The sequence below is a fragment of the Sorex fumeus genome, unplaced genomic scaffold, assembly GCF_029834395.1.
Source record: "Sorex fumeus unplaced genomic scaffold, SorFum_2.1 ptg000063l, whole genome shotgun sequence".
Lineage (NCBI taxonomy): Eukaryota > Metazoa > Chordata > Mammalia > Eulipotyphla > Soricidae > Sorex > Sorex fumeus.
In genome coordinates this window covers 77,734,437-77,795,384 of record NW_026606120.1, presented here as the reverse complement: position 1 = coordinate 77,795,384, position 60,948 = coordinate 77,734,437, and the positions used below count along the sequence as shown (strand labels likewise).

At 49.1% G+C, this 60,948-nt stretch overlaps 3 protein-coding genes across 3 annotated transcripts; 1 reads left to right on the top strand and 2 right to left on the bottom strand.

Moving 5' to 3' along the window:
* Positions 1-1,048: 1,048 nt before the first annotated feature.
* DBF4B (DBF4 zinc finger B) lies at positions 1,049-25,593 on the bottom strand. The gene is made up of 14 exons (XM_056126569.1): positions 25,440-25,593; positions 17,473-17,577; positions 17,071-17,133; positions 14,604-14,755; positions 9,611-9,799; positions 8,233-8,283; positions 7,698-7,761; positions 6,946-7,019; positions 6,629-6,665; positions 5,373-5,418; positions 4,508-4,624; positions 2,000-2,096; positions 1,786-1,910; positions 1,049-1,166 (listed from the first exon to the last, which is right to left on the bottom strand). Exons 1-14 carry the CDS (start codon positions 25,591-25,593, stop codon positions 1,049-1,051), a joined length of 1,392 nt encoding a protein of 463 aa, XP_055982544.1.
* A 349-nt stretch (positions 25,594-25,942) lies between these two features.
* CCDC43 (coiled-coil domain containing 43) lies at positions 25,943-36,638 on the top strand. The gene is made up of 5 exons (XM_056127653.1): positions 25,943-26,188; positions 29,012-29,099; positions 30,746-30,881; positions 33,917-33,972; positions 35,060-36,638. Exons 1-5 carry the CDS (start codon positions 25,979-25,981, stop codon positions 35,245-35,247), a joined length of 678 nt encoding a protein of 225 aa, XP_055983628.1. The 5' UTR covers positions 25,943-25,978; the 3' UTR covers positions 35,248-36,638.
* A 3,538-nt stretch (positions 36,639-40,176) lies between these two features.
* On the bottom strand, positions 40,177-58,573 carry MEIOC (meiosis specific with coiled-coil domain). Its single transcript, XM_056126568.1, has 8 exons — positions 58,568-58,573; positions 58,037-58,168; positions 55,975-56,132; positions 52,530-52,634; positions 48,084-49,953; positions 47,444-47,578; positions 42,040-42,220; positions 40,177-40,406 (listed from the first exon to the last, which is right to left on the bottom strand). The coding sequence occupies exons 1-8, from the start codon at positions 58,571-58,573 to the stop codon at positions 40,177-40,179; spliced, it is 2,817 nt and encodes a 938-aa protein (XP_055982543.1).
* Positions 58,574-60,948: the final 2,375 nt, after the last annotated feature.

Here is a 60,948-nt window from a genome sequence, read left to right as displayed (position 1 = left end):
CTCGGCTGAAAGAAAGGGGGGGGGGGGTGGCCCCTGGGGAGGGGGAGGCAAGGGGAGGGGCCGGGAGGCCCAAGTTGGCAGGTGAGCTGGAGCGCCAAGGCACAGTTCAAGGCAGGCGACTGGGGCCGCAGGGCCGAGGAATCCCCGGAGGGGGCCAGGTCAGCGCGGCCCCCAGCGCCCAGCCGGGGGCGGGACGCCGCAGCAGCCGCCCCTCCTCTGCTTCGTCTGTTCCCAGATCTGTGCGCAGCGTGGGGGGTGGGGGGAGGGGCCGCGCCCAGGCTCGCTCAGGAGCCGCATGCTGGTGGCAAAGGAGGCCAGGGCTGGGGGTGGGCACCTGCTGGGGGGCGGGCACCGGAAGCCAGGCCGGCTCCGCCGCCAACCTGGTCTCCCCCTGGCGAGGGCTGCTGCCTGTCGCCCGCTGCAGGCCAGGCCGTCGAGGCAGGCAGACCCGGGAGGCGGGGCTCCGCCCAGCTCTGGTCCCGGGGCAGATGGGGGGCGGAGGGCTGGCGGCGTGGACCCCCACAGCTCCGCCGGATTCCTGCTGGGCACCTTCTGGTTGTGCGTGGGAGGCCCAGGGCGCTGCTGTCGCCTGCTCAGCCAGGGCTGGGGGGCCGCGCTCCGCAGATGGGTGACCTTCGCCCGAGTGTAGGGCCTGGGAACCTCCGGGGGCTCTCAGGAGCTGGGGGACTCAGACCCCACCTGGCCGGAGCTTGGCCGGCCCACCTGTGGGCTGCCAGGGGAGGGGGGCTCGGCACGGAGAGGCTGGTCTGGAGAGGCTGGTCTGGGGGCGCGACACGGACAGGTAGAGGTACACAGGAAGGGAAGGGGCTTGCCCTGGGCTGTCCTGAGGCCACAGGGGCAGGAGGCAGGCAGTCAGAGGGCACATGGTGAGTGTCTGCTCAGTGTCAATGCTGGGGAACCAGACCCTCTGCCCGTGCCCCCTAGGTGCCAGGTCTGAACCAGAAGAGTGACCCACAACGCTAGAGCTGGGCACCAGGCACCCCCGGGGGGGGCACACAGACCCACAGACCCAGTCCTGTGGGGCCTGTCAGCTGGCTCCCGGTGTGAGGGTCTCTCCAGTGCCCACGGTCTCAGGGGGTGCCTGCAGGTGGCCTCGAGTCCACTCCTGGGGCCCCGGGGTCGACTGCTCCTCTGGTTCCTCCGTCCTGGGACAGGTAGCCCCAAGGTCAGGGGTCTGGCTGTCAGTCTCCGATCCCAGGGGGTGAGAATCCTGAGGCAGGGAGCCCGGCTGCCTGCGGGGACAGACACCCAATAGTCCCAGGACTCCACCCGGCACAGACCTGCAGGGGGCAGAGTGGCCTGGTGTCTACTCTTCAGCCCAGGAAGACCTGCTCTTGCGCTGGCTACATCCCACTTAGCCCTGCAGCGTGTGGTCGGGGCTGGCTAGGAACCAGCTCCGAGGCCATACCGGAGCGCGCCAGGCTGTGCCCTTTGGCGGCTGGAGGAAGCACCGAGCCCAGGCCGAGTGACAGAGCGAGCCCCGAGGGGGAGGGCAGGGAGAGGTGTAGCCTCAGCAACTCCGGCTGCTGGGCTCCCGGACCCCCAATCCCACGCCTGCTCTCCTGGAACCCAGGGACCCTCCCTGCTTCACCAGACCCTCGCTGGGCACAAGTGCCAAATTCTGACTCCACCGTGGCTTCACCTCCTGCTCACGGGTACCCAGGCCCAATGGGTCACAGCCCCCAGTAGAGGTCTTTTTGCCCAAATCGAGAGAAGAAATAAACCTCCCATCCTTTGGTCCTACAGAGAGGGGGCAGCGCTCACCTGGGCAGGTGGGCCTGGGTTCGGATGCCTGTGAGGCCAGGGCAGAGCTGGGCAATGATCCCGTCCACCTCTGCGTAGGACTGGGCTCCCCGGGCAAAGCGCTGGTGCTGGGCGCTCTGCAGATGCTGGGGGTGGGAGAGGCACGGGTGAGTGGCCCGGATGTGGCGTGGAAGCTCGGTTCTGTGACCCAAGCTGGGGACACGGGAACACTCACCCCGTGGAGCTCCTCGAAGGCCTGCTGGCAGCACTCGCAGTAGCCTGTCCTCCTCCGGGCGCCCGAGCCTGGGCTGGTCTCTGCATCCCGGGGCTCTCTGGGGAGAAGGGGGCGGGGTGGGGATGCCAAGCCAGCCGTGGCGCCAGCAGTCCAGGCCACACCGGGTGCAGCTGGGCCAACAGTTCCGGCCTTGACCTGCCCGCCCCACACACCACAGGCTGGCAGTGGTCAGACTCCCTGGTGGGCCCTCCCAGCTGCCTGGTGCCCTCGGCCTGACCCGCCAGCCACCGCCACCCAGCACGGCAGTCTTGCCTGCTTCCCTGTCAGCCCAGAGCCTCTCTTCCAAGGACCCCCCATCACTTCTTTTCCTTTTTATTTAGGGAGAGGTGCCTCCCAGTGCTTAAGGAGGCACAGGGGCCACTCCTGGTAACCCTCAGCCTGCCCAGCAGGTTTGGCCAGCATCTGGAGTGCCAGGGCTGGACCCGAGGTGCTCGTGAGCACTGCCCTGCTGTCATTGTCTCTCTAGCTCTCTTCCCTTTGTGGGTTTGTTTTGTTTTGTTTTGGGGGGTCACACCCAGCGATGCTCAGGGGTTATTCCTGGCTCATGCACTCAGGAATTACTCCTGGCAGTGTCCGGGGGGGACCATATGGGATGCTAGGAATCGAACCCGGGTCAGCCGAGTGCAAGGCAAACGCCCTCCCTGCTGTGCTATCGCTCCAGCCCCTCGTGGGCTTTCTTAAGCATGATACAAAACTCAGGAGAAACAAAAGTCCAGAAATCCAAGTCCATGCTGTTTTATTTCTTCTTATTCTTGTCTTGGAGTTACACCCAGCAGTGCTCAGGACTTACTCCAGGCTCTGAGATCTGGGATCACTCTTGAGCTCAGGGACCATATGGGTTTGCCAGGGAGCGAACTTGGGGTAGCTGCATGGAAGGCAAGTGGCCTAGCCTCTGTACTCTCACTCCGGCCCCTGCTCCCCCCACCATGCAGGGTCTTAAGCTGTGGGTATGATGGGAAGCATAAGAAAACCATAAAATCTAATACCGGGAGGGCCAAAGTGATAGTACAGTGGGTAGGACATTTGCCCTGCACATGGCTGACCTGGGTTCAATCCCCAGAATCCCATATGGTCCCCCAAGGACCACCAGGAGTGACTCCTGAGTCCAGAGCAGGAGTAACCCCAGAGCACTGCTGGGTGTGACCCAAAAAAAGAAAAAAGAATCTAATACCAGGGGCCCTGTGAAAGGAACTGAGATGGGCCTTAGGTGTGAGCGGGGAGCTGGCTGAGCTGGTCAGGTGAAGCCAGAGGCCCGTTCTCTGCGGGGAGAGCGATGGGGACAGGCCACCCAGAACTCCAGGTCCCCAGGGAGGCAGGCGCCTGGGTGGGGCACAGACTTCTCTTTACATCCTTTGTAGCTTGCATTTTGAGACGGAATATGATGATTCAATAATAAAAAAAAAAATGAAACGTTTCCTCCCACGCAGACCTTCTACACACACGGGAATCCTGGGCCGGCCCCCTCTGCGCCTCTCGCAGACAGCCCCTCTGACTCTCTGACTCACCTCTCGGGTGTAACCCCGCTTCTGCTGCTGAGCCCGAGTCGGGCTCGGGCCCAGCTGCCTCTCAGCCCTCCCCCGGGCCCTGGCTGCTTCGCTCCTTCCCCTGACTCCATGGCTTACGAGTTTCTGCATCCCGTGAGCTCGGCTCTAGCAGCCTGGAGCCCTCGCCCGGACCCTGCTCCTCTGCACAGTCCCTCAGATGCCCTGACATGGAGCCACAGGGTCCCAGCCATGTGCTGTGGCTGGCCCCTCAGCCCAGTGCGCAGGATTGATGTGCAGAAACTAGGCCTAGAAACATGTGCAGACGCAGCTGTGGGCTTCATCTGAGATGCTCAGTTTGCTGGGGTCTGGATACATTCCTGGGGGTCTCCTGGCAGTGCTGGAAGCCACTGAAGCCACTCTGGTGAAGCTGAGGTAGGGGAAGGGAGCCAAATATGGAGCCTCTCAGGGCTTGAGTGACGGCACAGCGGGTAGGGCATTTGCCTTGCACGCAGCCAACCCGGGTTCGATTCCCAGCATCCCATATGATACCCCAAGCACTGCCAGGAGTAATTCCTGAGTACAGAACCAGGAGTAACCCCTGAGCATCGGCAAGTGTGACCTCCTAAAATGCAAAAAAAAAAAAAAAAATCTGGAGCCTGTGTTCCAGCCCTTTGTGCCATTGGCCTGGCCTGGGAATGTGCATTCCTAAGAGGACAGACCTGTGATGGGGCCTCAGACACCAGCCTCCTGTCCTGGGGACAGAGGACGGTGTCTCAGCGGGGTGGGAGAGCACCAGCTAGGACAGATGACGTGACCTGTCTCTCTTCTCTGGGCTAAGTTCCCAGAACAGACTCTGCCTGAAGTGCGAACACCCGGTCACTCCTGAAGTGCCCCACATGGGCCCCCAGGGGAAGGACTCGGGCCCAGAGCAGCCCTGGGAAATCTGGATCCCAGAAAGACCCACCTGTCTGGGCGCGAGCCGCCTGGAGACAGCAGCGCCTCAAAGGGACTTGCCTCTTTGGGTCCCAGGAAAGAGAGCTCGGGAAAGGTTTTAAACTGATGCTGGCAAGGGCGGAAGTTCCTGCAACAGAAAACGTCCAGCTCTGACCATCGCCCATGATTCCAAGGCTGATGGTGGGGCCAGATGGTAAAGCAGCCTCTCTAGGTGGAGTTGGGAACCCGTGCTCAGGGGCAGCAAGCCCCTGGCATGAGTGGGACATTGCAGAGCAGGGGAATCGCTTCAGAGGAAACACAGCCAATGGGCCAGAGTCTCCCAGACCCTGAGCAGTTCCGGGACTCGAACCCATACCTCCTGCACGGGGCAGGTCCTTCAGCTTAGTTATCACTTGGGTCCCTCTGGGGGACGTTTGCTCCGAGGCCGACTAAAGGGTTTGGAATCACCCAAGTGGCTAACAACTCACCAGGTTCACATCAATGTGCTAGAGAGAAGGAGGAGATGGCCCCCAGGCCCAGAGGGACAAGGCCCTGCGGGGCAGGAGGGGGTAGGCCCTGCTCACCTCTCCCAGTTGCCTGCAGGGAAGGGTGTGCCCCCCCCCAGCAGGGAGCTCAGAGTCCCTGTCCACTGGGCTGGAATGAGCCTGGATGGGTGGAGGGGGCAAGTGGCACAAGGGCACGAACCTTCCATAGGCAGCGCCAACTGGGCCAGGCCACCCTCTGGGGCACCTCCTGGACCAGGGGAGAAAGTGGCTTCCAGGAATGAAGGTGAAGGGCCCCAGGGCCGATCCTGACCCCAGGTTAGGGAAGGATGGGGGGGGCGGGCCCCAAGCACTCCTTCTTCCTTGCAGGCCTGGAGGGGCAATGGTACTGACCTGCTCTCATCTTCGACCTTGAGGAAAGGCGCCTGCAGCTGGGCCACTGCAAGGAGGAGGCAGGCATTAGCCACCCGCTCGCCCCAAACAGCCTTCCACCTGGTGGGTGTCAGGCGGCAGGTGCTTCAGCTCCGCCCCACCTCTGTGGGCCTCTCAAAGCCTCAGGCCTCCCCACTCCTCCTGAGACTCCAGGGCCTGCGGGCACCCTTCAGGGAAAGTGTCCAGGAGGATCTTGGACTTTGTTTTGGTTTTTGTTGGGGGGCAAACGCTCAGGGCTTATTCCCAGCTCTGTGCCCTGGGCAGGCTTATAGGGTGCAGATCAAATGGGTCAAAAACATGTAAGTCAGGTGCCTCCCTGCCATGGTCAGGCTCTTGCCTAACCCTGGGCTTCTCTGAGGGCCTCAGAGGGGACAGAAGGAAAGGCGTTTAGAGGTCTTAGCAGAGGGCAGTAAGAAAAAAACAGCAGGAGGGAATATCTGGCGTCATGAAAAATAGGGCAGGGGGGTGCTGGGAAGACGACTTCAGACTCAATTAATCAAGAGGCTCAGCCCCTCCCACTTGCTGTCTGGGTGCCTCCCAGCTCTGGAGCAGGGGCTGAGCTTGGACCTGACAAGGGGCAGCCCCAGCGGCTCATGGCTGGCACGAGGCAGTATCAGAGCTGGGCTGAAAGCAGCTTGTCTCCTTGCGCGGCAGCGCCCCTTAATTACTTTTCGGGGGCGATTTCTCATCTTTCTAATTAACTGACAGTGATTAAAATCCATCCCCCCCCCCCAGATTTCCTTGCCTTTCGAACAGGAGAGGTACCAAGGGACTTTTCTTAGCTTCTGCGTGTGCACGAAACATATACCACTCCAAGGGCATCTTTAGGGAGAAACTTCCAGTGGGGGGACAAAGTCTTGTGTGTCCGGGAGGGAGCCTGGCGAGCTGCTTGTCAGCTTTGGGAGCCTGGCATCTCTGAGTGGCGGGCAGCTGGCAAAGAGCCCGTCCCAGCTGCCCCTGAATCCCGAGGCAGAGGAGACCGGAGCTCAGCCCGAGAAGCGTTGGTCAGCGGACCCTGAGCCAGTGTGGCCATGTGGGGCGTTGGCATGGGGGGTAGCCCTGGCCGTCCCTGGCCGCATGCCTCCCCCCCACCTGACAGCAGGGCCTGGACTCACTTCCTGCCACAGCAAAGTGAACAGCTGCCGCCGCAGAGGGAGTCCGGGGCAGCGTTTAGGGAGGGAGGGACGGTGATTAGACGAGGAGACTGCCACACTGACCTTTCCGCGTTCTAGACTCTGCGGCTGGACAGCTTCCCTACGTGGGATGGGAAAATAGGTTAAAGATGAGAGGAGCCAGGGGGGTTCGGGCGCAGAGCCCGAGGAGCCGCACGGCTGCCCGTCTGGCCCACTTTGCCGCCTGTGGCCAGCAGGGCCCCAGCGAGAGCTGAGCGGGCAACTGCCCTCGACCTCGGGAGCCCCCATGGAGTGTGCCAGGGCAGGGGCTGGGCATGCACGGGGGTACCGTACCGGGTGGAGCGTGCCAGGGGACCATCCTCACATCACTTTGAAGACCGTCCCTTGGGCGGGACACTGACCTGGCGCTTCCTCGGCCCCTGCCTTGTCCCACAGAGCGTGTTCAGGGGGAGCTGCTGCACACGCGCCATCATTTCTGTGGACAACGGTGTCCTTGCGGCCAAAGGCTTCTGGTCCTCGTCCACCCAGAGCGTCCCGGGGCGGGATTGCACCTCACCGGCCCCATCCCACCCCCAACCCCACCCCTCCCGGCCGGGCCCCAGTTCACTCCAGCCTCGCCTGCCACCTGCTGGCTCAGTGCCACCTCTGCACCTGCAGAGACCGCAGGGAGGAAACGGGAGTCAGGACTGAGTCATTTCTCAGAGAGGCCGGCACCCCCCCCACCCCCCATTAATGAGTTTCCTGCACATAGTTTTCCACCCTCCTGGTAAAGGGGGACGGTGCAGGCCCAGGGGACACCAGGGTCAGCTCCCCACGCTCCATCACAGACCCCAGGCCGGAGGACCAGGTGCTGGGGCACATTCCACTGAAGGTGGGGGTGGGCTCCTGGCCGCACTACCCAGCTCTGGGAAGATCATTTTCCTTTTTGTCTTTGGGGCACAGCTGGCTGTGTTCCAGACTTACTCCTGGTGGGACTCGGGGAATCACATTGTGCCTGGGATCAAACCGAACCCCAGGGGACAAAGGGGCACTGCAGCAAGGGCCACTGGAGAGCAGGACCATCACTCCAGCTGACTTGCTGGCACGGGGTCACTGTGCCCGGTGCTGCCCCCGCCCTCCCCATGCTGCCCTCCTGGTCATACTGTCCACATACCGTTCACATGCAGGACCCTCACTCCCCAGGCGCGGGCCTGGCTCACAAGGCTGCAGCTGCTCCCCTGGAATGAGGAAGCCCAGTGAGACCGGAACCCCCACACCCCGCCTGCTTTGCCTGAGCTGCCGGGGTCTGTTCTGGTTTTTGCAAACCTGGGGTCCTCTCCATGAGATGGGGGCCGTCGGTGGGCAGGTCACGGGGTAGAGCGTAGTGCTCCGAGAGTCCACCCTGAGTCCCAGAAACACCCGCCCCCTCCTTGGGGACCAGCCCCCTGGCCCAGCTCCCCTTCCTGTGCCCTCTTCCTCCTGATCCCACATCCTCGTGGCCTGCTCAGCGCTCCCCGTCCTCCTGGTCAGCCAGGTCTCAGGCTTCCACGGGTGGGCGATGGCAGAGGTGCAGTGCTGGGCGACCTGATGTTGGGCTGTAGCTGACCCCGACCAGCGCTCAAGCCCCTTGCGCTCTGCGTCTGCCTCTGTGCGGAGGAACCGGAGGAACCGAGGACGCAGGTGCCTCCCGCCAGCTGCTGCTGACCCACCTGGCTCCCGACGGCCTTTCTCAGCAGCTCCTTCCCTCTGCTCAGGGGTGCCTGGTGGGGATACAGGAGCAGGGCGGATGGTGTAAGGGACCCATGGGCAGAGGCACCTCCTCAGGGCTGGTGAGGTGGCCTCAGGGAGCTTCCCAAGGAGTAGGTGGGGTCCAGGTTACAGCCCTGGTAGGGGGGACCCGGGTGGGAAAGAGTCTGGGGGACGGTGACAGCCCTGTAGCCTTTCCTCCAGGAGGTTCTGCCTTCTCTGGCAACGCTCAAACGCTCGTCCTCAGAAGCGTCGACAAAGCCTGTCCCACGCCACAAGTCTTGCGCCACAAGGCCAGAACTCACAGACATCTGACTGGCAGCCCCAGTGAGGCAACAAGGACGTAGGGCCAGAGACGTCCAGGGCAAGGCGCTGGCCTGCTGCCCACTTGCACCGCCCGGTGTCACTCCGACGACCACACAGTAGGGGATGGGTCCCAGAGCTCAGCCAGCTGCGGCTGACACTCCCCCCAGGTGACAACCCTAGGGGAGAAAGTCAAGTCCTGTTCCCAGGCAGAGCTGACACCCGAACACAGGCCCTGACCCATAGCACCCAGCCCCCCCACCCGCGCAGTCTGGACTTGAGACCAACTGTCCTACCCTGAGCGGCGAGTGTGCGGCCGGCTGAGCGCTGAGACCCAGAGTAGCGCACAGTGGTCGGGCCACTTGGCTCAAAAATGAGACAAAAATGAAGCAGACGAGGGGTAGGGCGCTTCTTGCCTTGCACATAATCAACCCGGGTTTGATCCCCAACATCCCACAGGGTCCTCCCTTGAGCACCGCCAGGAGTAATCCCTTGAGCATCACTGGATGTGACCCCCCCCCCAAAACCAAAAAATAAAGCAGAGAGATGAAAACTCCCCCCAGGGTTGGGGATATGGTTCAAGCGGCAGGGCCCATACCTGGAGGAGGCGGCCCCGAGTTCAACCCCCAGCCCTGGGTGGCCCCCGAGCACCCCCGAGAAAGATGGCTATAAAGATATAGGACTGGGATCTGGCTCTGGTGGAACACAAGCATGCATGTGCGAGGCCCTAGGCTTGTTCTCCAGCATCACAGGCAAATATAAGAGGGAAGGTGAATGGAAGGAAGGGAGGGATGGAGGAAGGGAGGAGGGGAGGAGGGGAAGGGGGAGGGTAGGAGTGGAGGGGGGAGGAAGGGCAGGGAGGAGGAAGGAAGGGAGGAAGGGAGAAAGAGGAAGAGGGAGGGAGGAAGCAGAAGGGGCAGGGGGGAAGGGGAGAGAAAGGAAGGACAGGGATGAGGGAAGGAGAAAGGGAGGGAGGAGGGAGATGAGGGGGCAAAAGGCTGAGGGGCTGCTCTCCTTCCCTACCCAGAAGGTCCTTACCGAGCTGTTAGGCCTCAGGACAGGTCTGGTGGGGCTGCCTTTTGGAGGTGCCCTGGACGAGGGGGTCTCCACTCTGACCTCCCCGGGGCTGGGGCAGTTCCTGGGGCTCCCCTTGAGGCTCTCCCTCTTTGCCTCCAGGCGGCTGGACACGATGTAAGTTACCTCTTTGCTTAGAAAACCCTCAATTACCTGAAACCAGATTAAAAAAAAAAAAGGGAGCCAGATGTAGAATCATCAAAACCAACCTCACCCTTGGCTGTGAGGTTCCAGAACCATCTTTGAGAAAGTCAAACGCAGCACTGAGCCCTAGAAGACCACACTCGGGAGCAGAACGGAGCAGAACGGGCCTCACGGATGACACAGTTTGGGACTGTCCGTGATGCTCTGGGCGGCCTGCCATGCTGGGGCAGCAGTCAGGGTGCGAGGACATGCTGGCCCATCCGGTCACTGCTCATACTGTGCTGATCTCAGGACCAGGAGGGGAAAAAGGAAATGAGCAGGAGCAACAGTACAGTGGGGAGCACATTTGCTTTGCATGTGGTCAACCCGGGTACAATCCCCGGCATCCCACATGGTCCCCCAGCACTACCCGGAGTAATTGCTGAGTGCAGAGCCAGGAGTAACTTTTTTTTTTTCAGGAGTAACTTCTAAGCATTGCTGAGTGTGACCCAAAAAGCAGGGGAGGGGCCGGAGCAATAGTACGGTGGGTAGGGCATTTGCCATGCTTGTGGCCGACACAGGCTCAATCCCCAGCATCCCGTATGGTCCCCCAAGAACCGCCATGAGTAATTCCTGAGTACAGAGACAGGAGTAACCCCTGAGCATTGCTGGGTGTGGCCCAAAAAGCAAAAAGAACAGGGAAGAAAAAAAAAGGACATGAAAGGGGGTCATAATGATAGTGCAGTGGATGGGGCGCTTGTCTTGCATACAGTCGCCTTGGGTTCGATCCCTGCCATCCTATATGGTCCCAAGCACTGCAAGGAATGATCACGGAGTGTAGAGCCAGGAATAAGCCCTGAGTACTGCCGGGTGTCACCCCAAAACAAAAACAGTCAACACAACAGGTGTTTGTAACTCTAGGGTCTCCTGGGGTCTGCTCACCAGCCCGCCAGCCCTTCGTGGGAATGGAGTGGGTAGGTCTGACCTACTTCTGTGTCCCAAGAATCCAAGGAGTTTTCTGAAGTACAGAGACCCAGCTAGAGCCAGAGGAAGGAGAAACAATGTCAGTGAACAGTAGGGAGGAAGGGGGAGCAGCAAGCAGGGGGGAAGAGCAGCGAGCACGTGGGAACAGCGAGCAGGAGCACTGGAGAGCAACAGGGAGCACTGGGAGGCAGCAAGAGGGGAGTGGGCAGTACTCCTGGCAGAAGGCGAGCTGGGTTTCGGCGGGACCCACCCCTTTCATGGCTGTGGAATGCGGAACTGGGAAGAGATGCCAACACCTCAGGAGCCAGATCCGGACCCCAGAATGGCTCTGAGGGGAGTAGGAAAAGAAACCAGCACTTCAGTGAGAGAAGCTCAGGCTCCTGCATGACTTCCAAACTCTTTAAGCCCAGGAATGATAAAAACGAGAGAGAGAGAGAGAGAGAGAGAAAGAGAGAGAGAGAGAGAGTGTGTGTGCGCATGCTGGGGGTTGGGGAGTTGATAGTACAGCAGGAGGGGCTATTACTGCACACAGCTGGCCAGGTTTTGATCTCCAGTACCCCATATGGTCCCCTGAGCTCCACCAGGTGTGGCTCCAACACAAACAAAAAATGAAAAAAGAGCCAGAGTGAGAGCCCCACAGGCTGGAGCTCATGCTGTCCATGCAGGAGGCCTGGGGTCCGCTCCCAGCACCATGCTGTCCCCTGAGCACTGTCACATGCAACTTCAGAGCACTGAGCTCCCGGAACATGCTGGACGTGGCCCAAAAATCCAAAATAAAATACGATAAAAACAGGAACATTCAATTTCCTCTTCTGCTCCCTCTCCTATTTCCTAAATAAAGCTACTTATTTCAGGGCTGGAGTAATAATACAGCAGGTGGGGCATTTGCCTTGGACCTAGCCAACCCAGATGTGATCCCGGGAACCCCAAATGGTCCCCCAAGCCAGCCAGGAGTGATCCTTGAGCACAGAACCAGGAGTAAGCCCTAAGCACTGCCATTGTGGCCCAAAAAACAAAAAGATAAAACAAGCTACTTATTTCAGGACTGGAAACTCAGCTCACTGGTGAGCACACGGTGCAATCCCAGCACCTCACGGTCCCTGAGCACCACCAGCCCAGCACTGAGCCAGGAGAAGCCTTTGAGTACCTCAGGCCTGGCCCCCAAACCAAAAAGTATACAACACCCCACCCCCAAAAGGCAAAGAACTAAAAATGATGCCCAGGAGGCGGCCCAAAGGGATGGAGCATTGATGCTCTGGCTGCAGGCGCCCTGGGATGGACCCCAGTGTGTACACATTGACACATCTCACACACTCACACATTCTCACACTCACACCACATATGTTCATACATGTGCTCAAGCATGCTTACACATGCGCTCTCAAATGCTCTCACATGCACACACATGCATACACATTTTGTTTTGGGGCCATACCAGGCGTGTTCAGGGGACCGTATGGGGTACTGGAGATTGAAGTGGGCTGGCTGCGTGCAGCAAACACCCTCCCCGCTGTACTATCACCTCACTCCTGTCTTTAATGCCCATGGTTAAATGGTACGGAGTAGAGTTCGAAGGTCATAAAGGAGCCTGAACTTCTTTCACGGAAGTGCTGGTTTCTTTTCCTGCTCAACTCAGTCATTCCACAGCATGCACACACATGTGGTCACATACACACACATTCACACATGCGCTTTCATATGCACATGTGCTCACACATGTGCTTTTACATGCACATGCTCACATATGTGATTTTTACATGCACATATACACACATTCACATTCATGTGCTCACACCCAAACACTGATATTATCACACGTGATCATATATGCACTCACATGTACTCATGCACATTCACTCATGTGCTCCCACTCAAGTACTCATGTTCACACATGATGACACATGTGCTTTCACATGCTCACACATTCACCCATGCGCTCAATTGTACATGCACTCATATAGAACCACAGTGCTCACTCACACATTCTCACATGCAATCACACTTGTGCTCACATTCATAATGCACTCACACACGTACTCATACACTCAAACACATGTGCTCACATGTACTCACATGCATATTCACACACACGCTCACATGTGTTCACATGCTCACACACACAAATGAGAAACAGGAACTTGAAGAAATACGCGTAGACCAATGTTCACTGCCATGCTAGTGACAGTAGCAAGAAAGTGGAAAGCAGCCAGACGGCCGGGAACAGAAGGACAGGATCACTCAGTGTGGCCCTCTGGATGTTCTCTGGCTCCGGCTCCACAGACAAATCCTGAAAGCGCTGTTAAATGCAACAACAGACGCAGAAGGACAAACAGCAGCGAGTCCATTGATGGGCAGTGCCGAGAAAATTCAAAGACAGAAAGTGGGCCAGAGAGACAGGGCCTGACTTGCATGTGGCCGACCCTGGTCTGACCCTTGGGACTGCACATGGTCCTGAGCACTGCCTGGTGTCGCTCCTAAGCACAGAGCCAGGAATAACTCCTGAGAACTGCTAGGTGTGGTCCCCCCAACCCCAACCCCCCCCCCCCCGCAAAAAAAGACAAAGGAGATTAGAGCTAAGCACAGTGGGACAGTGGGGGAAGGGAAATGATTACGTATTGATGTAACCAATGTCAATGAAACGAGAACTCAAAACACATCACAACTCAAAAAGTAATCTTTAAAGATACACACTGAAGACAGCCAGGGAGAGCTCAAAGACCCAAGCACAGAGATGTATATGGAGCCTCAGGTGTGCCCAGCACTGTGGGGTGTGAAACCCAAGCACAGCAGCTCCTGAGCACTGGAAGTAGTCCCCAGCAAACAGAATAATAGAAATTATACTTGAAGGGGTGTGCCTTCCCTCTGAGTATGACAAAAACAAGTGTGAGAGGGTGGGGAGAAGGTAGTACCCATCTTAGACAATGCAGGAGACGGAGGAATGGCCCCGAATTGTTTGTCCGTCTGTCCATCTGTCTGTCTAGGAGAACACTCTCCTCTGCTCCTCGCAGCCCGATGTGGAATTGGTTTCCATCCTCTCAGCTCTGTCTGAGAGTACAAGCCTCAGGAAACCTCAGAGCTCTCCTTTCCGGGACCACAGCGTCCATCATCCCAAAGCCATGCCGAGGGCATAGCCAGACAAAACCCCAAGGTTGCTTCTCAGACTCCGAGGAGCCCAGCAGCCACCCCGCTGCTGCATCAACGACTGCTAGATGCACGAGGGAGGTCTCCAGCCCTCCCACCCCACCCGTCCAAGGCAGACACAAGTGTGAGTCCTGAGGAAACAGCCACATATATGTATTTTTTTCTTTTTGGGTCATACCGGTGATGCTCAGGGGTTACTCCTGGCTCTGTACTCAGGACTTATTCCTGGAGATGCTCGGGGAGACCATATGGGATGCCGGGGATTGAACCCGAGTTGGCCAGTGAACGCACTATCCACTGTCTGACTGTGGGGAAAAAATCACTTAAAACTGTTTTCAGTGGGGGCTAGAGCTATAGTACAGTGGGTAGGGCATTTGCCTTGCATGTGGCCGACCCAGGTTCAATTTCCAGCATCCCATATGGTCCCCTGAGCACTGCCAGGAGTAATTCCTGAATGCAAAGCCAGAAGTAACCCCTGTGCATCACCAGGTGTGATCCAAAAAGAAAAAAAAAACACTGCTTTCAGAAATGAATTTTTTGTTTTTGCTTATTTGGGGGCCACAACCAGCAGTGCTCATGGCTTACTCTTGGGAACCATATGGGACGCTGGAGATCAATCCTGAGTCCACTGGGAATATGTGGACATCAGAGACAGACCCCAATCCAGCTCCTGTCCTACAATGCAGGGCAGTAGATGCAGATTACATACCCCTCCCAGCTGCTGGATGGTCCCCGTCAAAAACTGGAGAGTGTCACCAGCAGGAAGGTCCAAGTAAAAGGACTTTCCTGAGAAGGGCTGCTTCCCTGGAGCTCCACTTCTCTGGCATTTTCCCCAGCAACCGGCAGCTCCTACTTGAGCACCTAGAAAATTACAAAGCGGAACAGAATGAAAAGCTGCAGGTCAGAGATTTGCAAAAATGAAGCATCTCCCAGTACCAACCTATGCCTTGAGACCCTGGCGGAGAAGGTGCTCTGTCCTCAGCGGTGGAACCTGCCACCAGGAACCCTCCACAGACATGGGAGGGAATGCGCGACAGGGCAGAAAGCCAGTCTGACAGTTTCTCAAAATGCTGACTGCAGTCAAAGTACAACTGGGAAAATCATACAAAAAGATATGTATCTGGATAAAAACGAGTACAAGAGGAACAGGAGAAGTAGAACAGCAGGCAGGGTGCTTGCCTTGCACACAGCTGATCCGGGTTTGATCCTCGGCACCCCATATGGTCCCCGCCTGAACCCTGCCAGAAGTGATCCCTCGGCACAGAGCCAGGAGTATGTCCTGAGCATTGCCAGACATAACGGCACACAAACAAAACTGTGTACAAAAACGTTCAAAGGGCTTGCTCTTCAAGCCTGTGTTCTCCCTTGAACCAGAGGAAATGGGGTTTATTAGAAAGAGAGCACTCCAGGACGAATCTCACAAGCCTCTAGAGGGTAATGAAGACCAGGCCAGTCCGTTTTAGGGTGTGTTTCTAGTGAAGTAAAGGAGGCATGGGGGGAGGGTAGATCAGCTAGTGCCAAGGCCAGGTACTTAGTCTTGTTAGTCTTTTGTTGCCTGTTCCAGGGATTCAGAAGATGAGGAATCCCTGGGGCACAGCAGTTTTACCAACTGCATATGTAAGTTTCCTCCAGCAACAAAGTATCCTCCAGGCCCACCCAATAGCTCAAGGGGCTAGATCTTTCCAAGGCAAGCACTCTGTACTATTGCTCTGGGCCTCACTGAATTGTTACTTTACTTCTTATTTCCACTCAGGAGAAGCCAGCCTTCTCTCTCCAACTTGCACTACTCCCTTTCTCTCTCCTCAAATGTTTCTAAATAAGTTTCAATAAAAACTTTTTTGTTTGTTTCTGGGTCACACCTGGTAATGCTCAGAGTTACACCTGAATCTGCACTTAGGAATTACTCCTGGCAGTGCTTGGGGGGCCATATGGATACTCCACAACCTGGGTTGGCCCTGTTGGCCATGCGCAGTATTGCTCCGACCCCTCAATAAAAATGTTCTTACTTTATTTTATTTTTGCTTTTTGGGTCACACCCAGCAATGCACAGGAGTTACTCCTGGTTCATGCACTCAGGAATTACTCCTGGCGGTGCTTGGGGGACTGTATGGGATGCTGGGAATCGAACCCAGGTCAGCTGCGTGCAAGGCAAAAGCCCTACCCGCTGTGCTATCTCTCCAGCCCCAAAACGTTCTTACTTTAAAACGAAACAAAAAGAGGGGCCTGAAGGATAGTACAGCCGTTAAGATACTTCCCTTGCACCCCAACCAGATTTGATTCCTGGTATCCCATTGGTTCCTGGAGCTTGACAGAAGTAACCCCTGAGTACTGATGAGTAATAACCCCCCCCCCCCAAATGTTCACAGAAGCATGATTCACTTGAGCGAAAAGTGGAAACAGAGGCTGGAGAGAGTGCCATGAAGAGCACCCTGGGGGAAGGGAAAAGATTACCTATTGGTGTGACAGATGCAAATGAACAGAATACTCAAAAATGGTTAAAATGACATCTTTTATATTATCACAGCTCGAAAAATAATTATTCAAGCTATAGCCTGAAGGGAGTTGGAGGGAGCTCAAAGACCTGCACATGGGGCCTGCGGTACCATGCTCCTGTTCCACCACCCTGCGTGGCAAGGGAGCACCAGCCCCTGAAATTCACACCAGGTTCCTGTCTAATCAGTTACAATGACCTCTGGCAGCTGACAACCAGGAAACCACATATTTCCAATCATCAATCCACCACCTCCCTCTTGTGAATAAAAACATAAGTAGAAGGATGACCAGACATTGGAAGAAAGCCCTCTCACCTGCAATCAGGTTAACAAAGAGGGGAAGGTGGGGGAGGAGTCACCAAAACTAAGGCAAATGGAACAAAAACAAGCCCTCAAACCACCACCCAAATTAGAGAAAACAGACAATGCAGGATCAGAAGGAAACAAAACGCTGCCATCTCCCCAAACGGTACCGGCATCTCGGTCGTAACGTTTCGGATGGAGCAGCAGTGGCTCTGACCTTGCACCCCCAGTTTGTTTCAGCTTTGGGATCACGGCCCAGCAGTGCTCAGTAGTCATCCCCAACGCGGCTCGGGGTAGGGGTGGGGGTGCCGGAGGTCCGCCTGCAAAGCGCTCCTGCGAACTCGGCCCCACGCTCCCGCTTCCAGTCCATGAATCACCTACCTGCGTGCGGGGCCGGGAGCCGACGCTCGGCCATCCAACTCTCTGCCTCGGACCGCGCGTCGCCTGGGAAAAGGACAAAACGTCAACTGCACCAAGTCGGCAGCTTCCGATCCTCCATCCCCTGCATCCCGCACGGTCCCTGGCGGCTCCGGGGTCAGCGAGCCCGTCCCAGGACCGCGCGCCTTTCGGCACCCCGGCCCGGCCCTCCTGTCCCCGCTCCCGCCACCCCGGCCCGGTGCCCCTGTCCCCGCTCCGACCGGCTTCCGCCACCGCAGCGGCGCCCCCGCACCCCGCGCCCCTGCGCCCCGCGCCCCGCGCTCCGCGCTGACGGCCACCGCTCCCGAGCCCGACCCCGAGCCCGCCCGGCCGCCGCAGTCTCCCGCACCCGCCGGCCCCCCGCACCTGCCTGAACTCCGTTCTCCTTCTCACGATCTCCGCCTCGCTCGGGCTCTTTCCCGATCCCCCGACTCCCGCAGCGGTGCCGCGACCGCAGCTCCGCTCTCGGCTCTCACGCGCCGGGATACGGTTTCAATTTCCTGAAGGCTCCACCTCCCGAAATAAAGCCGTTGCTGCGAGACCACCGTACGGTGGTCTTAGGGGGACATTTTTGACCCCTTCGTCTTCCGTTTCGCGTTCACTCCTGCCTGTTTTGTTTTGTTTTCTTTTTTTTCTTTCTTTTTTTTTTTTTTGCCGCAAAAGTTTTCCAGGAGAGTTGTTTCAGTTCCCCACTTCAGTCTTTACTTCATTTAATTACATTGAATCCCCGCCTCTACATTAGTTTTACTTATTGCGGGTTAATGCAGCAGGTAAGGCACTTGCCTGGCACGCGGCTCACCAGGATTCCATCCCAGGCATCCCATATGGTCCCCCAAGCACCCCCCGCGGAGTAATTTCTGAGTGCAGAGCCAGGAGTGACTGTTGAGCTTTTCTGGTCTAGATGTAACCCAAAAACTAAGCTAAACTAAAATAGAATTTTAAAAAAAGTAGTTCTAGGGACTGGGGCGATAGCACAGTGGGTAGGGTGTTTGCCTTGCACGCAGCCAACCCGGGTTCGATTCCCAGCATCCCACATGGTCCCCTGAGCATCGCCAGGGATAATTCCTTAGTGTAAAGCCAGGAGTAACCCCTGTGCATCGCCAGCTGTGACCCAAAAAGCAAAAAAAAAAAAAAAAAAAAAAAAGTAGTTCTACTTGTCTACTTGTACTGGGGACCAGACCTACCTACCAAGGCAAACAGCAAGTAGGGTGTTTGACATGCATGTTGTCCACCTAGGTTCGATCCCCGGTACCCCATATGTTAGTCCCCCAAATACTGCTAGGGTGATCCTTGAACAGAGAGCCAAGGATAAGTCCTGAGCACCACTAGGTGTGAACCCAAAACAAAGTTGTACTTGTTTAGGTCAACTATACCCAAGTCCCCACAACCTCTGGTTTCTTCACTGTCCTTGTATCCTGTTCTTAAAGTAAAAGTAAATCCTGTTCTTAAAATAAGAAAACAGACTTCCCTCTTCAAACATTTCTCTTTGCTTTCATTCGTATCTGCTTTCACCTTGCTTCAGTAACCCTCCAGTTGCCTTTGCTAGATCCGAGGCTGATTCACTTCCAAATATTTGAAATGATGTGGTTTCTCCCAGGCCCTCTTCTCTTCCTTATTCACTCTCTTCCTAGAAAGTCTCTTTCAGGGGCAGAAGTGATAGCACAGTGGGTAGGACATTTACCTTGCACATGGCCGACTTGGGTTCGATTCCTGGCATCCCATAAGTTCCCCTGAGCACCGCCAGGACTAATTCCTGAGTGCAGAGCCAGGAGTAACCCCTGTGCATCAACAGTTGTGACCCAAAAAGAAAAAAAAAGTCTCAACTCCATGGCTTCAAAATCCAGCTCTATGCTAATGCCTGCAGTTTCTATCTTTGTTTGGGTCACACCTGGCAGTGCTCAGGGGTTACTTCTGGCTCTGCACTCAAGAATCAGTTCTCCAGGGACCATATGTAATGCCAGGGATGAAACCAGGGTTGGCTGCGTGCAAGGAAAGCGCCCTACCTGCTTACTATCTCTAAGGCCCCAGGTTTATTTCCTTATTAGCACCTTCCACTAATAGAAATGATCTAATTCATCTATCTGTTATCTCTGTCTCATCCCCAAGAATGAAGATCTATAAGAAAAACCTTGGGGCAGAGAGATAGTATAGGAGTTAAGGTATACACAATTGATCCCTGTTCTATCCCCTGAACACCTACTGGGTATGCCTTCCAACTGCCTCCCAAGAAAAGAAGTGAGAATGAGAACCTTCTCTCTTTCACTCATTTATAGTAAAGAGCACAGTAGGTAACTGATATTTTCGGAATGAACAAATCTCTCAGACCGATAGCATTTTTAATTTATAAAATGAAGATATTATCTACAAGGCAGTGAAGTATTAAAGATGTATTCAACACAAAGTGACCAGAAAAAGGTAGTTTTTGCTACTTTGGTGAAAACTTTTTTTAAATCATAGTCATTGTGTTTTTGTAATTTTTCTAGATTTATGAGGGAAAGTGCTTAGAATTTAAAAATTTCCGGTCATTTCAGGGCTCAGAATACAGAGGGTAAGGCACCTGCCTTTACAGGGTTAACATGGGTTCGATCCCTGGCACCTTAATATAGTTCTCTGAATCCTGCCAGAAATGAGTTCTGAGCACAGAATCAGGAGTAACTCCTGAGTTCTGTCAGGTGCGGTCCAAAAACCAGAAAGGGGGGAGAAAAGGGGGCATTTCAGTTCACCTCACTGAAACAGAAGCTGATTTTCCACAATAAACTAATTCAGATGCAGAAAAAAAAAGCTACTTATTTGAAAATGGGTAAAGGAAGAATCATAAAAGTGGCAGCAGAAAGAGCATTCAAATGTGCTGAATTTCACTCAAAGTCAGAGAAATGCAAATGAAATCTACCCCCTAAATGCCACCTTTCACTTAGCAAACTGGCAAAGATTAATTTTTCTAGATTGTGCCAAATTGCCTTACAGAGGAGTTGTACTAGCCTCCTAGGTAAGGCAATTTGGCCCTAACTGCCAGATTACAAATGTACATATCTGATCAGCAGCGATTCCCTTTCTAGGAGTTAGTCTACAAATACACTCACTCAAGGGCTGGAGTGATAGCACAGGAGGTAGGGTGTTTCCCTTGCACGTGGCTGGCTCGGGTTCAATTCCCAGCATATGGGTACCCCAAGCACTGCCAGGAGTAATTCCCGAGAGCAAGAGCCAGGAGTAACCCCTGTGCAATGTCGGGTGTGACAAAAAAAAGAATAAATACACTCACTCAAATGCACCCGGGCCTATGTAATAAAGGCATCTCCTATAGTGCTGTTCGCACTGGCATTAAGATGCGATCAAAATCTCAACCAGCAGCAGGGAACTGTTACAATAAATGATAGTAAAACTGCTCAACACTATGAGGTTATAAAAAGCAAAGAGATCTTCACATTGAAATATATTATATATACATACATATAATTTTTTTGTGCTGGCCTCCAGCTCAGACCTCACAGAGGCAAGCTCTGAAGTCTAATCCTAGCCCTGCTATATGTATTTTAGTTTCTATTTATTTTGGGGTCACCCCCAGCTCTGTGCTGGAAGGTGACCACCAGTGTGCTTGGGGGAATGATGTAGTGCTCAGGGAACCATGCACTGCCAGGGACCAAGCCTGGTGGGCTGCATGCAAACCAAGCACTTTAATCCCCACACTGTTTCTCCAGCCCAGAAATGTTTTTATCAGAAAAAACTTACCTGGGGACTTGAACAACAGTACAGAGGGTAAGGCACTTGCCAAGCATGCGGCTGACCCATGTTCAATCCCCGGCATCCCAAATAGTCCAGAACCCAACAGGAATGATCCCTGGATGCACAGCCAGGATAAGCCCTCAGCACTGCCAAGAATGGCCCAAAAACCAAAATAGAAAAAGAAAAATGTGTCAGAGAAATACCTATGAAATAATGGCACAGGAAGGCTGACAGATAATCAATAGATATATTTACTTCACAAAATATGAGTCCTTACAATGATCAAAATGCATTAAAACTATTAATGAGTCCCTGAGCTTCACTGTATGTAGCCTCCAAAGCGAAATCCCCCCAAAAACTAGTGATATAAGGGAATGGAAAAGATCTGCCTTCTATCAATATGGGCACATATTTTAAATCTTAATTTTTTAATTAAGTTTTTGTTTTATAGGCCAGTGGTAGTGCTCAGGGCTTACTCCTGGCTCTGCGCTCAGGTGACCATATGGGATGCTGGGAATAGAACTGGTTGGCTGCATGCAAAGCAAGCACCCTACTAGCTGTAGTATTGCTCTAACCCCTTTAAAAAACCTCTTAGAGAACCCCCTCCCCCCACCACTGCAGAATTAAAAATCCAATATGCAAAATAATGTGAAACATTGTTTGTGACTACAGGTGACTTTGGATACAAGTGTCAAAATATGTATTGCAAATGTAGTGTTTCCTTTGAGTCTTAGGTGAGGTACTGAAAGGGGGCAAGCGCTGTAGTACAGGATAAAGCACTTGACTTGCATTCTGCTGAGTAAAGGATGGCATTAGCATCCCTGCCAGAAGCACTCACCAGGATGGCCCTGCTTGTTCCCAGCACAAGGCCCAAGCAGCACCACGCCCTCTGGGCGTGGACTCTAGGGCCCCTGAGCAATGCTGGGGAAAACAACCTTCTCCCCATGCACCACCACCACCAAAAGCAGGAAGGAAAAATGATGACCCCACATTCTGGGGTGGCAGTTACCTGCGGGGAAGGATATTAAAAAAATGAGATTGGAGAAAGGACTTCAGGCAGGCTTTATTTCTTAAAGGGAAAAAAGCAAGGTAAACAAGTATAACAAATAATTCACCATATTTTGTGTGTGTGTGTGTGGGGGGGGTGGCGCACACCTGGTAGCACTCAGGGTTTACTTCTGGCTCAGGGCTTACTCCTGATGAGGCCAAGGGAGCTCAGGGTGGTGCTGGAATTGAACCTGGGTAGGCCACGTGCAAGGCGAGTGCCCTAAGGATTTTACCATCTCCCCCCCTCCCCAGCATTTCAAACAAGTTAAGATTTCCTGAGTTCTCTGCCTCAGCCAGCCACCTCAGGTGTCTTTTCCCAGCTATTTTAGGCTTGTAGAAGGAAGATGAGTGTATGTTTACTAAAGGGCACAAACATTATGTATTGTTCTGAGTCTTGCTTTTTCCTTAACAATGTATCTTGAGTCTTGTTACATTTTAGTACAGGAAGAGCTTTTTCCATTTCAGAGGCTCCAGGATACTTTCCTTGTGCTTTTTCTGGGTCAGCAGTCTTGTTTGTGTAGCCTCTTTCTGTCCATTTTTGTTGTCTGGGGCCACACTCAGCTCTTGCTCAGGGATCACTCCTGGTAGGGCTAAGGGAACCATATGTGATGACAGGGATCAAACCAAGTGGCTATGTACAAGGCAAGCACCCTGCCCTCTGTACTATCTCTCCACCCTCTTTCTTATGACAATAAGCATCATTGAAGAGCAATGCAAATCTGTCACTCTTCATATATGTATGGACCAATATAACTTCCCAGAAGTAAAGTTTGTAGTGATTTAATTTCTGCTCCAGCGTTCCAAACTGCTGTCATCCAGCCACAGACCAGCAGTGCGTTGTCAAACCTCAGGAGGTTTTGTGTCTGGGGTAAGTAATTTGTTGAAACTATAATCATGGTGGTATAGCTTTATTGAGTAAAGGCTGTTTTATTTTTCTGTAAAATTTTGGCCATTTGTCCAGTAGGTAATTCTTTGAGCAATGAACTTTTTTTTTTTTTTTTTGCTTTTGGGTCACACCAGAAATGCACAATGGTTACTCCTGGCTCTGCACTCAAGAATTACTCCTGGGGGACCATATGGGATGCTGGGAATTGAACCTGGGTTGGCCATGTGCAAAGAAAATGCCCTACCCGCTGTGCTATCGCTCCAGCCCCAAGAAATGAACTTTTTGATAAAAAAAAGATGAGGCCTTTTTGGTTTAATTCAAGGGTTTTTTGGGGGGTACCCCATGATGCTCAGGGGTTATTCCCGGCTCTGCACTCAGAAATTACTCCTGGCAGTGCTTGGGGGACCACATGGGATGTCAGGGATTGAACCCGCATTGGCCACATGCAAGGCAAGGGCCCTACCTGCTGTACTATCTTTTCCAGGCCCTTTAATTCAAGGTCTGGAGTCCTCAGTTTAGTGATAAGTCTATTAAGCCTTCAAAAACTTTTGTTTGATCTTCAAGCCTGTATCTCGCTAGCTTCTCTGTTTCTTTGCCTGGAGAGTCCTGTTGCTCTCTTCAACACATTTCCTTTCTTTCTGTCCCACATATATATTTTTAAAAGGGCTTTATAAAAATGTTTTAAAATTTTAAAAAAAGGGCTGTATATTTTTATTTATTTTTAGGTTTTTTTTGGTCACACACGGTTCAAGGGTTTTTTTTGGGGGGGGCACCCCATGATGCTCAGGGGTTACTCCTGGCTCTGAACCCAGGTATTACTCCTGAAGGTGCTCGGGGAACCATACGGGATACCTGAGGACCAAACACAGGTTAGCCTCATGCAAGGCAAATGCCCTACTCGCTGTGACCCCTCTCCCACATCTTCTAATAACTACCATGCTTCACACACACACACACACACACACACACACACACACACACACACTAAAAAACCTTTGTGTGTGGGGGGGGTGCAGAGAGATAGTACAGCAAGCAAAGGGTTCTTGCCTTGCACAAGTCAGACCCAGGTTCCATCCCTGGCCCCTGGCATCCATACTGTCACCTGAGCCCTGTCAGGAATAATCCCTAAGCACAGAATCTGGGGTAAACCAGAGCATTGGTGAATCTGGCCTTAAGGCAAAAGTACAAGCAAACAAAAACCCCAACAAAACAAAAATTCTTCGTTGGTCCCAGTGTAATTTCCAGATCTTGGCATTGTTATGTAAAATGGGGACATTGAGGAAAACTAGGGGAGGGGCACAGGGCTTGGCCGGGCTTTTCCTCAAACTTCCTGATAAACAAGTAAAAAAAGAGGGGCGGGAGAGATAGTGGGTAGGGTGCTTGCTTGGCACAAAGTCGACCAGGGTTTGATCCTGGCACCCCATATGCCCCCGCCCTACCCCAAGGTGCACTAAGCGTGATCCCTGAGTCTTAGAGCCAGGGGTAAGCCACCACCTCAAAATAAGAAAACCACATTTCTGACTGGGGGCAATCCACGCTGATGTTAACTGTCTTCCCTGAGCCTAGGTGTACCCCTAAGTCCTTGCCTGTCTCCTGATTGCCCCCGTTGACGAGCCAGTTCCTGGCTTACAGAGCACATGTCAGTCCCTGGTTAAGTCTTGGGGTGCTGATTCTAGCGCAGACCCTAGCAATGCTCCCCCACAGGGCTAAAACTCTACCTCGACTGAGCTACACTGCATCTGGCTGGTTCATTACCGTCCACGCCCCCAAGCCAGCGTAAGGTCTGACCGCGAGCCACACTAGAGCATCCCCAGACGACCCTTCAGACTTCCCTGCCTGCAACTGACTCGGTGTCCCCGTTCTCTCCAGCCTGACTTCAGCGCCGTTTCATACCTCAAAAAGTGAAGCCTCGGGGCTGGAGCGATAGCAAAGCCGGTTGGCCGTTTGCCCTGCACACGGCCGACCCGGGTTCGATCCCCAATCCCCGGCATCCCATATGGTCTCCCGAGCACTGCCAGGAGTGATTCCTGAGTGCAGAGCCAGGAATAACTTACCCCTGAGCATCGCTGGGTGTGACCCATAAAGTCAAAAAAAGAAAAAAAAAAAAGGTGAGGCCTCATGCCCACTAGGAAGTCTTTCTGGCTTCCTCCATGTCTACAGCCGCCAGCCCCAGGCCACGAGAATCTGTTCTCCTCGGCTCTGCCAGACAGACCGTGGACCTACCTTCTGATCACACCCCCTGACTTTGGGGCCCTGATGGGCAGGCATGCGGGGGCGGGGGGAGCGTGAAGGACGGGGGGGGGGGGAGTGGAAGGGTCGGCTACCGCTGTGTGTTCGGGCCCGAGCCCCGGATGGAGGCGTCAGTCTGGGACCTGAGCTCACCCGGGGTCCGAGTAACCCAGTTCAGTGCAGAGCGGCTGGTGTGCAGAAACCCCCAGGCGCTGGCCGCTGTGCGGTAGAGACCTTACCGTTCTTTCCGAAACAGCCCGGGTTTCCTAATCTTTGATCTGTGCACAACAAAGGCAGTGCAAAGGATCAAAGGGACGGAGGCGGGAGCCCGCTCTAGCCCTCCCTCACCTTCCCCCCCTCCCCCCACCCCGCAAGCTGCAGCCAAGGGACGCCGTTAGAGACCAGCCCTAAGCGAAGGTAGCCGCTGGCGAGGCAGCAGGGGCCGGTTCACCTGCTAACACCTGCCGCGTCCACGCGCTGAGGACCAGCTGCAGCAGCCCGCCCGGGCCCTGGCGAGGAGGCGGCGCGTCCGGACAGAGGTTGCAGGGGACCAAGGATGCATCTCCCGAACTGGGTTTTGGAGGGCGGTGGGGGAAGGGAGACATGTGGTAAGGCGTCGAGAGTGACGCCGGGAACGCAGGTGTCGGCCGGGTGTCGCCGCGAGCGCCGCCGAAGAGGCTGAGCTTCGGCCGTTCGTGAGTCGCGCGACCCTGGCTGAGTCACCGGACCTCTCTGAACTTCCCCAACCGTAAAAACTCGTCGGTTAGGAATCCTCGCCGGCCTGGGGTCTCGGGCCCGAGCCTCGGCCGAGGAGAGCCGTGCTGGGAAGTGCGGGGCTTCGAGGGAAACAAACGTGCCACCGCCGGCCGGCCGCGGCTGCGCAGCAGCGCGCCTGCGCGCCCCTCTGCGCGCTTGCGCACTGGGGCCGCGCCGCCTCCCGTCAGGCACCGCCGTGGGCACCTGCGGCGCCGGCAGGACCCCGAGCCCAAGATGGCGGCGCCCAGCGAAGTGGCCGGCGCGGCCGCCGGGGACGGGGACGGCGACGGAGGGGGCGCTAACTTTGGAGCGTGGCTGGACGGACGGCTGGAGGCTCTGGGAGTGGACCGAGCCGTTTATGGCGCCTACATCTTGGGTGTCCTGCAGGAGGAGGAGGAGGAGGAGAAGCTGGACGCGCTGCAGTGCATCCTCTCCGCTTTCCTGGTGAGACGCCGGGCACAGTCCTTCAGCCCCCGACCGGGCCCTGGCACTGCTCTTTACCTCCCACCCCCACCCCGTCCCCATCCTGGTTGGTCCAGGGGGGCGTTGTTGGTCCCACCTGGGAGAGGGGCATTCTCTTTCTTCCCCGACACTGGGCCGCGGGGCTCGGGGTCGCTCCCCACTGTGGGGGTTTGGGGACTCGGGAAGGCGGCGGGAGAGAGAAACGACTTTTGCTTCTCCTTTCTGGGGGTCAGACCCGCCTTGGGTGCTTGTGGGTGAAGCTGTGAAGCCACGGACACGTCCCCCGTGTAAGTTTCACCGTAGGCGCTGAACGACAAACTTCGTTCCTGTCCTTGGGCCGAGCTCAGGGGCGAGGCGGGGCCGGGCCGATACCGACCCACACCTGCGTGAGAGTCGCGAGAGGTATGCGGCGGGTGAGGTCGGGGCCTGTCCGGGCGGAGCCGGGCGAACCGCGCCCTGGACCCGCTGCAGCGTTGAGACATGCAGCAGGGATGGCTGTCGGAGGGAAGAGGGAATGTGAGGGGGCCGTGCATTGAATTAAACTGGTGTGACACCCCCTGAGGCGTAGATTGAAGAAATCGAGAAATGTGATCTTAAACTGTGTCTGACAAGTCTGTCACCACAGCGCCCACTTTTCTAACCCGATCATTTCTGCCTCTTCCATCTCCGCTTATTTCCAGGTGGAACCACATTGGTTGATGGTTAATTTCATAAAGTAGCTGACCCAGGTCTCTCCTTTCCAGCCCTGGGGTATATGGCCTATTAGTGGGAAAGTTGTAATACTACCAGCGATGCATTTCTTAAGTGCAGTGGGACTATAACAGTGGAATGAGTTCTTGGACTCTGACATTGTGGCTTGTAGGGAAGCAGGAAAGGAAGCAAGCAGTTTGATTTAACTGTGAGGTTAGGTCACACCTGGACTGGCTCAGCGCATCTCACTCTGCTCAGTAGTCGCTCCTGGTTGTGCTCAGGATTGAACCCAAATAGCTGAAAGAAAGGCAAGTACTGTATCTTCCAGCACCAGTGTTTTTTTTTTTTTTAAGCGGTGCATTATTTGTTTGTTTTGGGGCCACACCTGGCAGTGCTATCTTCTGGCCCTGTGCTTAGGGATCACAACCGGCAGAGTTCCTGGGGACCATAGTGGTCCCAGAAATCGAACCTGGGTCAGCAACATGCTAGGCAAACGCCCTACCCACTGTACTATCACTCCGGTCCCCCATAATATATATATATATATATTTATTTTTTTTTCTGGACACTTGTGGCTCTCTGCTCAGTGAATTATATTCAGTGACGGGATTTGAAATAGTATGACAGCAGCTGCCTACCAGGTCAGCACCTTAACGATCTCTTGGGCCCCAGAAACTTAATTTTTACATTTGATGGGAAATGTCTAAAGATTCCATTAAAAGAAGTTGAAATAAGTTGAGTAATGGGCCGGAGCAATAGTAAAGTGGGAAGGGCATTTGCCCAGGTTCAATCCCCTGCACCCCGTGAGCACTGCTAGGAATAATTTGTGAGTGTAGAGCCAGGAGTCAGGCCTGAGCATTGTTGGGTGTGACCCCAAAAGCCAAAAAGAAAAAAAAAAGTTGGGCAACTTGGTCCCAACTCATTGACTCATCCTTTCCTTAACTGACCCCCTCATCACTGATCACTAATGATGATGCTGGTCCCCTGCTTCCTGACAGCACATGTTTAGCTATGGCACTCCAAAGGGCTCCCACACCAGGTCGCGGTGCTCATACCCTCGGCTACAGTGCTCACCGAGGGTGGCTAGATAGGTGACCATTACTCATTTGTTATTGTTTTTGGACCACACTCGACAATTCTCATGGCTTACTCCTTGCTTTGTGCTCAGGGATCACTCCTGGTGGTGCTTGAGGGGACCATATGTTGTTCTGGGAATTGATCCCTGGTCAGATGGTTGCGGTGCTAGTGTACTATCTGCTGCACTCTCTCTCCAGCCCATCCTCATGTATCTCGTATGTCAGCTCAGAGTGAGATCTTAGATAGGCCCCAGCACAAAGCTCATAGACCTTAGGGGAATGTACAGAATTGAGTACATTGGACAAGGAGGATTTCAGACAAGACACTTTTTGGTTTGTTTATGGGTCACACCTGGCAGTCAGTGCTCAGGGGTTAGTCCTGGTGCACTTAGGGGTCATTTCTGGTGGTGCTCAAGGGACCATGTAGGATGGTGGGGAACGAATACATAAGTAAAACAGGTACCTTATACACTGTACTATCTCTCCGGCCCCTCAGAGACTTTTGACTCCAAAACTTTTAGATTTGTTTTCTTCAGAAGAAAGATGAGGCGGCCAAAGGATGGCCCGATGGTTAGGGTACTTGCCTGGCATCTCATATGGCCCCCCGAGCACTGCCAGGGGTAATTCCTTTAGTGAGCCAGAGGATGATGGTTCAGTGGGTAGGGTGCTTGCCTGGCATCCCATATGGCCCTTTGAGCATTTCCAGGGGTAATTCCTGAGTGAGCCAGAGAAAATTCCTGAGCATTACTGGCTTTGCCCCCCTAAAACTAAAACAACAACAACAAAGGAAGGTTGGCCTTAGTTGGTGGGACTCCTTTTCCCTGGGGCCTGGTGGGGTGGAATGGGTGCTCCTGACCTTGCTGGTGTCGACTCTGGGACCCAGACACAGCATTGATTTTCTGTTCAGAGCCTCAGAATGTTCTCCATCCCAGGCCCCAAGCCTTCTATGTGATTTCTTAGTTTCAGGGAGAACTTTCCACATCGGCTTTGTCCAGGTTGAGGCTCTCTCAGGAATTTACTGGTTTCCTTTTCATTCTAGGAAGAAGATTCTCTCCTGAACATCTGCAGGGAGATTGTGGAACGCTGGTCCGAAACTCAGAATGTCGTTGCCGCCGTGCAGAAAGAAGGTAGTACTGGAGTTTTTATGTCTAATTTCCAGTTATGGGGAGAGTTTTTAGTTTTCTCTTTTGGACACACATCTTCCCTGAAATACACTGGCAAGCATCCAGTATTTATTGTTATTTATTATTATTATTATTATTATTATTTTGGTTTTGGGATGCACCAACTTTGCTCAGGGTTTACTCCTGACTCTGTGCTCAGGGATCACTCCTGGTGGGTTCAGGGGACCGTACCTGGTGCCGCTGGGAATCCAGCCCAGGTTGACCACATGCAAGTGACTTACTGGCTGTATTATCTCTCTGGATACTCTTTCCCACTTTTTTTGTTTGTTTGTTTCAGTTGACCATGGTTATCTTCATTACATTTCTTTGTTTTGTTTTGTGGTGCCAGGGATCAAACCCAGGACCTCACACATGCAAGGGAAGTGCCCCACTCTTGAGCTACATCCCTGGTCTTCTAGACGGCTTTTGTTTATATCTTTTGTTATTGTTGCTGTTGTTTTGGGGCCACACTTGGTGGTGATGTTTAGGGTTTACTCCAGCTCTGCATTCAGGGATCACTCCTGGCAGTGCTGGGAACCATCTGGGGTGCTGGGGATCGAACCTGTGCCAGCCAGATATAAAGCAAATAAATGTCTACCTGCTGTACTATCTCTCCGGCCCCTAATTAACTTAACAATGATCTAAGAGCTTTGCCTGGCATAATTATCAATGTGAAAGAGACCAGCATAATGGATTCTAGAATCCTCCTTCAGTTTCTGGGTTGAGAGGGGGAGAAAGTTGAACATTTGGAGGCCTTCTCTCTGTGCATCTCCAGTGTTTGGATATATATATATATGGGCTGGAGCGATAGCACAGCGGGTAGGGCGTTCGCCTTACAAGCGGCCAACATGGCCGACCGGAGTTCGATTCCTCCGCCCCTCTCGGAGAGCCCAGCAAGCTACCGAGAGTATTCGATATGCCAGACACAGTAACAACAAAGTCTCCAATGGAGACGTTACTGGGCCCGCTCGAGCAAATCGACGATCAACGGGAGGGCCTTTACCTTTTATATATATATATATATATATATATATATATATATATAGTGTTTAGGCCACATCCGGTGGTGCTCAGGGCTTACTCCTGGCTCTGCACTCAGGAATCACTTCTGGCAGTGCTTGGGGGACCATATGGGGTTCTGGGAATCAAACCAGAGTCGGCCGTGTGCAAAGCAAATGCCCTCCCTGCTGTACTATCCTTGGTGGCCCCTCTGCAGTGCTTTCAGTCATTATTATTATTACTATTTTTTGCTTTTTGGGTCATACCCGGCAATGCTCAGGGGTTATTCCTGGCTCTGCACTCAGGAATTACTCTTGGTGGTGCTCTGGGGACCATATGGGATGCTGGGAATCGAACCCGGGTCAGCCACGTGAAGGCAAACGTCCTCACCGCAGTGCTATTGCTCCAGCCCTGTCATTATTTTTTCAAGCAGCAGAATTTCCATGTGGCAGCCAAGTGAAAGCAGGGCTTCTCTGATGGAAGGTGGATTTGGGCCCTAAAGCTTGGCCCACTTGGAACCTGCAGGGCTCGTGGGTGTGGCCGAGGCTGTTGGTGAGCTGGCACTCCTTGCTGCCCAACCGTTTCTCTTCCTTCTTCCCCACCCCTCCCAGATGAGGTCCAGGCCATCGCCACCCTCATTGAGAAGCAGGCGCAGATCGTGGTGAAGCCCAGGATGGTGTCAGAGGAGGAGAAGCAGAGGAAAGCCGCGCTTCTGGCCCAGTATGCTGATGTGACGGATGAAGAGGAATATCCTTTGCAGGATCTTGGCTCTGTTCCCTGAGCCGCAAGCCAGAGCGTTTGTTGCTTCATGGTGAGGGGCCCAGCTGCCAGCCCCTTGCTGCTGCCTAGCTGTAACCTCTGGCTCCTCGGAGGTGGGAGGACTGTCTGCTGGCAGAGTGATTGTTGCAGAACAGACCAGAGTGTTCCTGAAAATGTCACTGTAAAATACGTGTCTTGACAGTGGACCATTTCGGTTCTGCTTTCAGAACATAAGATATAGCTTTGCTCTTCAAGCCTGTGTTCTCCCTTGAACATGGACCTCACTTACTTGTCTCCATGGCTCTTTGCTTTTCCCACTCTGGAAAAGCCCTGTTCAACCTTTTTTTGTGGGGGGGTGAGTTTGGGAGTGCACACCCGGTAATGCTCAGGGGTTACTCCTGGCCTCCTGGCTCTGCACTCGGGAATTACTCCTGGCAGTACTCTGGGGACCATATGGGATGCCGGGGATCAAACCTAGGTCGACTGCATGCAAGGCAAGCAACCTCCCCGCTGTGCTATTGCTCTGACCCCATCCCCACCTCCTCTTTGCTCTTGAACACGAACTTCCACTCTCTCTCTTCCCTCACATCTAAGTAAGTTTCAATAAAAACTATCTTGCTTGGGGGGCAGGAGTGATAGTACAGCTGGTAAGGCGCTTGCTTTGTACGCAGCCAACCTGGGTTCAATCCCCAGCACCCCATACAGTCCCCTGAGCACTGTTGGGTGTGTCCCCCGAACCAAACACACAATCTTGCCACATCAAAAAAAAAAAAAAAGTAAGCTGTGACAGGATCCCTTTCAGTTTGTTTCCTTTCTGTTCCTTTCACCACCACTCCACCTCTGTCTGCTTTCCCAGCTGATACAGAAGCGGAAGCACTATTAGATGAACAATGATCCGAGGCATCCTGAAAATTAGTAGCAAAACCAGAGTGAAAATATGAGAAAATGGATATCTTTATAGAGATTCCCAAATTTGGAGTAGTTTAATATGAACCATTTTTTGTGGGAGGTGTGATGGGTGTCTTGGGCCATGGCTAGCTCGCTCAGGATCAATCGCTGGCTTAATGCCAAGCACTGACGCTTAGCATAATTTAAGGAATAAGATGTGCCATGGATTGTTCTAGGGTCAGCCACATGCAAGGCGAGTACCTTAATCTTGATACTGTCTGTTTGGATTTGAACCTTTTTTCTTTTCTTTTTTTTTCCTTTTAAATTTCAGTGGGCTGGAGCGATAGCACAGCAGTAGGGTGTTTGCCTTGCACGCAGCCAACATGGCCGACCCGAGTTCGATTCCTCCGCCCCTCTCGGAGGGCCCAGCAAGCTACCGAGAGTATCTCGCCCTCACGGCAAAGCCAGGCAAGCTACCCGTGATGTATTCAATATGCCAAACACAGTAATAACAAGTCTCATGATAGAGACGTTACTGGGCCCACTCGAGCAAATCGATGAACCGTGGGAGGACCGTGAACCGTGAAATTTCAGTGACCATATGAGTGAAAGCCAGGAGAAAAGTTCTGAGCACCACCATGTGTGGCCCAAACCCCCTTAGTAGCCCCCAAATATTTTTTTCAGAGCCTGGCAAGCTCCCCGTGACGTATTTGATATGCCAAACACAGTAACAACAAAGTCTCCAATGGAGACGTTACTGGGCCCGCTCGAGCAAATCGACAAACAACGGGAGGGCCTTTCAGTGATCATATAATTAAAAATGAGAACTAAGTGCACAAATAACACCAGAATAAATTTGGAATTTGGGGTACTCTAAGAAAAAAAGTGAATTTGAAGTTTCAGGAAATGCTTAGTTTATTTATTTTTTGCTTTTGGGGTCACACCCGGCGATGCACAGGGTTTACTCTTGGCTCTGCACTCAGGAATTACTCCTGGCGGTGCTCAGGGGACCATATGGGATCCTGGGACTCGAACCCGGGTCGGCTTCGTGCAAGGCAAATACCCTAACCCCTGTGCTATCGCTCCAGCCCCAGGAAATGCTTAAGTTTATTACACTGAGTTTACTTGGATGGTAAGTACGTGTTCACCAACTGAAGTATCAGTTGTCAATCATTTAGGAAAGAATTCTGGATATTTTAGTCCATCTTCTCTTCTAGTTTTTCCTTCTGACTTCTGTTGCCGACATTGATGAAACTATGATTCCAGTGACAAAATCTCACTTGGCAGGCTAGAAAAAGGTCATTTAAGCATTGGTTCCTCTAAGGATTTGTTAAAATATAATTGCTTGGCTCTGCAAGGGAGGCCCAAGAATGTGCATTTTGGTTTTTGTTTTCATGTTAATTGGGCCAGAGCGATAGCACAGCGGTATGGCGTTTGCCTTGCACGCAGCCAACATGGCCGACCCGAGTTCGATTCCTCTGCCCCTCTCGAAGAGCCCGGCAAGCTACCGAGAGTATCTCGCCCGCACGGCAGCGCCTGCCAAGCTACCTGTGATGTATTCGATATGCCAAACACAGTAACAACAAAGTCTCCAATGGAGACATTACTGGGCCCGCTCGAGGAAATCGATAAATAACAGGAGGACAGTGACAGTGACAGTTTTTATGTTGTTACTTTGGAGCCACAACTGGTGGTGCTCAGGGGTCACTCCTGGAGGGACTCGAGACCCTTCATGGTACCTGGGATGGAAACCAGATTGGCTGCACGCCGGGCAATCTGTTGCTTTACACAGTCCTGTTTCTCTCGCCCAAATGGACATTTCTAACAAGTTCCCAGGGACCACACTTGGAGAACCGCTTTTTGAGATGGTTACCTCGTCGTCCCTGGATTCCAGTTTGTGGCAGTCAGCTGGGGCCAGTTTCAGTTTCTTTTCAGCCTCCAGGAGCTAAGATTTAGCCAAGCCGCGAAGTCTCCCTCAGGCTGTGACTCTCTCGCCACCTCTCCTAATTTGCCACCACAGACGTGGCAGCGCCTCTCTCTCCGCATTCTTCCCTGCCCATCGGCTCCCCAAGTGTTTTCTGGTGTTGGAATTTACTGAGGTTTGTTTTCTCTTATTTTTCCTTAATATCACTCACCGAAGCAGACGAGAAGGATGACTCCAGCGCCACAGTGAGCCTTGGTTCTGACAGATGTATCCTTCTCTGTGTCCCGCCCTGTCTGTCTGTCTATAAAATCCTCGTGGGAACAGCTTTTCCTTGGCTGTCATCACATTCTTTAGAAACTACTGTCAGCATAGTGAACTTTGTTCCTGGGATAGGTCAGAAGAGGCAGTTCAGCAAGAATTTGTTTTTTTCTGAAGAAGATATGTTAGTGTATACTTTATTTTTTGTCTGAGCCATATCTGGAGGTGCTCAGGGATTACTCCCTCCCTACCTGCCACAAAAAGATCCATATATATTTTAAGTTCAGATGTGTGTAAAGTGTTTCAGGAAAGGTCAAACAGTTGACGTTTTCCCCCCAGTAATTTTAATCTTGTCGGGCACAATAAAAAATTGACCAGTTACGTTAACACTTACCAAAACTAGTTTAGATGTTCCAACAATATTCTGCCGTCAAATGATAAAAGTACTGAGTGATAATGCTACATGAAGTTTCTTCTGGGATGGGTGGGACCACACCTGGTGGTGTTCCTGGCTTACTCCTTGCCATGTGACCTCGGGAATCAAACCTGGGTTGGCCATGTGTAAGGTGAGCGCCCTACCCGCTGTACTATTGCTCTGGCTCCTGAAGTTTCATTTTTACAAATTTTTTTTCCATATTTTGATAAATTTGAGATTTCAGTTTGGAATCAGTTTTAATTTTTATTTATTTTTGGTTTGGGGCCACACCCAGAGATATTCTGGGGTGACTCAAGAATTAATCATACCTGGCGGTACTCAGGCCCGCGTGGGATGCCAGAAATCGAACCTGAGTGTTGGACATGTGCTGTACAATCCTAGGATTTTCCACTGGACCAAGATCAGCATAAGGATGTCCTTTTTATGAGGCCACACCTAGCAGCACTGAGGGACAGTTAAGGATCTAAGAGTCGCAGCCATATTTGCTATACTCTGTCCTTTGTGCTGTCTCTCTGGCCCAGGGACTCTGTTTCTAATACCAGGCCTAGGTAGAAACCGGTTTGAGACTCGGCGTCTGGAGAGAAGACAGTGAGAGTAATAAGCAAAGGGCAGAGTGTGGGATCCACATGACCTCGACCGAATCCCTTAACTCACTCGTAGCTCTTTTCCGCAACACCAACGTGGAAGACGTCCTCAATGCCCGAAAGCTGGAGCGGGACTCGCTTCGGGATGAGGCCCAAAGGAAGAAGGAACAGGACAAGCTGCAGAGGGAGAAGGATAAACTGGCCAAGCAGGAGCGCAAGGAAAAGGAAAAGAAAAGGACACAAAGAGGTGAACGGAAGCGGTAACCTTGGTGGGCTCTGTCCTTTCTCTCCACGGACTCGATCAAAGAACTGCTTCTGCACATGCGTATTTTAGAGAAATACAAGGACACTGTGGAGTGGCCGCCCAGGGCTTACCTCCTCTTGTTTACATAGCCAAAAGGAAAATCACAAACACTTCTGCATACAAACTGTGCTGTGTCTCTGTGGTTTAAGTCATCGTGCAAGGGGTTGATATCTACCAAAGAGCTGGGATGGGAGCAGCCTTCCTATTTTAGTAGCAACATTACGTGCTCCTTTTGAGCACTTTGTAAAGTCTTCCTTCACCTTGGATAGACAGCAGGGATATTCCAAAAGCTGACAGGACAGTTTTCATCCTGAAGGAGCAGAAACCAGCACCTCTAGGAGATGAAACTTGGAAATAGAAACGGCTTCCAAAGCATTTGTCCTGAAAGGTTTAAGGTACTGTGACTGAGTAGAGAAAGCTAATGGGAAGCCTTACATGGATCCGGAATTGTATGTAACTTGGCAATAGATTGGGAATGGCAGGTTGTCTAGTCTATGTTATACATTTGAGGTTTTCATTTTCTTCTTCGCCTGTTTTTTTTTTAAAGCATCTTAGCCTATAGGAGGAAAAGAAGTATCTTTTAAAGTAAAGATGTTTTTCCTCTAGGCTGTGATTTTAGAAGGAGGTATCAATATTAGGTGAGAAGATATCATTGTTAACTAGATTCTCATTTTTCATAATCATGAATCCTCAAGTGCTAGTAGAGACTTGAATCTTGATTTGCCCTAAAACATAGGCTTGATAATTACAGGTTTAGAGAAACCAGAGGAACCATCGTTTAAGAAACACTGGGACACTATACTAGCATAAATATAAGAATGTATGTAGCGGATATTCAAGAAACTTGAGAGTGGGAAAACTGCTTGTGAGAGTCAAAAGTGTGCAGGAATTCTCCATTTCCACTTTTATCACAAGCCACACCCGCGTGTGTCTACTTTAAGCAGCAGACTGTCAAGAAACCTGGACAGCAATTTCCATGACAAAATGAATTAGTTATAACAGGGGTTGGCATGCTACTGTCCTCAAAGCCAAATCTGGCTCAATCTTTTTTTAACGGTGTGATGGTTTTTATATTTGTAAAGGGCTGTGAAAGAATGGGACATATGTAGCCTGTAATGCCTAAAATATTTTATCTGGCTCATTGGAGGAAAAGTTTGCCAACCTCTGTTTAAACCTGTTAACTATGAGATTAACAACAGCAGCAAATACCCCAAAACTTTACCTTTGTGTAGAAGGTGAAAAGAAGCATGGTTAAAGAAAAGACGTGTTACCTCTATATGCTCCTACAATGGTGGCATTGAAGAAAATTTTTTTAAACTCCTTTTAAAAAAATAAATTTTATTTAAATCACTGTGTTCTGATGCATTTCAATTCCTTCCAGCTAACAAAATCTATGTGGGTAGTCATTCCGAGGTAGCACTGTAGCACTGTCCTCCCATTGTTCATCAATTTGGTCAAACAGGCACCAGTAACGTCTTTGTTGAGACTTGTTACTGTTTTGGGCATATTGAATATGCCATGGGGAGCTTGCCAGGCTCTGCCGTGTGGGTGGGTTACTCTTAGTAGCTTGCTGGGCTCTCCTAGAGGGACAGAGAAATTAAACCCGGGTCAGCCGTGTGCAAGGCAAACGTCCTACCCGCTATGCTATCGCTCCAGTTCTCATTCAGGGGTATGTTGAATTATGCTTCATTTTGATTAATCTTATAATCTGTTTTATTAGTAGAATCTTGAACTGAAATCTATTTCTCTGCCTCCAGTTTTTTCTTTCTCTGATGTTGGGCATTAGTAGATGAGAATGATTACTTTGTTTGTTGGCTTTGAACCCTGTATGCAGTGGTGACAGTGGGCAGTGGCATGCAGATATCAAATGAAAAGAGCCCATTTTCATTTATTTTTCATTTTCATTTATTTATTTAGGCTTTTTGGGTCATACCTGGCATTGCTCAGGGGTTACTCCTGCCTCTACTCTCAGGAATTACTCCTGGAGGTGCTCTGGGGACTAGATGGGATGCAGCGATTGAACCCGCGTCGGCCATGTGCAGGGCAAATGCCTTACCCGCTGTCCTATTGCTCCAGTCCCCCATTTTCATTTAGTCCTAATTTTTCTATTTAAAAAATTTTTGTTTGCTCTTTTGGTCATACCCAGTGATGCTTAGGGGCTACTCATGGCTCTGCACTCAGGAACTACTCCTGGAGGTGCCTGGGGGACCATATGAGATGTTGGGGATTGAACCCGGGTCAGCCGCATGCAAGGCAAACGCCCTACCTGATGTACTATCGCTCTGGCCCCCTAATCCTCCTAATTTTGGACTCAGGTTTGCCCCCAACTTGAATTTGGTGTCTGAATCAGAGTCAGATAGCCCTGGAGCATATTTGTTTCAATCTCTCCTAACAGTTGGCTATTTTAATGTTAAACTTGCACTTGGGTTAAATGTTTAAAAAGGACAAAAAGGGATCAGCTCATTAGGTTCTGAATAGCACCTTATTTCAGGTACTACTTTTCTTCTGGGAGGAGGGCACATCCCCTATTGTGCTCAGGTCTTACTCCTGACTCTTGGCTCTGGGGATCTTTGCTGGCGGTGCTCAGGGTATCATATAGGATGCCACGGATTAAGCCCAGGTCAGCTATGTGCGAGTCAAATGCCCTGCCCACTGTGTTATTCACTCCAACCTCTGAATACTCATATTATTTTGAGTTAAAAGTGGTAAGACTGGGGCTGGAGCTGTAGGTTTGCCTTGTATGCACTGACCTGCGTTTGATTACTTGGTTGGATCCCAGCATCCCATATCATTTCCCGAGCACCTGCAGGAGTGACTTTTTTTTTTGGTAGGAGTACTGCTATTTATTCAGCCACTTATTAGGCTGATTGAATTTTGCATGAACTCCCCAGGAGTGACTCATGAGTGCAGAGCCAGGAGTAACCCCTGAACATTGCTGCGTATGGCTCAAAAACTTAAAAAAAAGTGATAGAATTATCAACTTAATCAATTTCATTATAAACCTTGTGTGATGTTAATTACGGCTTCTTAGCCATAATTATATTTTAAGAGCAATGTTATATGCTCTATTTTATTTTTACTATTTTACATATAATGCATATTAGTGCTATCGCTCCAGCCCATATTAGTACTATATTGGGGCTGGAGAGATAGCACACTGAGCATTGCCAGGTGTGACCCAAAATTAAAATTAAAAAACTTTTTTATCAGTTAAATTTCTTTTTGATAGGAGTGACGTGTGTGTGTGTGTGGAGGAACACTGCCCCACACCAAAAAACCGCAGGTCATTCACATGCCAGACAGTGATCATTCACATGCCTTACCCACTAAACTGCTCCTCCAGCTCCCAGAGTGACTCTTTTTTTCCCCCCCAGGAGTGACTTTTAAAGTTAGAAACTAATAAAACAAGAAACCAAATATTTTCAACAAAGTAATTTATTTTTTCTCGAGACTAAATTTAGTACAATATTTGTTTTCATAACATCCAACATGTCTTATGTCAAACTTTAACTACTTTTTATGCAGCAACTGTGGTGGGGTGATCTATTTTATTTGACTACTCTCAATGTAATTCATTTTGGTAGTTCTAAGGTATATCAGTGATCAAATGTTTCTCCATACAGTTACTCCTGCATTCTCAATCAGTTTCTTCTGCACATCATCTAAAGAAAATTTATGTGGTGTGATTACACTCTTTTAATACCAGGATTTCTAAAACTAGGAAAAACACCAACAATTAAAGCATCAGTGTTTCTAGTCGAGGATAGTTCAATTAAATTTCATCAATACATTATATTATAGTTTAACTCATGCTAGAAATGTTAAAACCCAAGGTCTTCTGAGTCACATAATACCAACATTTCATATTAATGAATAAATTACTCGGGTTCCATACAAAGATATTAAATGATGAGAAACAGAAAAAGTCAAGCTTTCAAGAGCTCTTAAAAAAAAAACTAGTGAACACAACTACAAAAAATATACACTAACCAATGGTAAACTAAAGATTAACCCTAAAAATAATAGTTTAGAACTTCGTGATACCCTCATAAAAGGCAGCAAACTAAGGGTATTAAAACAATATTCATTATTTTATTTACTGTGCATCAAGTCTAAAAGATCCAGAAACAAAAAATGTTTTTGTTTTTGATTCAATTTAAATACTTTAAAATTGGAAATATTTAATAATAGTATAATAAAATTTTTAAGAATATACACAAATGATTTGAACAGGCTTTCTATTCAGTAACTTGCATGGTTTTTACACTGGCACTTCTATCACTAATTTAGGAGAATCAGATGCATTTCCCTCCATATACTTAGACACTAAGATTTCAAATTTATAAATATGGTAGTATTTTTAATGTTAAATTTTTACATGAATATTGGGTTTATCCTTATTTTCCTTTGCTTCCTAGGTATTATCCAGTTTTGTAAGGAAAACACTTTTATATCACAATCAAAACGTGGTTACTAGACTGTAACCATAATTCGGTTACAGTCACATATTCATTATTTGGGTACTTATTAAGGCAGACCTAAATGAAACTTATCTTCTAGAAGAATTTCACATTTGCATTTACCTGCACTGCAGAACAGTTTAAACAATATTTTAGCTGTTTGGAAACTTAAACAAATTTATTATCTTGGACTACCTGGAGCTCCTAGAGTAGTCAACTTTACTTTTGAGTCACTTTAAACTACATCTGATTCATTCCAAATAGAAGATTTTAAAATAGAAGTTTAGACTTCATTAAGGTATTAACTTTAAATCTGAAAGAAAGTTAATGTACTGAAGTTTTCAAGTTTGACAAGTTCATTAAAAATTTTTAGTATGTCTTGATACATTTACTTATCAGCTTTTAATTCTTCTCTCTGCTGGCATTTCCTTAATGTTTGTTTGCTTCACCTCTCTGGTTCATTGGATTGCCACTATTCATGCTTTCATGGACTTTATCTTCACAATTTACTATATCTTGTAAAGCCTTTTCCACATCTGTCTGACCAGCTGTACTAGCTGTTTTAGGCAAGGTCATCTGCAGGGCACACCACAGGGTAGTGCGAGCTTTCCGAGTTGCCACACACATCTCTTTAATTGCTGATGCAAGGGCAAAAACATCTGAAAAAGAAACAGGGCCATTTAAGAATCCTTGGGGCGGGGTGGGGGGGAAGCTGGAGCAATAGCACAGTGGGTAGGGCGACCGACCTGCAGCCGACCTGGGTTCGAACCCCAGCATTCCATATGGTCCCCCGAGCACTGCCAGGAGTAATTCCTGAGTGTAGAGCCAGGAGTAACCCCTGAGCATCGCCGGGTGTGACCCCCCCCAAAAAAAATTCCTTGGGGGCTAGAGAGATAGTACTGGGGATAAGTGTCTGCCTTGTACATCTTGTACATGACAGACCTGCTTCAATCTCCAGCACTGCATATGATCTCCAGAGTATAGCTGTCTGTGGCACAAAAACAAAAAACCTGATTCTTACAAAGCCCAGAGCTCTAAATGATTGAACATTCTGGAGCGACAGCACAGCGGGTAGGGCATTCGCCTTACAAGCGGCCAACATGGCCGACCCGAGTTCGATTCCTCCGCCCCTCTCGGAGAGCCCGGCAAGCTACCGAGAGTATTGGATATGCCAGACACAGTAACAACAAAGTCTCCAATGGAGACGTTACTGGGCCCGCTCGAGCAAATCGACGATCAACGGGAGGGCCTTTACCTTTACCTTTACCTTATTATGAATTGAGGGGAGAGGTTACACTTGGTTCTGTGCTCAGGGGCCATATCTGGCAGAGTGTTCTGGGGACCATATGTAGTACTGGGATTCAAACCATTGTTCTGGGCACATGCAAAGCTGTACTCTCTGGCCAACATTTTTATTTTTATAAAAGAAGGATGGATAGCTAATGACTGAATTAACTCAAGAGTACTTAACATTTTTAAGTGCTGATACTTTCTAATTTTATTTATTTATTTATTTGCCTTTTGGGTCACACCTGGCGATGCACAGGGGTTACTCCTGGCTCTGCACTCAGGAGTTACTCCTGGCAGTGCTCAGAGGACCATATGGGATGCTGGGAATCAAACCCAGGTCGACCGCGTGCAAGGCAAATGCCCTACCCGCTGTGCTATCTTTCCAGCCCCGATACTTTCTCATTTTAACAGTGACAAATGATGCTTTAGTGAATATGGACTTTGACATTTATTATAATTAAATACAATTAGCAAAACATCATAATACCATGGAGTAAATCATGGGGTTATCACTAAACAACTTATTCCTTAAATTAAGCATAATTTTTTAGAAATTCAACCATTTTTGGCTGTTTCTTTTGTTTGGGGCTGTACCCAGTGATGCTCAGGTGGTACTCTGCTCAGAGGTTCTACCCACCAATGCCTAGGGAATCATGTATTGCCAAGAATGGAACCCATCAGGCCAGAGAGGTACTACCGTGGGTAGGGCGCTTGCCTTGCAACAAGGCTGACCGGGGTTCTATCCCTGACATCCCATACACTTCCCAAACAGCAGGGGTGATCCCTTAGCACAGAGCCAGGAGTAAACCCTGAGCATTGTTGGTATGGCCCAAAAATGAAAAATTAAAGAAGGAATCCAGGCATCCCACATCTAAAGGCTTTGCACTAGGCCCTTTGAACTATCTCCTTGGCCCTAGAAATCCAAATTTTTAACCTCAGAATCTGAGTTTACTTGCATTTGAATTATTGCCTTATCAAAAAAATATACATTAATATGTGTACCTCTGTCATCCTGGCATCTAGGAACTCCTTGTCTTTGCCGATTTGAAGCATTAACAATTTCATCCTTTCTACGTGACTGTACAATGTGAATGGACTCCAAATGTCTATCAAGAGCAGTGGAGATATTGGCATGAAGGGGAGAGCTTCGAAGGCGTTCCATTTTGCCTAATAAAGTCACAACCTATGGGAAATATTTTGATAGGCATATAACTACATTGTATTATAATTACCTAAAATAAAAAAAACAGATCTTCAGCACCGGAGCAATAGTACAATGGGTAGAGCACTTGCCTTGCAAGCAGCTGACCAAGGTTCAATCCCTAGAATCCCATATGATTCCCTGAACCTGCCAGGAGTGACTCCTGAGTGTAGAGGCAGGAGTAACCCCTGAACGTTGGCAGGTGTGACCCCAAAACAAAAACAAGGCTGGAGAGATCATGTAGCATGTAGAGTATTTGCCTTGCTTATGGCATACCCAGATTTAATTCTCAGAACTCCATAGGGTCCCCAGAGCCAACCATGAGTGATCCTGAGCATGGCCAGGTATGACCCCAAAACAAAACTAAACAAACCAAAACAACAAATCTTCAGTAAAGAATAAAGAGTAAAAATATTCAACAAATATCTGAATGATTACTGTATCAAAAATTGAATTCAGTTCAATTTTTTTGTTTTGGGGTCATTCCTGGTAATGTTCAGATTACTCTTAGCTCTGCACTCAGGGATCACTTCTGGCAGACTCAGAGGACCACATGAAGTGCCAGGGATGGAGCCTGAGTGAGCTGCTTGCAAGGTTAGCACCTTACCTGCTGTTCTGTATCTCCAGCCTCTTCAGTTCAATGTTTTGTACCTACTTGCACAAGTAATTCTAGAAACTTTCAAGTAATCAATTACTGAGAGGATAAACAACAATGAAAAAGTCAAGCATTTAAAAAAAAAATATGTCCATGTCATTGTACACATTTAAGACCTGACATTGTGTTTGTTGAATAAGAGCATTAATAGGAGGTATAAAAATGTAGATTTTAAAAAAATGGAAGGGCTGGAGTGAAAGTACAGGGAGTAGGGCATTTGCCTTGCACATGACCGACCCGGGGTTCGATCCCCGGCATCCCATATGGTTCCCTGAGCACTGCCAGGAGGAGTAATTCCTGAGTGCCAGAGCCAGGAGTAACCCCAGTGCATCGATGGGTGGGACCCAAAAAGCGGAAAAAAAAAAGTTAAAAGGGAGATATGCCAGCCCTCCTTTGAACTATCTTCTTCTTTTTTTTTTTTTTAATTTTTGAGTCACACCCGGCAATGCACAGGAGTTACTCCTGGCTCTACTCTCAAGAGTTACCCCTGGCGGTGCTCAGGGGGCCATATGGGATGCTGGGGATCAAATCCAGGTTGGCCGAGTGTAAGGCAAATGCCCTACCCGCTGTGCTATTGCTCCAGCCCCTTGCTTCTTAATTAGTGCTAGTGTTTTTTTTCTTAGGTCACACCAAGTGGTGCTTGGAGGATATTCCCAACATTATGCTTAGGGGTAACTCTCAGCAGTGATAATGGGACTGTGTGGTACTGAGGGTTAAACTTTGGTTTCCTGAATGCAAAGCATGTACTTTGCTTATTGAACTCTCTCTGGTACTAGTGATAGTTTTAAGGAGTATAATCTTGAAAACAGACAATAACATAGATTTAATTTTATGATGAGATCACGGTCACGGTCACAGTCCTCCCGTTGTTCATCGATTTTGCTCGAGTGGGCCCAGTAACGTCTCCATCATAAGACTTGTTGTTACTATGTCTGGCATGTCGAATACGTCATGGGTAGCTTGCCAGGCTCTGCCGTGCGGGCGAGATACTCTCGGTAGCTTGCCGGGCTCTCCGAGAGGGGCGGAGGAATCGAACTCGGGTCGGCCATGTTGGCCGCTTGTAAGGCAAACGCCCTACCGCTGTGCTATCGCTCCAAATAAATACTATGATTGCCAAAACTGCTAAGAAAAATTAGGAAGTCTGTCTTCTGGTTAATTATGCTTTAAAGGGGCAGTAGATATATTAGTATTTGTCATAATTAGTAAATATTTAATTGTAGTGCCTAACATTTTAAATTATAAACTTGAAAGGTATAAAGGGAACTTTTAAAATAATTAAGAATTGAACATTAAATTAAAAAAATAATTGCTTAATGATTTAGCAATTCATGAGAAAAGTTGGTGTTGAATGATTAAAGAGAGTAGAAAAATAACTCAAATACAACATAACAGCAGGACCAGGGATATGGTTCAAGTGGTAGAGCTCATGCCTTGAATGTGTGAAACCCTAAATTTCATCCTTGGTACTGCATGTCACCCCACCAACACTGACTGCCAGGTGTGTTTCTTCCAACAATAAAAAAATTTAAAAAGCTTCAAGATATTAGAATACCTATAACCTAACATTCAAACAAACTTTCTTTGGAATAATTCTTCGCCACCATTCAAAGAACAAAAATGTACAGGTAAGAATATTTCCCCAAGATGGGGGTAAGGAACCAAAATAACAAAAGAAAAACAAATTAACTTCTGTGAAACACCAATTTGGTTTTTTGGTTTATTTTTGTTTTGTTTTTTTGGGTCCACACTCAGCTGTGCTCAGGTGGTAGTAGGGATCAAACCCAGGTCAGCTGAGTCCAGATAAGTACACCCAGGGCTTACAAGGGGGTGATAATTGGGTATTGGGTGGTACTTTAGAATAAACTTGGTCATAGAAGACATGCACCCCAGCCCCTGAGCTAAGTTCCTGGCCCTTAATAACCTAAGACTATTTTCAACAACAAAAATTAAAAGTAAGTTTTTTTTTTTTTTTTGCTTTTTTTGGGTCACACCCAGTGATGCACAGGGGTTACTCCTGGTTCATGCACTCAGGAATTACTCCTGGCCGTGCTTGGGGGACCATATGGGATGCTGGGAATCGAACCCGGGTCGGCCGCGTGCAAGGCAAACGCCCTACCCGCTGTGCTATCACTCCAGCCCCAAAAGTAAGTTTTTACTGGGGCCAGGGGCTGGAGCAATAGCAAAGCAGGTAGGGCGTTTGCCTTGCACGCGGCCGACCCAGGTTCGATTCCTCCCTCCCTCTTGGAGAGCCCAGCAAGGTACTGAGAGTATCTGGCCTACACAGCAGAGTCTGGCAAGCTCCCGGTGGCATATTCGATATGCCAAAAACAGTAACAAGAAGTCTCACAATGGAGACGTTACTGGTGTCTGCTCGAACAAATCGATGAACAACGGAAGGACAGTGCTACAGTGCTATTAAGGAAAAAAACAAAAAAATTTTGAGCTGGAGGGGCTGGAGCAATAGATCAGCAGGTAGGGCATTTGCCTTCCATGCAGCCCACCCGGGTTTGATTCCCAACATCCCATATGGTCCCCTGAGCACCGCCAGGGGTAATTCCTGAGTGCAGAGCCAGGAGTAACCCCAGTGCATCACCTAGTATGACCTAAAAAGCAAAAAAAAATAATAATAAAATAAAAAAAATAAAAAAAGAAAAAGAAAATTTTTTTGAACTGGAGAAACAGAAGAGGAGTAGGGCACTTACTTTACACTCGACTGACCTGGGTTGGATCCCCAGCATCCCATATGATCCATAAGAACCATTAAGAGTAATTCTTGAGAGCAGACCCAGGGATAACCCATGAGCACTGCCAGGTGTGACAAAAAAAAAATAAGAACTATTTTAAGACTTCTAAGCAATGCTCAGGAGCGGGGGCTCACCCGGGGGATACTTAGTCAACTGGGCTGGACAGTTCAGTGTTCAGAGTTCGTGATGCAGTGCTACTCTGACACTGGGAACCACCCTGGCAATCTCGAATCCTCTATTGCTACACCAGTTGTGTTTGAAGCCACATGGTACCAGAAGGTGAACTCAGCCCTCACACCTGAGCTTTCTTTACATTCCCATAAATTTTTTTGGGTTTAAAACAGTATTTTTTGATAATACAGGGGTTAAGGCATATGCCTTGCATGTGACTGACCTGGATTTAATTTCTGGCACCCGACGTGGCTGAGTATGGCTTTGGAGGACCCCAAGCACTGCTGGATCCCATTGTGTGGGAGGCCTGAGCCTTGGAGGGGAGCCTATAAATAGCACTGCATCCTCAGGCCTCAGCACTGACCCTCTTTCCAGTTGGGACCCTCGGCCTCCTGGGAGTCACCAACACCAACACCACACAAAAACACATACATTTTTAATTTTTCTGTTCAGAATAAAATTTTGTTTTATCAGTGGAGAAAAACAAAAACAAAAAAGACCAGGGAGATCGTTCAAAGGACTGGAGCATGCAGAGCAATGAAGAGACCCTGAGCTGGATCTCCAGAATCACCTGGTTCCCTGAGCACTACATCAGGTGTGGCCCTGGAGTCCCCTCCCCCCAAATGATTATAAATAAAAAATAAATTTCTCAATAGATTTTTTAAAATTGTTTTTGTCTTTTGGGGTATCACCCGGCGATGAACGGGTTACTCCTGGCTCTGCACTCAGGAATTACTCCTGGCAGTGCTCGGGGGACCATATTGGATGCTGGGGATTGAACCTGGGTCAGCCTCGTGCAAGGCAAACGCCCTACCCACTGTACTGTCTCTCTGGTCCTAGACTGTTTTCAGAAAATTAAAAAGTGGGCCAGAGAAATAGTATAGAGAATTAAGTGCTTAGTTTTGCACATGGACAATCTGGGCTCAATTCCCCTTGAGTACTAGGAGTGATCCCTGAGCACTGAGCCAGGAGCAAGCCCTGAGCACTGCTGGATGTGACACAAGTTCCCCTCCCCCTAAAGAATGATATATTAGTAGCACTGTAGCACTGTCCTCCCATTGTTCATCGATTTTCTCGAGCGGGCCCAGTAACATCTCCATTGTGAGACTTGTTGCTACTGTGTTTGGCATATCGAATATGTCACAGAGAGCTTGCCAGGCTTTGCCATGCAGGCGAGATACTCTCGGTAGCTTGCTGGGCTCTCCGAGAGGAGCGGAGGAATCGAACCTGTGTTGGGTTGGCCAGTTGGCTGTGTGCAAGGCAAACGCCCTACCGCTGTGCTATTGCTCCAGCCCATATCAGTATGATTTAAAAATCCTTAGGATTGGAGGTATAGTTCAGTGATAAAAGTATATGTATTAGGGGGTGAGCAATAGGTAGGGCACTTACCTTGAATGCTGCTGACCTGGGTTTGATCCCCAACACCCCAAATGGTAACCCAAGCTCTTCAAGAATTGATCCCTGAGCTCAAGTCAGTAGTAAGCCCTAAGCACTTCTTTGTGTGTGCTCCCTTCCCCAAAAATACATGCATATATATGAACCAGAAGGTTCAATCCTATCCCACCCTCCAAAAATATTCTTCAATATTCTTTTAAGTTACTAAAATAAAAAAAATTGGATGATGGTACAGCTTACTCTAGCTTGTTCTCGAAGTTCATCCACAATTAAGCGATCAACTCTCGATGGGTTGGAGGTCAACCTTGGAATTGGAGTATTGTTAGTACTGGATACTTTTTTTCCTGGGTAATTCTTGGCAAGGGCCAATTCTGTCTGTAAAAAATTATATGACTTTTAAATGCTAAATTTTCTAAATATTATTTAACCATAAATATTCCTTAGCTGCCTGAGAAATCATTAAAAATTGTCTTTAAATAAAAACTGACTTGATATATGAGCAGGAGTAATAAAACAGTGGGTAGGGCATTCACCTTGCAGTGGCCCACTTGGGTTCAATCCCAGGAATCCTCTATGATCTCCTGAGTACTACCAATTTCTGATTGCAGAGCCAGGAGTAACCCCTGAGCATCACCAGGTGTGACCCCCCTCCAAGAAAAGGGATAAATTTTAATAGTCAAAAATTATATTAAACAAAAAATTTAACTATTCGAAAACTATTTAAACCCATTTCTATTATTTAATCCACTGAATTCCTTAAAGTTTAGACTTAATTTTGCACCTACAGAAGAATCCAGCTCAGAAATAAAGCAAATATAAAGTACACAGAAAAAAAAAGTAGAAAGTACATACGGTTACTAAATGAACAGCTTTGCATTACCTTTTTTCTCTCCTTTTCTAATGCTCTCCATTGTTCATAGCACTCCTCTAGACGAATATGAAGTTCACTGGCTGGTCCACTACGGGTTTTAATTGGTCTTTGAAATCCAAAAGTTGGCACGAAACCAGAAAAGGAATTATCACCATACATCATATCATTAAAATAAGGGTATAAATGGCTTAAGTCATCATAAGAAAACAAATCATAGGAATCCACCAGTGGAACAACAGAATGGCTAAATGGGTGGGTGGATCTTAGGGGAAACCCATTTGAACCAAGTTGTTGAAAACTCTGATTATGCCTTAAATCTCCCATCATATAATTATTAGAAAAGCATGAGGCCTGTGTGCGATTCACACGGGTATTAATATTGTTGTCTCCACTTCCCTGTCTGTGGCTATTAAAATGACCCTGTGACTCCAACAGATCTTGGTATGTGTTTTGAGATAAGCCATCTAAATGCTTTGGACCCTCCTCAGGATCATAATGTCCACTCTGGGGCTTAGCTTGAAAATTATGTTTGTTTACATTTTCAATGATCCCATATTGCTGAGCTGAGTAGTTATCACAAAATCCATTTGGCTGCTTTATTTTTTTATCGGCAACCGATTCAAAAAGATTTTCTTCTCCAGTCTTTGTCAGTCCTTCCATGTGATTGACAGACTGAATTCTTTCTACACCATTGTAATTGAAATCAAATATAGAAAATGCTGAAGGGTTTTCTTGGCAATACTTCTGAAACAAATTGCTATTTGGGGTTAAATTTGTGGATGATAGTTGGGGGAAATCTGAAGAATGGTTAGAACCTTTTGAAGCTGCACTTAAGTGACTATTTAATTTTATCAGGTTACCTTGATTTCTATAAGGAATAGGAGTGTTATTTTTTGTCTGGATATTCATCCAAGTTGGTCTGTTTAAATTGATTCCTCCTGAAGATGTTGCTGAGCTTGATAATAAATTCACTGATTTAAAATACTCAGAATTTGTGGGGTCAGGCTTAGCAAACTGTTGCTTTTCAGTGACATTAGCAAAATCATTATTAGCTGGACAAGATGTGTGAGATTTTAGTCCATAGTCTGATTTTAAGCCAAAATCAGCAGTCAATGCTGCTTCCTTTGCAAACTGTTTTTCTGTTAGATGTGGTGTAGTTTTTGGAAATGTAAAATTCTGCTGGTCAGGTATTGTCTCCTCCATTTTTTTCTGATTTGCTGGTTTAACCTGAAATAATTTTGTATAGGTATCTGCTTCTACAGTTGGCGTTTCAGGTGTACCATTGGCTAATTTTTTACTATCTTGGACACTAAAATTTGAACACTTACTAAGCTTAGCCTTATTAGGATGACCATACTCTGGATATCTACTGTAATCTGCATTTTCATTGTATCTATTAAATTGGGAAAGAAACATCTCGGCCCTTTTTTGTTGTAATGGTGCTTCAAGATTTTTAGCACATATTTTCTCTCTTCCATACGAATATGTATCAACTCCTGATTCTTTCATAATATCAGACAGACCAGTTTGTGGTGTAAAACAGTTTTTGATAAAAGGATATTCTTGGAATGTCTTGGCTGTATCATTTGTCTGGATATTATAACAGTTAGAATGATCACTTCGTGAGGGATACATCCATTGTTCTTCAAGTTCTAACCCAGTAAATCCATGATAAAGTTCATCTATTTTTTGTTGTGGTGTGAGATTACTATTATGCAGGTATTGTTTTTCCACTGCTGATACAGATTCACCACTGTAAAAAGCTTGCTGAGAGATGGTTGTATCTATTGGTCTTTTGGTTTCTGTTAAGAGGTCATGGTGATCTGCAAATCTGCTTGTGTTCATTGGCCAAACTGACTTTAAATTAGAGGAGCAGGTCCTAGAAAAAGTAAATATATTGAATTACAATTTAGATTTTAAAAGACTGTTTCCTCAGTGGAGAGGTAAGGGGTGGAGAGATATTACAGTAATTTAGGCCCTTGCCTTGCAAGCAGCCAACATGGATTGTATCCCAGCAATCCATATGGCCCCTCAAGGACCACCTCCAGAGATCCCTGAGCACAGGGATAGGGTTCAAAAACAAACAAATAAAGAGTGTTAGGAATGATTTTCAAAAACATTTATCTTGCCCTTTACCTCACCACCTCTAATCCTTTCTATCTTTGCTGTATAAAGTATTACTATTTCCGAATAGTTCTCTATTACTCTTAATGTGTTATATGCCATACAAATTTTAATATGTCATTATACTTTTCTAAGAGACATTAACTAAGGTCTAAGGATGATGACTGAATGGTGTAATATGCAGGGACTTTTTTTTTTGGGCTTTTTTGCATCACACCCGGCGATGTTCAGGGTTTATTCCTGGTTCTGCACTCAGGAATTACTCCTGGCAGTCCTCAGGGAACCAGACAGGATGACGGAGATCAAATCTGGGTTGTCCATGTACAAGGCAAATGCCCTACCCGCTGTACTATCACTCCAGTCTGGCCTTAGGGCTGAATGATGTTATATGAATTGTTTACTTAAAAAAATTTTGGGGGGGCCATACCAGGTGATGCTCAGTGGTTATTTCTGGCTTTGTACTCTAGAATTACTCCTGATAGCGCTCAGGAGACTATATGAGATTCTGGGGATCAAACCTGGTGGCTATGTGCAAGGCAAGCATGCTACCTGGGTAAATTGTACTATCCCGGGTAAATTGTTTATTTTTTTAAAGTGGAAATCAAAGTGAGTTTTCCCTTTAAGTAATTTAAAATTTTATTATATAAAAGCTGTTGAGGGGGCTGGAGTGATAGCACAGCGGGTAGGGTATTTGCCTTGCACATCGCTGACCCGGGTTCAATTCCCAGCATCCCATACGGTCCCCTGAGCACCGCCAGGAGTGATTCCTGAGTGCATGAGACAGGAGTAGCCCCTGTGCATTGCCAAGCATGATTCCTCCCCCCCCCCAAAAAAAAAGCTGTTAGGGCTGGTAAGATAGTGCAGGGTTAAGGCACTTACCTTGAATATAGCTGATCCAGGTTTGATCCCAAATACCACATACAGTTCCCTGAACACCACCCGAAATGATTTCCTGAGCACAGAGCAGGGAGTAAGTCCTGATCACTGCCAGGTGTGCCACCACCAATTCTTTTTTGTTGTTTTTGGGCACACCAGTAGTACTCCGGCTTACTGCAGGCTCTGCACTCAGGGAACGCTCATGGTGAGCTTAGGGGACCATATAGGGTGCTGGGAATCAAACCCAAGTCAGCTGCATGCAAGGCAAACACATACTTTCGGTACTACTGCTCAGGTACACCCCACCTCCACCCCTGTCAAAATTTGACTGCAATTTTGGTAATAAATTGAGGCCAACACAACTATCACAGTGTTTTATTTCCCGTATTATCGCTCCACCCTTGACCACAATTCTTTTTTAGTGGGTTGGGGAGTTGGGATATACCCACCTATGCTGAGAGGCTACTACCAGTTCAATGCATGGGTTCATTCTTGGCAGTACTCAAGGCACCAGGTACTATCAAGAATTGAATCATCAATGGGTGCACTCAGCCCACTCGAGTTATTGATATGACTCCTTGACTATAATTTCTTTAACTATAAAAAGATCTCTTTAGGGCTGGAGCAACAGTACAGTGGATAGGGCCCTTGCTTTGCTTGCGGCCAACCCAGGTTTGATCTGCAGCATCCTATATGGTTCTCTGAGTACCACCAGGAGTGATTCCTGAGTACAGAGTCAGGAGTAAGCCCTGAGCAATGCTGGATGTACAGCCAAAAGAAAAAAAGATATGATCTGCTTAAACTGTTACTAAAATTAAAATATTTTAGTAGACTTTCTCATTTATGAAATAGGCATTTGGTTACTATGGGTTCCATACCCAAATAGAACAACTAAAGAAAATGTAAAATATTTTTTACAACATAAATAAAATCAACTTCTGTACAATAATGATAATTTTATTCTTTGGGATCTATAAAACTTGACTTTATACTTGTTAGGTCAAACTTTAGCTTATGAGACCAAGTGAAATATCTTTCAACTATGCAAGAATAATTTTACAAATTAATTTTTTTTTTTTTGCTTTTTGGATCACATCTGGTGATATTCAGAGGTTATTCCTGGTTATGCACTCAGGAATTACTCCTGGAAATACTTGGGGGACCATATGGGATGCTGGGGATCGAACCTGGGTCAGTCATGTGCAAAGCAAATGCCCTACCGGCCATAGTATAACTAATCCCAGAAATGAAAGTTCTTAAGTGGCAAATAAAACCTTAGACTATAACTTTCAATTGTCTGACAAGTATTTCAGCAAAATTGAGCCTCCTAGAAAAAAACAACTGAATTAAGACATCTATTGTTAGATAAACCGCACAAGTAAAAAGTTAACGGGTAAATATAGTATTAAAAATATTTAAGGTTTGAAAGTATTAAAATTATTAAATCTTACTAACCCCTCAGCAAAATATGGCTGTGATTTATCTTGTTCTTCCAAAATGTTAGATACAAGTCCATATAAATCTGTTTCACTGCCATAGTCATTTCTTTCTGTTTGAATCCTAAAAATAAATGAATTTAACATGTAAATTGTTCTATTCATACTGAAATATTATATATTCATTTCTATTTATACATTATCTCAATAGTTTTCTTTTTTTTTGAAGTCTGGGAATTGATCTCATATATATATTATGAGGCATACACTTTTTCACAGGACAACATCACTAGCCCCTCTACCATTATTATTATTATTATTATTGTTATTTTGGGGTGACACCTAGCAGTGCTCAGGGGTTACTGATGGCTCTGTGCTCAGGAATTACTCCAGGTAGGCTCGGGGGACCATATGGAATGACAGGGATTGAATCTAGGTCAGATGTATGCAAGACAAGTGCCTCCTTACCCACTATACTATCAGCTCCATTCACCATTATTTTTCTGTAAAATATTTGGATTGAATATAAACTATTGTTTCAAATAAAAAACTCTGGAAGAGGAACTTAGGCATTATTATTCACTTTACATAGAGTCTATGGCACAAAAATATCTTGTCTGCATTTCAAATTCAACACATTATATATTTTAGGTAACCAAAATAAAAATCTCTGATCTATAAGTAGACATGCTTGGTCCTATAGCTGCTACTGAAAACAACACAAAGCATAGCACCAACATTTGCAAATCTTTTCAACTGTGATTTGAACGCAAAAACAGCAACAAGTTCCATATTTGTGATTCCTTTATTGTTACTGTTTTATGGCCCACACCTGGTGGTGTTCAGGGCTTACTTCTGGCTCTTATTCAGGGATCACTCCTTGTGGCTCAGGGGGACCATATGTGGTGCAGGTGATCAAACTGGGTCTACTGTGTGCAAGGCAAGCACCCTATCCACTGGCCCAAATTGTTACTTTTTTATGCCTTACAATTTTGGGGTAATTTTATCATAGAATATATTTTAAATTAAAATTGTGGTTTTTTTGGTTTGTTTTTGGTTCTTGGGCCAAAACCTGATCACTCCAGGCAGGCTCAGCGGACCACATGGGGTACTTGAGACAGAACTCAGGTCAGCCACATGCCAGGAAAGCACCCTACCCTCTGAACTATTACTCTAGTCCCTTATTTTATTTTTAACATTTAAAATAGAGGATATTTAAAAAATGAAAATGCCTAATATTTGCCTAACAGGTATTTCACTGATCTTTAGAAATAAGAAGGGCAAATATGGGGGCCGAAGTGATAGTCCAGCAGGGAGGGTACCTGCCTTACAAGCAGCGGACCTGGGTTCAATCCCCGGCATCCCATATTATCTCCCAAGCATCACCTGGAGTAACCCCTGAGCATTGCTGGGTATGACCCAAAAAGCCAAAAAAAAAGGGCAAATTTTGTGAGTTTTTATTAATCTGTTGAATGAATCATCATTTGAGATAATATGAAACCTTGTTGGGATTGGAGAGCTAGCTCAAAAGGCTGGAGCAAGTGCTTTGCATGCAGGAGGCTTGAGTTTAATTTCAATACAGCAGAAGTGACCACCAAGAGCCAAGAGTAGCTCATTGAGTACTCCAGGATTTGGGCCAAAAAACAAAAATCAAGAAAATAAACTTTTTTTGAAGGAAATTTTTCTGTATTTACAAGGAATGTGACTTGTTAACATTATCATACACTTAAGCAACTAAAAGGTCTTCCTACATATCTGTTTTGTTATAGGTTATTTCATAACAATATGTAATTTCATAAAAATTATATAGCACTGTCTGCAGCACTGTCCTCCCATTGTTCATTGATTTGCTCTAGCAGGCCCAGTAACGTCTCCATTGTGAGAATTGTTGTTACTGTGTTTGGCATATGGAATATGCCACGGGGAGCTTGCCAGGTTCTGCAGTGTGGGCAAGATACTCTAGGTAGCTTGCTGGGCTCTCCGAGTGGGGCAGAGGAATCAAACTGGGATCCGCCTGGTCGGCCGCATGCAAGGCAAACGTCCTACCTACTGTGCTATCGCTCCAGCCCAAAAATTATATATAAAAGGCTTTTATGCGTTTTGTTTTTGGGTCACATCCGGAAGTGCTCAGGGCTTACTCCTGGCTCTATGCTCAGGAATTATTCTTGGGGAGTTCAAAGGATGATATGGGATGCTAGGGTCAAACCCAGGTTGGCCTTGTTCAAGGCAAATGCCCTACCTGCCATACTATCGCTCCAGCCCCAGATTATATATAATTTTTTTTTTTGTTTTTCAGCCCAGGAGTGATCTCTGAGTCAGGGATTACTCTTGGCTCTGCACTCAGGGATCACTCCTGGCAGTGCTAGGGGAACCATATGTGGTGCCAAGGATCAAACCCATTGTTTGTAAGTGCCCAAATCCACTGTACTAACATTTTGGCACCTATATAAAAGATTTTTATATAGCTATTAGTATAGATCTAGAATAGTAGTCATATTAATATATGCCTATATATTAAGACATACCAGTTGATAGACACCAGGTATATTGATAAGTGGAGAGGCTGAGTTAAATATAATGCTACTTGTTTTTATTTATTTATTTATTTATTAAATATTTGGGCCATACCCGGGATGCTCAGGGTTTACTCCTGGTTTTGCTTACTTCCCTGAAGCTCAGGGAATAATACTGGTACGAGGGATGGAACACAGATAGGCAGTATGCAAGGCTAGCACCCTACCTGCTGTACTATCATTCTGGCCTTGCTTTCTTTTATATTTTTCAAAAAAGTATGACTTTTTGGGGATCAGACTCAGTAGTGCTCAGACTTACTCCTGACTCTGTGCTCAGGGATCACTCCTGGCAGTGCTGAGGGGACCATATGGGGTTCCAGGGATCAAACTGGGGTAAGCCATATACAAGGCAAACACCCTACTGGCTATCTCTCTAGCCCCATTTGAAATTTTTTTTCAGTGAACATATAACTTTGATATATGTTCACATATAGTACAGGTATAGAGAAGGATTTTCCAGAGAGGAAATAGAGCCATAACTTAAGATTAATTCACTAAGAGTTGACTCTAATGAATTTTTCAAAGTAGTAAGTTAAAAATTATCCATATAGGACCGGAGCGATAGTACAGCAGGGAGGGCATTTGCCTTGCATGTGACTTATCCAAGTTTGATCCCTGGCATCCCATATGGTCCCCCAAGCACTGCCAGGAGTGATTCCTGAGTGCAGAGCCAGGAGTAACCCCTGAGCATCACTGGGTGTGACCCAAAAAGCAAAAAAAAAATTATCCATATATATCTGCCTATTTTAGGTATTCCTAGAGTTTGGCAAACATAAAATTATAATGCCATAATCTTGAAATGATGATATAGGGAATAAAGAGTTACTACAACTGGGATCCCATGTCATCAATATTAACAACATTTCATTTAGTCTGAGAAATCTATTTTACCTATTCTTTACACTGATCTGAGAATTAGAAGGCTGTTTAATATCATCTCCATAAGTAGACCATGGTGCATAGAAAAGTGAAGAATCTACAGAACTGGAATATTCTGTTGATGAAGAGAGTGTAGTGTAGGTCTGCCGAAGGTCAACACTGTCTTCACTCTGAAATTTTAAAGAAACATACATAAAAACTTTACCTGTATCAGAATATTGGTGAAATCAAAAGTTAGAGGAGATAAAACAGGTCTAATAGGAAACCAAAAATAAAATCTAGACAGACAGTCAAATATGTTCTACACTAAGGAGTTTCTCTAATGAATCAGATAAATATTTTAGGGATTTCTAAGTTGAAACTCTTTCTGACCCATAGTAGTTCCTTTTTTTTTTTTGCTTTTTTTTTGGGGGGGGGTTCACACCCAGCGATGCACAGGGGTTATTCCTGGCTTTGCACTCAGGAATTACTCCTGGCAGTGCTCAGGGTACTATAATGGGATGCTGGGAATCCAACCTGGGTTGGCTGCATGCAAGGCAAACGCCCTACACACTGTACTATTGCTCCAGCCCCAGTAGTTCCTTTTTGAAACGTTAGAAATTATGAATTAAGCTAGATAGCTCAATTACTTATTCTACAAATAAGGAATGCTAAAATAAATGTAAAAATTTAAAACATTCGGACATAGTAACAATAGAAATAGAAGTTTCTTTCTGACTTTTTTTGAAAGGTACACCCATAGTGCTCAAGAGTTGCTCTTGGTGGTGGTCAAGGGGACTCCTTATGAGGTACTAGGGATTGAACCTAGGCCTCCTGTATGCAAAGCAAGTGCTCAGTCCATTGAGCTATCTCTCCAAGCCCCAAGAGCCAAGTCTTATTCTTTTCAGCTCAGGGTTTACTCCTGGCTCTGCAGTCAGGAATCACTCCTGGTGGTGCTGGGGGACCATATGTGGAGGTAGAGACTGAACCCACTGGAGTTCACTGGGTGAAAGTCAAGTACCTTGCTAGCTATACTACCTTTCTGAGCCCTCTCTATAAGGACAAAGTATATAGTGCTGACTAAGAAATAGGCGGGTTTTTTTTTCTCAATTAAAATTTAAAGAGGGGGGCTGGGTAGATGGGTCAAAAGAATGAAACAAATACTTTGCATGTGAGCGCCCCAGATTTGGTCTCCTACATTGCACGTGGGGTCCCGCTGAGCACTGCAGAGAGTAGCTTCTGAGTATGTGGGTATGGGCATTAAATCACACTTCGATTAAAAAAAACCTTACTAAGTTTTGTCATAGAAATAACTGAGAACATTCTAAATATTACAACACTGAGTTTATATCCTCTCAAAAAAATGTAAAAGTGAGTAACTTCACCCATCTTCAAGAATCTCATTATAACGACTGTTACAATGTTGGGGATAACTGAGATACAGAGAGGGTGTTGCTAAGAGCAACTGGAAACTACCTGCTCGGACCCAGCCCAGGCCTCCCGTGCACAACTAGCCTTTGGAGCTATCTCCCGGCGCCCAGAGCCCTTTCCAGAATCTCTTTAACAGTCCCTTCTCCTGCTGTTTTTTTTTTTTTTGTCCACACCCGGCTGTGCTGGGGGAGGGGCGGCACACCGGGCTGGGCTCAGGGGACCCTGGGCTCAGGGGACTCCACTGTCCTCCCAACGTTCATCTATTTGCTCGAGCAGGCACCAATAACGTCTCCATTGTGAAACTTGTTACTATTTTCGGCACATCGGATATGCCACGGGGAGCCTGCCAGGCTTTGCTGTGCGGGCGGGATACTCTCGGTCGCTTGCCACTTGCCGGGCTCTCCGAGAGGGACGGAGGAATCGAACCCGGGTCGCCGGCGTGCTAGGCAAATGTCCTACCCGCTGTGCTATCGCCCCGGCCCAACTCTTGTCTTTTCAAAAACGTTCCTGGGGCTGCGGGGCTAGTTCCCGGGGCCGAAACGCTCGAGTGGCCGTGCAAGACGGCCCGGGGTCCATTCCCCCAGCACCTCCCGCAAACCAGCAACCCCAGCGGGAAGTTCTGGGGCGCGGCGAGCGGGGCAGGGGGGACCCGGCCGGCGCCCACCTGCGGTTTGTAGCCGTCGTAGAAGGACGCGGGGCCGCTCAGCATCACGCTGTTGAACACGTCGCTCAGCCGGCTGGCGTCGGCGCCGAGGTTCCAGCCGCGGTTCGCGCCTCCCCGGAACGCCACCTTCGGCTGCACGAGGGACGGGAACGCGACCGGGCGTCACGCCGCCGCGGCCCCCGCGCAAACGGCCGCCCGCCGCCGCCGCCGCCGCCGCCCCCTCGGCACCGTCCCGGGTCCGACGAGGCGGGCGCGGCCCAGGGGACGCGGCGCGCCACCGCCCGGCCCCGTCACCTCCCCGCCGCGCCCCGCACGCCCCCCCCGCCCCAGCCCCGGGCCGCCGTGTCGCCGCGACCCCCCGGTGCGGCCCGGGCGCCCCCCGCGGGCGCCTTCCCCGCGACCCGGCCGCCTCAGGGACGTGCGTGTGGGGCCGCGCCGCTCGGCCGCCGCCCCGACCCGTCCTCGCCCGTCCCTCAGCCCCTCTCAGGCGCGGGGGCGCGGCGCACCGCGGCAGGGGTGCCCCGCGCTCACCTCCATGGGGCCCCCCAGCCCCTCCTGGACTAGGCACAGTCCTGGGGTACGGGGGTGAGGGGGGCCGTCGAGGCCCGGGGCCCTCAGCCCGCACCCCGCTGCTGCTGCCGCCGCCGCCGCCGTCGCCGCCCCGGGCGCTGCCAGGAGCCGCTGTGGGGATGGGGGAGGCCCGAGCGGGGAGGGCGGGGCGGGAGAGGCCGTTACCGGGCCGGGCCGGGGGCTCGCGACCCTGCACGCGACGACGGGCACCGGCCTGCCACGCCCCGTCCCACCCCCTCCCGGGAGGCCCGCCCCCCACTTCGCACCCTGCCATTGGCCCGCTGCCCAACCAATGGGCAGCCGCCTCTGGGGCCCGTTAACCACCCCCCAGCCCCCCACCCGGGGCAAGGCCGAGGAGGGGCAGTTGGCTGGTCTTGCCCTTGCCGGGCTGCTGAGTCGTTCCCGCTCAAAGTCGAGGTGCTCAGGATTGGTCGGGGACGGGCAACACTAGCCCGCTGATTGGCTAATGAGCAGCCGAGGGGCGGGGCCCGGGAGGCGGGGCGAGGGCTCGAGCCTACCGGGTCAGAGAAGTGCTGGAAGACTTGCTCAGTCCCTAGGCAACTAGCCGATAAGCCTAACCTCCTGAGCACCGTTTGCCCTCGTTTCGTTTGTGCTCCTTGGCTCCCTCCCCTAACTCCCAGAATCCTTTGGAGCCGGAGACTATAAGACGTATGCCCGCTTATGTCGAGTGAGGAGGATCCCCTTCCTAGGTGTTTGGAGATCCCTCTCCTAGGCAGCAGGATGAAAGCATCTTCGTATTAAAATGACTCGAACAAAGTTCACGCTACTTGAACCAATCAGCCGTTTACTTCGGCGGTCCCGCTTGGGTATATGATGGTCCCAGAGGAATGCAAGTTTTGTTCCCAAACATTGGTTTGAAAATATTGTGTGCCCCCAAGAGACTGGAGAGAAAGCACAGCGTCGGGGCATTTGCCTTACATGCCGCCGACCCAGGTTCGGTGCCTGGCACTGCGAAGAGTTCCCAAGTCCCGCCAGTAGTGATCCCTGAGCCCCGCCAGGATCAACCCACCACCAACTTTTGTGTGTATTGAAATACTGAAGAAGGGGCCGGAGCGATAGCACCGTGGGTAGGGCATTTGCCTTGCACGCGGCCGACCCGGGTTCTATCCCCGGCATCCCATATGGTCTCCCAAGCACCACCAGGAGTAATTCCTGAGTGCAAAGCCAGTAGTAACCTCTGAGCATTGCTGGGTGTGACCCAAAAAGGAAAAAAAAAAACTGAAGAAAAGCTTACTCAAGCTCTTTTCTTCAAACACAGAAAGCTCCTTTAGACAGACAGATTAAGAGCCTGAGCGGTAGTACAGCGGGTAGGGCGCTGACCTGGGTTTCATCCCTGAGCCAGGTCCAGTTTCCCGAACACCGCCAGGAGTGATCCCTGAGCAGCGCCGGTGTGCCCCCCAAAACCAAAACAAAGTCAGAACTTGTTAAGCACTCAGAATTACGTAAGACATCCTTGTAACTCGGTCACGCGTGGAAACGCGACAGGGAGCCGCCTTTGGTTGGCCTGGATCGCGCACATAGTTCAGATCTCCACCTAGATCTCAGTAGGCTGACCCAAGGATGGGGCTGCACAAATCGCGCCCAAGTCTTTCCTGCAGAACCCTGGAAGCCCAGCGCCCTGCAGTTAGAGCCGCTTCTCTCTGCTTCGGTGCCCTCGCCCCCACCTTTTCTCGTCCTATCTCCCTGCACCGCAGCCCCGCGCCTGCCTCCCTCCCACCAACTCTCTCTTCCAAAGCCTTAAGAGTTTCCAATAAGTATGAATCCTCTTGTACTTTTAAATTTTTGTTTACAGGGGCCACATCCAGCGGTGCTCAGGATTTACTCCTGGCGGGGCATGGGGGACTCTTAGGGTAACAAAGATCGCCTTTCCACCGTACAAACTCTACAGCCTCACACATTCACCACATTTGCCCTTTGTGAGCATGTTTGCACTTTGCATGTGCCATTGAATACATTTGCACATGAAAGAATCGAATTACCCCTTTCTAGAAAAATGTCAAGATCTCAAACTGAAACTCTGTACCCAATTAAAAAACTATTGCCCAGTTCCCCTCCCTAACTTCTGCTAACCTGTTTCTACCTTCTTCCTTTCTGAACTTGCCTATTCTGGGTATTTCATACAAGAGGAATCAAACCATATTTGCTCTTTTTGTTGCCTGTTTTACAGAACACATACCAAGATTCCTCTGTGTTGTAGAATGTGTCAGAACTTGGTTTCTGTATATATATATATATATATATATATGTATATGTATATATACGCATATACATATAGTTAGCACTGTAGCACTGTCCTCCCATTGTTTATCGATTTGCTCAAG

Bases quoted from the DNA above. Each gene is read 5' to 3' on its own strand.
- CCDC43 (XM_056127653.1), top strand. From the start codon at position 25,979: ATGGCGGCGCCCAGCGAAGTGGCCGGCGCGGCCGCCGGGGACGGGGAC. The intron at 29,100-30,745 runs GTAGTACTGGAG...CACCCCTCCCAG, and splicing joins TGCCGCCGTGCAGAAAGAAG to ATGAGGTCCAGGCCATCGCC. The intron at 33,973-35,059 runs GTATCCTTCTCT...ACTCACTCGTAG, and splicing joins GAGCCTTGGTTCTGACAGAT to CTCTTTTCCGCAACACCAAC.
- MEIOC (XM_056126568.1), bottom strand. The intron at 49,954-52,529 runs GTTAGTAAGATT...TACTTTTTCTAG, and splicing joins CAGCCATATTTTGCTGAGGG to GACCTGCTCCTCTAATTTAA. The intron at 42,221-47,443 runs GTAAGCTGTACC...TATTTCCCATAG, and splicing joins AACTTCGAGAACAAGCTAGA to GTTGTGACTTTATTAGGCAA.
- DBF4B (XM_056126569.1), bottom strand. From the start codon at position 25,593: ATGTCTCCCTTCCCCCACCGCCCTCCAAAACCCAGTTCGGGAGATGCA. The intron at 9,800-14,603 runs GTATGTAATCTG...ATCTGGTTTCAG, and splicing joins CCATCCAGCAGCTGGGAGGG to GTAATTGAGGGTTTTCTAAG. The intron at 7,020-7,697 runs GTATGTGGACAG...CGTTGTCCACAG, and splicing joins GAGGGTCCTGCATGTGAACG to AAATGATGGCGCGTGTGCAG.